Consider the following 72,089-nt stretch of genomic DNA (forward strand, 5'->3'; position numbering starts at 1 on the left):
AGAAAATAAATCTCTAGGGAAAGAGAAAGGAAACCCAAAGATTACTCCCCTCGCTAGCAAGTAAACGGAGGAAAAGTTACTCCCCTCGCTCGCTCGTTTATAGATTTCACTGCCAGCCACTCCACAAGTGTCCTCCTCCTCTATCTCCAAGCTTCTTCCTCTGATTTCACTGTCAGTCCTCCTCCTCCATCTTCTTCCTCTGATTTCACTACCAGTCCTCCTCCTCCATCTCCAAGACACTTCGGCCATTGGATGGCCGGCAGGGGATCCGAGGACAGGAGCGCTGGTGAGGGAGATGGCACCGGGAAGAAGCTGCTGGAGGAGCCACAGCTGGAGGGTGCGCCGGCGGCAGAGGAGAAGGAAGGAGACGGAGCCGCTGCTGGAGGGTGCGCCGGGAAGAAGCTTTTGGAGGAGCCGGCGCTGGTGAGGGAGATGGCGCCGGGAAGAAGCTGTTGGAGGAGAGGGTGCGCCGGAGGCAGAGGAGAAGGAAGGAGACAGAGTCGCTGCTGGAGGGTGCACCGGGAAGAAGCTGCTGGAGGAGAGGGTGCGCCGGCGGCAGAGGAGAAGGAAGGAGACGGAGCCGCTGCTGGAGGGTGCGCCGGGAAGAAGCTGCTGGAGGAGCCAACGCTGGTGAGGGAGATGGCGCCGGGAAGAAGCTGCTGGAGGAGAGGGTGCGCCGGCGGCAGTGCAGAGGAGAAGGAAGGAGACGGAGCGAAAGGCGAAATTTTTTTTATTTGCGGTCCGTCCGTCCTTGTTCCGCCCGATTTTGGGGTAATGGATTTTGAGGGAAAAATGATCCGCTGAGGGATAAAATTTCTTTCCTCTCGTAAAAATGTAAAAAAGTAAACAGTGGATGCATGCATGCAAAGGAAAACTTTCCGCAGTTTTCCTTTCCGCACCTCCAAGTAAACTGGGCATAAAGGATGGTTTTGGTTAACGGGTCGGGTTAATGAAAATTTAATAACCCTAAAATACCATTAATGTTTTGGTATTTTACAACTTATCAAGGAGCTCAACTGGGTCCTACCTCGGCTCCTCGCAGAGGCTGAGGCAGTGGCCTTCGTTCAGGTCAGATGATGACAGGGATATTGCGGTTGGGTGCCGAGTGATGGCTCACGCCTGTGTCTTTCCGGCAAGCTGACTGAGCCTCTTCCACATGGATATACTTAATGGCTCGGCTCAACAACATATCAAATTTTTCTGGTGACTTCTTTATGATCGATCTGAAGAAGTCTCTGATGGGAAAGTCTTCAAAAACCGTTCCGGTAGATTCTTGCAGAATAAAAATTTTTTCGGAAACGATCTCAAGTTGCCCTCATAGTCGATCAAACGAAGTTTAATCGATGCATTTAGATCATTAGGCTCTTGTGTTTGGTTTATAGGATCCAAGATAAAAAGGATAATTTAACTTATGCGGAAACATTAAATTATACCTTTCTTCGGATTGTTGTGAAGGATGAAATTTGTACTCGAAGACCTCTTGATCTTCTGCTGTATTCCTCTCCTCTTTTTGAACGTTGTATGGGCAACGATCATTTGAAAATTTCTTTACCAGAATTCTCCTCTCCGATGGCTAGCAAACTTTCATTCCTTCTCTTTGTGAGAAGAGAAGAGGAAGAAAAAGAGGTTGACTACCGAGAGTCTCGGCCACCAAAGGTTTATTTCGTGTGTCTCTAAAATCCGTTGCAAGCCTCCTCTTTTATAGCCTAGTCATCTCACAAACTTGGTATGATTTGTATCATAAATATGGTATGATTTAAATCATAAACTTCGTATAATTATAATCAAATCAAATCTTCTTTTCCAGATTTGATTAGAAAAATTATAACCAATTTTGTCTGCAGAAGAGATAAAATTATGATTCTAATCAAATCAAATCTCATCCAGATTTGATTCTAATCAAATCAAATCTAATTATCCAGATTTGATTTCTAATCAAATCTCATTTAGATTTGATTCTAATCAAATCAAATCTCATTCAGATTTGATTCTTATCAAATCAAATCTCATCTAGATTTGATTAGAAAAATCATAATTAATTTTCTCTGCGGAAGAAAATTAATAATTTCGTAACGAAAATTTTAATCAGAATTTCTTAACAAAATTTTTCTCCGGAAAAATAATTTCATAAATTCTTAAAATTTCCTATCCGAAATTTCATATAATTTTCTTAAGTGGATACGAGATTTTATCCAGAGGCTACAGCAGGAACCTAGAGGAGAAATTGGTTTTGGTCTCCTGATGGGTTTAAGCTTCCCATGTTCTTTTACCGAACACACAGCTTAAGTCCATCAATAATAACTCATTCCACTAGAGAGTTATTATTGCACTACCGCACCAATCCCATATTATAATATGGGCTCCTTCTTGCTATCAGTACATTAGTCTCCCTGTGTTTAAGATATCGTATGTCCGTCAATTAAATGAGTTATTGACAACTCAAATTTAATCAACTTCTAATCCAAGAGTAGTACCACTCAACCTTATTATCATGCGGACAAGGTCCACCTGCAGGGTTTACATGATAATCCTTATGAGCTCCTCAAGGGGACATCATCAACTTAGATTATAGGACACAGATTCCTTTTATAATCAACAATACACCATGTACATAATACTACTTCCCAACTCATCGGGCCTATTGATCTATCGATCTAAATCTCACCCTTTGATGAATTAAAGAAGTATGTACTAAGCACATGTGTTTGTTATTATATCAGGATTAAGAGCATGTACATCTATAGTAACAGAGGTTTAGTTCGATTATATAGTCAGTATAAATCGAACAATCCTCAGATGGTCCTATTCAATACACACTTAGTGTACTAGTGTAATTCTATAGTCAAGACAGACTAAGACCAAATTATACTACAACCACTCTAATGGTTTGTCCAATCCATTTTGGTTGTGAACACTGTTTATAATCTACAAGGGACTGATAACATGGTCTTCTGTGTGTGACTCCGCACACCATGCTTATCTACAATATAGATTAAATGGACACTTACAAAATATTGACCAAATGTGATTCTTATTTCAGAATGTTTATTTACACAGCTAGGATTCTGGTATACATCCCAACAGTCTCCTTCCAGCAACCCCTGTGAGAAGACACTCACTAGCACTTCGGATGCAACTTAGGTCACATTCTAGGCCACTTGATTGAAGCAATGCACATATTCCTTCAGGGCTTTCTGAGGCTTTTGCTTAACAGTGAAAAGATCTATGGGCGTCTTGTGGTATGTTTTGTTGGTGGCAAAATGCCGCAGGAAAGAGGCCTTGAAGTCCGCAAAGGTCTGAATGGAGGCAGCGGGGGATTGGCTGAACCACCATTAGGTTGATCCGGCCAATATGGTCAGGAAAACACGACACTTGATTTCGTCAATGTATTGGTGTAGTAGAATCATGTTCTCAAATCATCCAATGTAGTCTTCCAGATCCGTAGCTCTTATATAGTCAGTGAGCTAGGCAGTTCAAAAATGACGAGGCAGCTCCTCTTCTAGGACACGCCGATTGAAAGGCGAGCCCTCTAGTTCACTTGTTCCTCCTAACCAAGATCCCTTGCCCTTAATCGGATTCCTAGGAGGAGTTTCGCCTGCTATAGACTCCATGGACATGCCATATTCTACTACTTGCTGAATTGGCATCGTGAGGTGAGCTCGCGACATCTCCACAAGCGATTGTTGCCTCCGATTAGGGATTTGAGGCACTTCAGCGGACATGGTCGGTATCCTGGACGGCGACACTAGGGCTCCGGGTTGATTCTATTAGGTCGCCTGGACAGCAGCAGTCATAATCCTGTTGAACTCATTGTGGGTCATGGTGATGATGGTTGGTCTACTGGGGTCATCCATCAAAACATCTCAATTCAGGATTAGTTGTTTCCACAGACGACGCCAATTATGTTCCTGCTTGAGACCGCCTCCAGATGAGTCACCAAATAATGAGCTTGTATGTTTACGGAGTCATGCAATACCCACGACCTGCCGCGAGACAACGGTCCTCCTGCCAAGCTGCAAGGAGAAGTAAGATGGTAAGAATGAGGGCCAGGGGTGCCTTAGCTCAGCTGCTCTGACGCTCAAGTCAGCTTTTTAGCCAAGATGGAGATGAAGAGAAAGCACGAGAGGGAGAAGATGGTTTGTGTTCGTGTGTGCGCATACCTATGCCTGCGAGAAGCAGAACCATTATATAGAGTCATCAAATGAGCTATCCCATCAGAGGAAATGTCTCATCTTAGGTAAGGAGAATATCCCTTTACCGTAGTAGTTAAGGGTCCTATCACCCATGCTTGGTACGACCCCAGACTATGTCATGTTAAATCATGTGGTATTAATGGGGTAGGTGAGCTACCATCACATACTTTATTGTTCCACGTGTCCTTCTGATTGTCTAACAAGCTGAGTGATGGAGTGAAAGGAGTAGGACTCGGCGAGACTGAGCTGATTAAGGAGAAGACCTCTATCTGGGAGATCACATATTCACTTAGGAGTAAAGCTAGTTGAGCACTTAGTAGGCCACCGAGTGGGTCACGGGGTCAGTGGACTAGGTCAAGTCAGAGCTCGACCATTGAGCTAGAGTGGAAAGCTCGATTGCAAAGTTTGGAGATGGAGCTAAAGAAAAGAGCTCAGGCGATTGCCTAGCCGAGTGGGTTGCCAGGTCAGTTGGTCTCGGAGTCGGGTGATAAATTGGAGTTGAACATTGAGAGGGGTTAGAGTCGAGCAAGAGGTCGAACACCGAGCTAGGGCGAGAGCTTGGACACAGAGCTCAGTCTTGCGGCTTGGACTCGGAGCTTGGGCGTGGAGCCAAGTTAGGCGCTGAGCCAAGTCAACTGAGGGACCAGACAATGAGTTGAACTAATCGGCTATGGGGTTAGGCCTTTAATCTGGCATGTCACAGCCAATTGGATCAGATTTTAATTTTCTTGACCAAGGTATACCAACCCATAACATTCTTGCTTTGAGTTTACATTTCTGTCGCACTCTTTGGAAAAGAAAAATGAGTTTTAAACGAATAAGTAACAAGCATTATTCACCTCTTTCTAGTACTTCTCTCGATTCTATATTGTCAACACGACAAGGAGCCAAATGGATAGCTTCTATCGAGCCCCTTGAGTCCTCCGACTAATTAGAGCTTCCCAAACTTTCCATTGACTACTCGAAGCTCTATCTAAGCTCCCCGAACTCTCTCCTATCGAGCTCTTCTCTACCTAAGCATGACCTTTCCATTTTACTCGCTTCCAAAACTATGGGGCATACCTAATATTGTAGGGCACGGTGCAACATGGCCTTAGCAGATATGGGTGATACTTGGACATGACCTCCCATACTATCTATCACTGCAAGCCTAGGTCATGCTAGGACATGCCCTTAGCAGATATTCCATGTCACACTTGGACATAGTTTCTCAGCTACGTACCCTGATAAATACACAACTCTTGTGTAACTTAAACATGGAAGAGATTTTGTTGGACAACTAACAGTCTTTTTGATATGCGCAGATTGGACATCTCTAACTTGAGTGGGATGACCTTCACCTCATCGGCATCTACATCATCCAATCTTGTCTAGTTCAGCATTCTATAACTCATTGCTGGATCTGCCACATTATTTTTGTGTGTACGTGGAAAATTGATTAAATAGCGTCACGATATCGTAACGAAGACTACGAAAAAAAATAATTTTGAATCCTACACTACAACTATCAAGGAATTCCTACAGAAACAAGGGTCGGAGAACCGGGGCTCCTGGGCGAACCATCTTGTGAGTTCCAAGTCAATGTTACTATGCTCTCCATGGTCTCATTTAAAAAAAAAATGATAATTAGCCACATTTCTGGGGTGGCCGGTCCGGTCCCACAGAAGGTTCTCATCGACCACCAAGGTAAATCAGGAAGCGCAAACGGCGGCCAATCCAGACAATTGCGTTCCCCATTTAAAGAAAAATTCCTGCAAATACGCCGTAGTTGGGGATCGAACCGCGGGGTCCCTGAGTACAATCCGGATACCGTTGCACCATTGCCCCGGGGACCTCCATGGTCTCATTTACCTCTCCTGCCATAGTGTACAATCTCATGGAATTAGTACAATTTGTTTACTCTTACCGTGGAAGACAAAATACTAAATGGAATCAAAATGAATTAACAAACTCAATCGACTAGGTGGTCCTCGCTTGTCATGTCATGATCCAAATGATACAATGGTCAAATAAGTTTAACTCAACGGACTTAATTAAACAAACCATGTAGGTGCATCACTTGGTAAGTTGATCCATGTTAAGAAGAGTGATCGATTAGATGGTATTGATTGAAATAAGCAAAAAAAGAACTATTTGAGAACAACCATGAATAGCATATTATAAAAGCAAACTTAATAAATTCATGTCTGATACATGAAACTTCCAACTCACCTCATCTGCCATCAATGAAAGCACAGCAAGGATGAACAAGCCATGTGAGAATTCCTTCTCCACTTTGCTTCGATCTGATGTTTCACAGTGAGAAGCGGCCGTTGCACATTATGCTGGAGATGCAGCAAGTGATCATGTGCCAGCATAGTATCTATCGCACAGGGGTGCAGCAGTTGATTGGTTTACAAGCTGTGGACTATCAATGAGTTCCATAAAGTAATCAAGCTGCCATGTGATATTTGAATTCTTTATCCATGTGCCCTTGCTCCCCACTCATGCTTATCTAACCTTGTGTACGTATGTATATGCAAGCTTTGTGCCATCATGGAGGAGAAAATACTGCAAGTCTTGATGTTCTGATTTGCTTGCTATCTGTTCTGCTCTCAGTTTGTTGCTTGCAGTCTTGTTGTTCCTGTGCCACTAAAGGTGTATATATCTTTATGTTCATCTGTTTCATGGTACAAACTGATATGTAATGAATTACTTGACTTTCTCTCATATGAAAACCCAACTAAGTTCAAGGTACGAACCATGAGAAATTTAGACATTAAGGAAGGCCCCACAATTTGAGACATTATTTCGTTAGCCGGCATTTCTGAACCCCTCCGAGAGCTTATCTCTTAGACAGCCAGCAAAATAAATGTAGCATTATTCACTTAATTATTAGCAACTGTGCAGATAATTTAGTTAGCCAATCAAAACTATAAACATTTGCGAGTCCACCAAGCATCCTTCGTCCTCATCCACGAGCCTTCCATCCTCGAGCTCTCTGACATTATCTATTAGCCTTAATTCCTCAACTTTTCCTCTTTGTCCTCAATGTAAATAGGTAGAAGATATTATTTATCTTTCTACTTGTTTACTATAATGGATAGGATGGATGAATGATTTGTCATTTTAGCTTACTTAACTCATCATACCTGTACGATTTGCTTGACACGCTCAACTTAAAGTGGTTTGACAACTCTTTAAAGTGGTTTGACAACTCTTAGCTAGGCTCCTAATCTCCTTCACAGTAGTACCGAGATAAAGAAATTTCTTACAAAATATTTATAATTCGTACGAGAGGATTACAATAAAGGTGTTAGGGTTTACAGTAAGGTTTATAGAAAATAATAGAATATTAGCAAGTTGAGTTGGTTACGATGGGATAGATTTACTGAAATGGGCAAGAGTCGAATCTCAGTGAAACTGAAACAATGCCCTCCTTCGTTAAGGAAGGAGGTGAGGGAAGGGAAGAGAAGGGGAAGAAAAATTTTGATCCTTGTTTGGATGAAATGAATTAAGGAGGGCAAGGGGAGAGAAGGGTGAGCTTTACCTTTACATGCTCATGAATCGCTACAATTTCTTACACTTCGATTTAGAATGTAAGGAAGAGAAAGGAGAACTCAAAAATATTTTATTTCAATTTTATCCTTATTTTAAAATATTAATTCTAAAATTAACTCATTTATTTAGGTATCTCGTCTTTGCACCGCTACTTCTCACATAACGCGCGTTGTCACCATTCAGTATCCAACTGCTCGCATTCCATGACGTTGTTGTCGGCCCTCGTCGTAAATTTCTTCGAGGACAAGACTCAAGAATATAGTCTTGAATAGAGACAGGTAATTTTAATCCAAAAAGCATGCACAGTCTATTTCAGGACCTTTCATATCCCAGCTTCTACATCAATACATAGCAGAATTTTATAATTTCTCATCCATCTTCTACATGCATGCGTTGTATTTTTTAAGAAGTGAGAGTATTTTTATCTTTATATATTTAACCTTCAATCCTTTTTCTTTCCTCCCAAATAAGATAACATATATATGTTACATTAATGAACCTTTCACCTCTTTCAGCCAAGTTAGCGTGGGATAATTAAAACTGTAAGATTTTTTGCGACAAAAAATAAATTGTCTCTAAATTCGTCGCTAATTTGGCGACGAATAAATTGTTCGTCGCCAAATTGGCGACGAATCTTTGCGACAAATTTAGCGACGATTTATTTTTTTACAACGAACTCAGCAACGAATTTATTTAGTTGCTAAATTAGCGACTAATGTTTGTTTCGTCGCAAAATTTATTGCAGATTAGCGATGAAATATGGATTTGTCCCAAATTTCGTTGCTGATTGGCGACGAAATTTATTCATCCCAAAAATTCATCGCAAAATACCTATTTTTTTGTAGTGTGGGTGCCGAGTGATGGCTCGCGTCTGTGTCTATCCGGCAAGCTGACTGAGCCTCTTCCACATGGATATACTTAATGGCTCGGCTCAACAACATATCAAAGTTTTCTGGTGACTTCTTTATGACCGATCTGAAGAAGTCTCCTTCTAGCAACCCCTGTGAGAAGACACTCACTAGCACTTCGGATGCAACTTAGGTCACATTCTGGGTCACTTGATTGAAGCAATGCACATATTCCTTCAGGGTTTTTTGAGACTTTTGCTTAACAGTGAAAAGATCCATGGGCGTCTTGTGGTATGTTTTGTTGGTGGCAAAATGCCGCAGGAAAGAGGTCTTGAAGTCCGCAAAGGTCTGAATGGAGGCAGCGGGGGATTGGCTGAACCATCATTGGGTTGATCCGGCTAATATGGTCAGGAAAACACGACACTTGATTTCGTCAATGTATTGGTGTAGTAGAATCATGTTCTCAAATCGTCCAATGTAGTCTTCCGAGTCCGTAGCTCTTATATAGTTAGTGAGCTAGGCAGTTCAAAAATGACGAGGCAGCTCCTCTTCTAGGACACACCGATTGAAAGGCGAACCCTCTAGTTCACTTGTTCCTCTTAACCAAGATCCCTTGCCCTTGGTCGGATTCCTAGGAGGAGTTTCGCCTGCTACAGACTCCATGGACATGCCATATTCTACTACTTGCTGAATTGGCATCGTGAGGTGAGCTCGCGACATCTCCACAAGCGATTGTTGCCTCCAAGTAGGGATTTGAGGCACTTCAGCGGACATGGTCGATATCCTGGACGGCGACACTGGGGCTCCGGGCTGATTATATTAGGCCGCCTGGACAGCAGCAGTTATAATCCGGTTGAACTCATTGTGGGTCATGGTGATGATGGTTGGTCTACCGGGGGCATCCATCGAAACATCTCAATTCAGGATTAGTTGTTTCCACAAACGACGCCAATTATGTTCCTGCTTGAGACCGCCTCCAGATGAGTCACTAGACAATGAGCTTTGTATGTTTACAGAGTCATGCAATACCCACGACCTGCCGCGAGACAACGGTCCTCCTGCCAAGTTGCAAGGAGAAGTAAGATGGTGAGAATGGGGGCCAAGGGTGCCTTGGCTCAGCTGCTCTGACGCTCAAGTCAACTTTTTAGCCAAGATGGAGATGAAGAGAAAGCACAAGAGGGAGAAGATGGTTTGTGTTCGTGTGTGCGCATACCTATGCCTACAAGAAGCGTAACCATTATATAGAGTCATCAGATGAACTATCCCATCAGAGGAAATGTCTCATCTTAGATAAGGAGAATATCCCATTACCGCAGTAGTTAAGGATCCTATCACCCATGCTTGGTACGACCCCAGACCATGTCATGTTAAATCATGTGGTATTAATGGGGTAGGTGAGCTACCATCACATACTTTATTGTTCCACGTGTCCTTCTGATAGTCTAACAAGCTGAGTGATGGAGTGAAAGGAGTAGGACTCGGCGGGACTGAGTTGATTAAGGAGAAGACCTCTATCTGGGAGATCACATATTCACTTGGGAGTAAAGCTTGTTGAGCACTTAGTAGGGCACCGAGTGGGTCACGGGGTCAATGGACTAGGTCAAGTCAGAGCTCGACCATTGAGCTAGAGTGGAAAGCTCAATTGCAGAGTTTGGAGATGGAGCTAAAGAAAGAGCTCGGGCGGTTGCCTAGTCGAGTGAGTTGCCAGGTCAGTTGGTCTCGGAGTCGGGTAATAAATTGGAGTTGAACATTGAGAGGGGTTAGAGTCGAGCAAGAGGTCGACCACCGAGCTAGGGCGAGAGCTTGGACACAGAGCTCAGTCCTGCGGCTTGGACTCGGAGCTTGGGCGTGGAGCCAAGTTAGGCGCTGAGCCAAGTCAACTGAGGGACCAGGCAATGATCTGAACTAATCGACTATGGGGTTAGGCCTTTAATCTGGCATGTCACCGCCAATTGGATCAGATTTTAACTTTCTTGACCAAAGTATACCAACCCATAACATTCTTGTTTTGAGTTTACATTTCCATCACACTCTTTGGAAAAGAAAAATGAGTTTTAAACGAATAAGTAACCAGCGTTATTCACCTCTTTCTAATACTTCTCTCGATTCTATATTGTCAACACGACTAGGAGCCAAATGGATAGCTTCTATCGAGCCCCTTGAGTCCTCTGACTAATTAGAGCTTCCCGAACTTTCCATTGACTACTCGAAGCTCTATCTAAGCTCCCCGAACTCTCTCCTATCGAGCTCTTCTCTACCTAAGCATGACCTTTCCATTTTACTCGCATCTAAAACTATGGGGCTTACCTAATATTGTAGGGCACGGTGCAACATGGCCTTAGCAGATATGGGTGATACTTGGACATGACCTCCCATGCTATCTATCACTGCAAGCCTAGGTCATGCTAGGACATTAGATATTCCATGTCACACTTGGGCATAGTTTCTCAGCTACGTACCCTGATAAATACACAACTCTTGTGTAACTTAAACATGGAAGAGATTTTGTTGGACAACTAACACTGTCTTTTTGATATGCGCAGATTGGACATCTCTAACTTGAGTAGGATGACCTTCACCTCATCGGCATCTACATCATCCAATCTTGTCTAGTTCAGCATTCTATAACTCATTGCTGGATCTGCCACATTATTTTTGTGTGTACGTGGAAAATTGATTAAATAGCGTCACGATATCGTAACGAAGACTACGAAAAAAAATAATTTTGAATCCTACACTACAACTATCAAGGAATTCCTACAGAAACAAGGGTCGGAGAACCGGGGCTCCTGGGCGAACCATCTTGTGAGTTCCAAGTCAATGTTACTATGCTCTCCATGGTCTCATTTACCTCTCATGCCATAGTGTACAATTTCATGGAATTAGTACAATTTGTTTACTCTTACCGTGGAAGACAAAATACTAAATGGAATCAAAATGAATTAACAAACCCAATCGATTAGGTGGTCCTCGCTTGTCATGTCATGATCCAAATGATACAATGGTCAAATAAGTTTAACTCAACGGACTTAATTAAACAAACCATGTAGGTGCATCACTTGGCAAGTTGATCCATGTTAAGAAGAGTGATCGATTAGATGGTATTGATTGAAATAAGCAAAAAAGAACTATTTGAGAACAACCATGAATAGCATATTATAAAAGCAAACTTAATAAATTCATGTCTGATACATGAAACTTCCAACTCACCTCATCTGCCATCAATGAAAGCACAGCAAGGATGAACAAGCCATGTGAGAATTCCTTCTCCACTTTGCTTCGATCTGATGTTTCACAGTGAGAAGCGGCCGTTGCACATTATGCTGGAGATGCAGCAAGTGATCATGTGCCAGCATAGTATCTATCGCACAGGGGTGCAGCAGTTGATTGGTTTACAAGCTGTGGACTATCAATGAGTTCCATAAAGTAATCAAGCTGCCATGTGATATTTGAATTCTTTATCCATGTGCCCTTGCTCCCCACTCATGCTTATCTAACCTTGTGTACGTATGTATATGCAAGCTTTGTGCCATCATGGAGGAGAAAATACTGCAAGTCTTGATGTTCTGATTTGCTTGCTATCTGTTCTGCTCTCAGTTTGTTGCTTGCAGTCTTGTTGTTCCTGTGCCACTAAAGGGTATATCTTTATGTTCATCTGTTTCATGGTACAAACTGATATGTAATGAATTACTTGACTTTCTCTCATATGAAAACCCAACTAAGTTCAAGGTACGAACCATGAGAAATTTAGACATTAAGGAAGGCCCCACAATTTGAGACATTATTTCGTTAGCCGGCATTTCTGAACCCCTCCGAGAGCTTATCTCTTAGACAGCCAGCAAAATAAATGTAGCATTATTCACTTAATTATTAGCAACTGTGCAGATAATTTAGTTAGCCAATCAAAACTATAAACATTTGCGAGTCCACCAAGCATCCTTCGTCCTCATCCACGAGCCTTCCATCCTCGAGCTCTCTGACATTATCTATTAGCCTTAATTCCTCAACTTTTCCTCTTTGTCCTCAATGTAAATAGGTAGAAGATATTATTTATCTTTCTACTTGTTTACTATAATGGATAGGATGGATGAATGATTTGTCATTTTAGCTTACTTAACTCATCATACCTGTCCGATTTGCTTGACACGCTCAACTTAAAGTGGTTTGACAACTCTTTAAAGTGGTTTGACAACTCTTAGCTAGGCTCCTAATCTCCTTCACAGTAGTACCGAGATAAAGAAATTTCTTACAAAATATTTATAATTCGTACAAGAGGATTACAATAAAGGTGTTAGGGTTTACAGTAAGGTTTATAGAAAATAATAGAATATTAGCAAGTTGAGTTGGTTACGATGGGATAGATTTACTGAAATGGGCAAGAGTCTGGAATCTCAGTGAAACTGAAACAATGCCCTCCTTCGTTAAGGAAGGAGGTGAGGGGAAGGGAAGAGAAGGGGAAGAAAAATTTTGATCCTTGTTTGGATGAAATGAATTAAGGAGGGCAAGGGGAGAGAAGGGTAAGCTTTACATTTACATGCTCATGAATCGCTACAATTTCTTACACTTCGATTTAGAATGTAAGGAAGAGAAAGGAGAACTCAAAAATATTTTATTTCAATTTTATTCTTATTTTAAAATATTAATTCTCAAATTAACTCATTTATTTAGGTATCTCGTCTTTGCACTGCTACTTCTCACATAACGCGCGTTGTCACCATTCAATATCCAACTGCTCGCATTCCATGACGTTGTTGTCGGCCCTCGTCGTAAATTTCTTCGAGGACAAGACTCAAGAATATAGTCTTGAATAGAGACAGGTAATTTTAATCCAAAAAGCATGCATTGTCTATTTCAGGACCTTTCATATCCCAGCTTCTACATCAATACTAACAGAATTTTATAATTTCTCATCCATCTTCTACATGCATGCGTTGTATTTTTTAAGAAGTGAGAGTATTTTTATAACTTTATATATTTAACCTTCATTCCCTTTTTCTTTCCTCCCAAATAAGATAACATATATATGTTACATTAATGAACCTTTCATCTCTTTCAAATAAAGAGAAAATAAATACTTTACTTCTCTTTCTCTTTCTCTTCCTTTCTCTCTCCTTCATGAACTTTCTTTCACCCCATCAAACATAGAATAAAAGGGTCAAACAGTTCATTACCTAAACTGCTTATATAACCCGACACAATTGCCCTAACCTACAACCGAGCTTTATCAATCCACCTTGACTAATCAACCTGATGGTCTGACTAAATTAATTGCCCTTCTAGAGTAATCGATTGACTACGCTATCCACCTCACTTATTGAGTTGAAGTTTCCTTCTTGAGTTGACTGGAATGGCTGCCCTACCATACCCGACTAATCCTCAAATTGTCTGATTTGCGGTGCCTAATTCTTCATCCAAGTAAATAAGCCTAAGGCTCTTCACCCTCACCAACAAACTTCTTCCATTTTAAATTTCAAGCTTTCATCTGCAAAATTTTCACTATAAAAAAAAATGAGATTTTAGCTACAACTAACATTTAACAATTGTCACTAAATTATTTTTTAATGAAAATATATATAAGGCAAAAAATTTATCATAAAATTGTATAATTAGTATATCATTTAGTCATAAAGGTAAATTGTCAATTAATAATGAAAAAAACTACCATTGCCATCACATTTAGTGACGAGATATATCAATTAATACTATTAATAATGGTTTTAACCAGCATCATTGACATCACAAATAGTGACGAATTCAATTAATACTATTATTAATAGTTTTAACTGCTGAACTAAGGTTAAGTTTGATAACAAAATTATTATCACTAAAATTTTTGTTGTCACAGCTAGTACAATCGGTAATAGGAAATCTATCTGCCAATTTTTATAAAAACAAAAGCAACATTTTGGAGTATATCTTTTACTAGATGCAAAGCAATGATAATGAATGACCTGAGGCGGGCAATATGTATAGTGATCCTGTACAAAAGGAAAAAAAAACTCTCGACGAAGCCGATGTAATATTCTTCTCCGTAGTGATCAATTGTAATTTCCTGATTTATCTCTTCATAGATGGTCATGAGACCGACCGTGTGAAACTATTGAGGTAACAGATTCTATTTTTTACTACACTGTATTACCATGCTTATTGCGAAAGACCAATTCCAATATCTTCTGATAAGCTTCACATGCTTGTGTGGGCTGGTGAGATACGTCAAGCCACATGACATTGTTTGGGGGAGAGCAGCCCCTGTGACCCACTCACCCAATTTCAACGCTCTAGTCCTCCCATCATAACAGTGAAGCTTCTGCCTCCCCTAAACATTTAGGTCTCACAGGCTCTAATTTTACTACTCTTCTTTAGATAAACATAAAAGAGAGGAACAAAAGAGAATCTCCTGTGTGCTATCTACACAACCGTAGCCATGTTTTCATGCATTGGAGGATGCAGTTTCTGTCTGCATTCACTGTAGTGCCCCTCCTTAATTTCATAGTAGTTGGAATTTCTACAAAAGTTGATGGTTCAATGATCTGGAATAGCTTGTCCTAAAGCTAGGGAGTAGGTCTTTTCTGTTACTTAGCCTTTTTTTTGTCCTGAGATGAGTGCAGGCCGTTTCTTGAGCTTATAAGATTGAAGGAGAGGCTTCTCTGAGCAAATGCAGAAACTGAGTGGCTGCAGTTAAGGAATTACTGATTCCTATTTCTGCAGTGGAGCAGAAAGGAGGAGCTTGTTAGAAGGCCAAGATGCCTGCAAAGTTGACCGAGAAATATTTTTCCAATGAAAACCCAGATTTGGGGAGGCAAATTGGGTGTGTGACTGGGATCTTTCAGCTGTTCGACGGCCGCCGTTTCCTCTCAGGGAGGCACTCAAATGGCCTCAAGCATAAGAATCCTCCTTCAGGTACCAATTCAATAGGTGTAACTTGAGCGCTGCCATGGAGAAGCTTTTGTTCTGAAAATGTGGATTTTATCATACTTATTAGTTATTTTTCATTTGAAAGATTTGTCAAGATGATCCACCAAATCTCCTCTAAATCATGGATTCAAATTCCAACTGGATGTTTTTATTTTTTTTTTCTATTTGGTAGGAAAAAATGCTCTTCTGAACAGTGGAAGGAATGAGTCAGAGCCAAGACCATGCTCTTCAGAGATTATTCAGGTAATGCTACAGTTCGATATGCGACTATCAGTGTCTCATTATCTCTACATTGAATATTCTAAATTCAGAATTACTGCACAGGAGAAAAACCTGACCAACTACTTGAATGAACATGGAAAGGCTTCGACAGAATCGTCCAGAGCTTCTTGCTCCTCCTCTTCCAGCTCTTCCTTCTCTTCTCTGGAATTTAACAAATCTTCTCAAAAAGATGCGTGCTCATTCGACAGAGCATTCTTTTCAGATATGTCCCGGAAGAACTCATCAATCTTCATGCAACTTGATGGTGAATTCAAGTCCACAACCAGTCCACCAGTTGCTAAAAAGCTGAACAACCATGCTTACAAACATGAAGACTCTCCTAGGCCTTCACTGCCAGCGAATCTCGACGAAGCAATTAGAGTTGTGATTGAGCTCAAGAAAGCACCTTGGCGCTTTGCCGACCTTGAGTCTAAGGATGCCTCATTTACCCAGGAGTTGCAGAGAACTCCGAGGTTCTCATTGGATGGGAGGGAGAGGGAGAGGGAGAGGGAGAGGGAGAGCTCCAAGTCTTGTAACCAAGTCAGAGAGCTTCCAAGACTGTCACTGGACAGCAGGCAAGGTCCTCATCAAAGGAGCACTTCTAGCTTTGCTTCTAGAACAAGTTTACCTTTTGAGAACCTGCACAGAGCAAACAACAGTCCCTACATGAATAGAGCTTCCAATCTGCTTCAGGATCTTAGCAGCAAAAGGAGACACCCTAGTGTCGTCGGGAAGCTCATGGGCTTAGAAGAGAAGGCTGAATTGATCTCACCAGCTCAAACCGAAGTTACCAGGCGAAATCTTGTTACAAAGAATGCTCAAATTTCTCAATCCCATCAAAGAAGAGATTCAATGTTGACAAAGGCAGCGCAAGGCAATCGTCAAAGTGAGAGATCACCGAAGGCGAGCAAACCGCCGACAAGAGCAAGTGATACTGTTAAATCCTTTCGGCCTCCGGTTGTAATTATGAAACCTGCAAAGACTATCGACATAGCAGACGCCTCAACTTGCTCCGTGATGCAACTGGAAGGCCTATCAACTCTTCCTAAGGTGCATACACGGAGTACCGGAAGGGGAAAAAGTCATGCAGGCATCACAACTAACAGAAGGTCTACTGCAAGCAACAATTCACCCAGATGTCAATCAAACTCAACTCTGAGTATGGGAGTAAACGTTGCAGTTTCACCGAGAGCTTCAGGCACTCGAAGCCCCAGACCTCCGCAAAGGACAGCCGAAGCAGAAGAAGAAGAAGAAGAAGAAGAAGAAGATAGCCCAAGCAGAGAAGGTTACAAAGTGTCGCTTAGGTGACACTTCGCCAGCTTCAAACACAAGTGGCGGGTTGCCATTACAATCGACTTCTCCGCGGCAAAGTAGAAGGAAGCCAAGTGAGCAGAAATTGCTGGAAGAAGTGTGCTCTCAGATCGAGGACTGCGTAAAACTGATATCCAAGGAGGGCATTCTTCATCCATCTGAAGGATGGGAAACTTTTGGCTCGGAGGAACCGAAGGTGGCCATGCAGATCGAAAGTTTGCTGCTTCAGGATTTGATCAATGAAGTTGTAGGTGAAGCTGCCGCGCAGGCCAAGACAAGCAAATTGCGTAGATCAACATTTGGGTAGTTCATGGATCAATTATTTCAACTTGCTTGCTCTTGCCCTACCAATAAGGCCTACCTACTCGTGTTAAAGGTTTTTCTACAATTACATATCACATGCGTTTCATTCTTCATGAGATTCAAAAGGAAGAACGATTTTTTATGAAAGTAGATGTGTAACAAAAAAAGGATTGGAGAACAGTTAGTTCATGCATGCATGTTATGTTAATTAGGATGGTGACTCTAAATCCTTATGAATTAAATTATTACTTGAAGCCACTTATGGATCTATTAGGTGGTCCTATGATGTTACAAGTTAAGGAGCAACCCTAACTTAACAAGTTGTTAGATTTCAGTTTCAAGTTGTTAGGACCAACCCAAAATTTTCCTTCTATGCTGTCTACATAATCAATAAAATCTAAAGTACCAAGTACTCCATCATTTACTAATCTTTTAATTATTTATATGGAGATCGATATGTTCTAATCTCTGATGTCACAACAGAGAATAGGTTTCATTATAATATGTTGTTATGAACATGTATTGTAGTATATGAGTTATTATTTTGTAAATGAATTTGAAAAAGACCATCACACAATATATCATTACTAACAAGTTCAACTTTATAAAACAAAGTAAAGGTAGTATATGAAAACTTAAATAAATATCCAACTGATAATAGTTTAGATACAAAAATCAAATTTCTTGAGAAAGTTAGAACATAAAAGGTCATTTCGAAATGCAATACAAAGCCACTACTCAAAGTTAGTATGCATGTTTCTGTAACTTCCACATGTGAATGTGTCTTGTTTCCTTAATAGAGGTAATATTCACTTCCCATTGGTTTCCTTAGGTTTACCAAATCCTACAAGGAATTTATAACATAGCTTGTAGAACCTAAATCAATCCATCATGTATTATGACTAACATCAATCATATTAGATTCACAACAAAGAAATGAGATGAGATTATCTTTCTTCTCAAGCCAATTTTGAAATTTCTTACAATCCTTTTTCATGTGTCCTTTCATTTTATAGAAAAATATTTTGATTCTTTCTTGACATGAGACTGAATAGGCATGATGCCTTTTCTTTTATATTTTACTTGAGTTTTATTCTTTCTTGAGTTGTTAGATAAGCATTCTCTCTCTTGCTTCCATAGTGAGCCTATCCTTTTCCTAAACACACATACTCATAAGTTTATTGATTAATCATTTATCTTTATGTGTGTTATAGGAGATAATAAAAGGTCCTTATTTATATTGGAGAATATTTAGAATGTAACGCACAAGGAAAGACTCGGACATCTCAATATCCCTCATTTGCATAATGTGCTCAGGCACACCTCTGATATAAGCTTCATAGATGAAAATTGTATGATGAGTGTACTAGCCAATGCTTTGTTTGAAGGCTCAATTGTTCATCAATAGCCTTGAACAAACCCTAATTGTCATACTGATCAAGTGAAGTAGAATACCAATAAAGATCTTAGTCTTTATGAATATCATACTGGGGTGATTAGAACGCTCCTATTTTTCATAAAAATTAACTTCATCAAAAGTGTTGAAATTAGTTCATCTTTCCTTATTGCATAATCAATAGCTAGTGACCCCAAATGAAGAAGAATCCTCTCCCTCGAAACTCGATAGCCATTACTATTCAACTTAGGAATGCCACATTTGATATTAGGGTATTTAACATGTTGTATGACTATATATAGAAAGTAAATATACATGCTTATTATCCAAATTTAAGGTTATTAACCAAATATCATGAATGGTAATGTAAAACATGCAATATGAATCAAATAACATAAAGATTATCTAAGGGTTAAAATTTTAATTCAAGTAGATTCATATAACTTAATGATAAAACTGAATCAAATGACAACAATTATTTATGGGCTGAATTTTTAATTCAAATAGATTCATATAATTTAATAATAAAAATGTCAAATTATATTCTATTTTTTAATTCCTGTGAGCAAATTAAGAAAAATAATTTAACATTATCCTAATTGATCATATATTTTTAATAAAAAAATTTACAAATAAAATTTACTCTATTGCGTATGATCAATTATAAATTAATGTTTTTGTTTTATGTGATCAAAATACTTCATATATAATTTTACATAATTAAAAATATTGTGGCTACTCTACAACCATAAAAATCAAAGTGATCACGAGAAATTAAATTAGTTTATGAAAATTATAAATAGAAATCAATAGCAATATATTTCATTACTTGCATAAATATTTTCAATAAACTAAATAATTGATTTCTAATTATATTATTTAAGTAATAAAAAATGGCATTGCCTTAAAATAAAAAATTACAAATTAAAATTTTAGGCAAAATCAATTTCTAATCTCATTTTCATTGTTTCCATGCAAAATAAGTGACAATTGTGAATTAGGAAATTATTTCGGTATATAATATAAAAAATTTTAAAGATTAAGTCGAGTGAAACCTGAATACTTAAATTATTAAAAAAATAAAATAAACTACATGCGACTCATCAAAATATTACCGTATAATATAAATTAGTTATTAAATATTATTCCGTCAACTTAAAAAAGTTATTATTATTCCATCAACTTAAAAATTATTATTATTATTGTTAATGGTTATAACTATTATTCTTAAATGTTGTCTCTTTTGGATCATGTGACTAGCAAAACCTCTAAGAAATCCATAAGCAACATGATTGACACAATCAAAAGGAAAAGGTAGAGGAAAAGGATAAAGCCAAGGGTATTGTCAAATTTGCTTCATTTATGGACACTTAATCAACTTTCATCTTGCTAACAAGTAGTCTCAGGATATAATTGAGTTGGTAGTCATGTGGTAGGTTTGTCACATTAAGTAAGGGTCGATTCTCAGTGAAGCTAGAGAAGTACCCTTCCATGTGGAGATCAATTTCAGCTTCCTGATTTATCTCTCTACAAATAATTGTGGAACCAGTCGTATAAGGTACGTTTGGGATCAACGTATGACCTTTTGCCACATCTTGGTAACAAGTAGCTTCATTAACCAGTTCAAGAGCATTCTTTGTCATAATCAATCCTAATATTGATCCTCTAGACTCCTTAACCCTATGATGGCATCTAAACTCTAGGTCAACTCATCATGTTATTGGTGCAATTAGCTCCTAGTCAATGTTATTGGTGCAATTAGCTCTTAATCAAGGTTGGTCATGGTCTAAGTTTTTTATGTTTGAGCAATATATTAAGTGATTGTAGATAGGGTATTGAAGTCCTAGAGACATGCACTTGGTTAATCAAGAAGTCCTAATAGGTCAATATTAACTTAAAGTTAGACACGTGTGAGAAAACCTAGATAGGTCAAAGGTGACCAAATATTTGACAAGTGTAGAACTCTGTAGAAGTGAATTCTAGACAGGTGTGGAAGTTTTAAATGAGTAAACTCTAGTCTAATATGGAATCCTAAAAGAGTGAACTCTAGGAAAGTATGAAAGGCCTAGGTAGTGAAAGGCTTAAAGAACTGAACTTTAGACAAGTGAAAGTCTTACGGATGAGGCTGAGCAAGTGGAAGTCCTAATAGTGAAGTTGGGCAAGTAAAAGTCTTGGTGATAAATCTAGGCTATAGATGAAGTCATAGAGACACGGAGTTTTTGTTGCAAAATTGGTTTTCATAATCAATAAATCTAATATGGACATGAATAACTATTTCATGAGTAGATCATCATAAACTAATATCTCAAGTAAACGAAAAATTTATATCTAAGATAAGCAAGTAATGAAGGGTTGGACAAAAGTATTGGCTCACACATGAGCTAGGTCCCATATATATGAATACCAATTTGCATGGAACCATTTAAGAAATGATGAGAAATTGATCGAATTAATTTTGCTATAAAATACAATAATTAATTAATTAAAAGATTAATTGATTAATTAAATAATCAATTAATACATGTAGCCGTAAGAAATTAATAGTAAATTAAATCAATTAATGACTCACCCCATGGCTTACCCCTTCAACCGTAAAAAGTCTCCCTTTCTCCATCGCAAGCATAGTAAGTAACAAGTTGTGAGCTTTCTTCTTGCCCTTTCTTCTTTCCCTCTCCTCTCTAAAAAGTTCAAGATTGTAAAAGTTCACTAAGACTCGAAATTTAGAGTACTACTATTTTGAGTCGCAGGTCATATCTTGAGAGATGATTGTCAATAAACTATAAGCATCTAAACGGGGTAATATTGTCTTAAGGAAAAGGCTTAGCCTTTGTCTCGATCTTAAATCTCTTATCTAAAAAGATAAGCTTACCAAAAATGATGTGTCAACATTTGAGAAGGTGTTCGATAATAGATGATATCAAGTCAATGACCGACAAAATCAAGTTGACGACAATGATACCGAGAAGGTTACATCAAGAATATAAAGGGGACTATATCCATTTTATCATGTATACCGAGCTCCACCATTTTAAATCGTTAACTTATTGACGAGCTGACTGACCAGATCCTACTATTGGATCAACATTGACAATTTTTAATAATAATCTTAAGATGATATTTGATAGTTATAGGACTATGGTTCCAACTCCTACAAGAAAGAAACTAGAGAAATCGCCTTTAAGTGGTGGTAATCACTAAAAAAAAACCTGCCATCTGCGATGAATTTCTTAAAAAAATTTGTTGCAAAACAGTTTGCGACGAATTTGAGTTCGTCGCAATCAAATCGTCATCAAACTCTGCGACGAAAAATCTAAGTTCGTCGCAAAAATTTACGATGAAATATCATTTTCGTCGTAAAATTCGTCGTCAATTGGCTACCAAAATAAAATTTCATCGTAAATTTTTGATAAATAGTAAATTATGATAGAATTGTGACGAACCTGTATTCGTCACAAAATTCGTCACCAATTGGCAATGAAAATGATTTTCGTCGCAAAATTCATCGCAAAATAAATTTTTTTCCTAATCTACTTATTTGGTGATTATCCCGTATATACAATCAAATATCGATCCAATCAGATCGATTCATAACATATATAAGACATGTCACATACAATCCATAACACATCAATTTCAATATCAACATCCAATCACATACAATCCATAACACATCAATTTCAATATCAACATCCAATAATCACATACAATCCATAACACATCAATATCAATATCAATCTATAACATTCATAACATACATAAGACCTGTAACATACATATCAATATCAACATCCATATATCACAATACATAAATATGAAATAAAAGGGTCAAAATGTTCTAACAAAACAACTTATATAACCCGACACAATTGCCCTAACCTACAGCCGAGCTTTATCAATCCACCTTGACTAATCAACCTGATGGTCTGACTAAATTAATTGCCCTTCTAGAGTAATCGATTGACTACGCTATCCACCTCACTTATTGAGTTGAAGTTTCCTTCTTGAGTTGACTGGAATGGCTGCCCTACCATACCCGACTAATCCTCAAATTGTCTGATTTGCGGTGCCTAATATAATTCTTCATCCAAGTAAATAAGCCTAAGGCTCTTCACCCTCACCAACAAACTTCTTCCATTTTAAATTTCAAGCTTTCATGTGCAAAATTTTCACTATAAAAAAGAGAGATTTTAGCTAAAACTAACATTTAACAATTGTCACTAAATTATTTTTTAATGAAAATATATATAAGGCAAAAAAATTATCATAAAATTGTATAATTAGTATATCATTTAGTCATAAAGGTAAATTGTCAATTAATAATGAAAAAAAACTACCATTGCCATCACATTTAGTGACGAGATATATCAATTAATTCTATTAATAATGGTTTTAACCAGCATCATTGACAGTGACGAATTCAATTAATACTATTGTTAATAGTTTTAACTGTTGAACTAAGGTTAGGTTTGATAACAAAATTATTATCACTAAAATTTTTGTTGTCACAGCTAGTACAATCAGTAATAGGAAATCTATCTGCCAATTTTTATAAAAACAAAATCAACATTTTGGAGCATATCTTTTACTAGATGCAAAGCAATGATAATGAATGACATGAGGCGAGCAATATGTATAGTGATCCTGTACAAAAGGAAAAAAGAAGCTCGACGAAGCCGATGCAATGTCCTTCTCCGTAGTGATCAACTGTAACTTCCCGATTTACCTCCTCATAGATGGTCATGAGACCGACCGTGTAAAACTATTGAGGTAGCAGATTCTATTTTTTACTACACTGTATTACCATGCTTATTGCGAAAGACCAATTCCAATATCTTCTGATAAGCTTCACATGCTTGTGTGGGCTGGTGAGATACGTCAAGCCACATGACATTGTTTGGGGGAGAGCAGCCCCTGTGACCCACTCACCCAATTTCAACGCTCTAGTCCTCCCATCATAACAGTGAAGCTTCTGCCTCCCCTAAACATTTAGGTCTCACAGGCTCTAATTTTACTACTCTTCTTTAGATAAACATAAAAGAGAGGAACAAAAGAGAATCTCCTGTGTGCTATCTACACAACCGTAGCCATGTTTTCATGCATTGGAGGATGCAGTTTCTGTCTGCATTCACTGTAGTGCCCCTCCTTAATTTCATAGTAGTTGGAATTTCTACAAAAGTTGATGGTTCAATGATCTGGAATAGCTTGTCCTAAAGCTAGGGAGTAGGTCTTTTCTGTTACTTAGCCTTTTTTTTGTCCTGAGATGAGTGCTGGCCGTTTCTTGAGCTTATAAGATTGAAGGAGAGGCTTCTCTGAGCAAATGCAGAAACTGAGTGGCTGCAGTTAAGGAATTACTGATTCCTATTTCTGCAGTGGAGCAGAAAGGAGGAGCTTGTTAGAAGGCCAAGATGCCTGCAAAGTTGACCAAGAAATATTTTTCCGATGAAAATCCAGATTTGGGGAGGCAAATTGGGTGTGTGACTGGGATCTTTCAGCTGTTCGACGGCCGCCGTTTCCTCTCAGGGAGGCACTCAAATGGCCTCAAGCATAAGAATCCTCCTTCAGGTACCAATTCAATAGGTGTAACTTGAGCGCTGCCATGGAGAAGCTTTTGTTCTGAAAATGTGGATGTTATCATACTTATTAGTTATTTTTCATTTGAAAGATTTGTCAAGATGATCCACCAAATCTTCTCTAAATCATGGATTCAAATTCCAACTGGATGTTTTTATTTTTTTTTTTCTATTTGGTAGGAAAAAATGCTCTTCTGAACAGTGGAAGGAATGAGTCAGAGCCAAGACCATGCTCTTCAGAGATTATTCAGGTAATGCTACAGTTTGCATATGCGACTATCAGTGTCTCATTATCTCTACATTGAATATTCTAAATTCAGAATTACTGCACAGGAGAAAAACCTGACCAACTACTTGAATGAACATGGAAAGGCTTCGACAGAATCGTCCAGAGCTTCTTGCTCCTCCTCTTCCAGCTCTTCCTTCTCTTCTCTGGAATTTAACAAATCTTCTCAAAAAGATGCGTGCTCATTCGACAGAGCATTCTTTTCAGATACGTCCCGGAAGAACTCATCAATCTTCATGCAACTTGATGGTGAATTCAAGTCCACAAACAGTCCACCAGTTGCTAAAAAGCTGAACAACCATGCTTACAAACATGAAGACTCTCCTAGGCCTTCACTGCCAGCGAATCTCGACGAAGCAATTAGAGTTGTGATTGAGCTCAAGAAAGCACCTTGGCGCTTTGCCGACCTTGAGTCTAAGGATGCCTCATTTACCCAGGAGTTGCAGAGAACTCCGAGGTTCTCATTGGATGGGAGGGAGAGGGAGAGCTCCAAGTCTTGTAACCAAGTCAGAGAGCTTCCAAGACTGTCACTGGACAGCAGGCAAGGTCCTCATCAAAGGAGCACTTCTAGCTTTGCTTCTAGAACAAGTTTACCTTTTGAGAACCTGCACAGAGCAAACAACAGTCCCTGCATGAATAGAGCTTCCAATCTGCTTCAGGATCTTAGCAGCAAAAGGAGACACCCTAGTGTCGTCGGGAAGCTCATGGGCTTAGAAGAGAAGGCTGAATTGATCTCACCAGCTCAAACCGAAGTTACCAGGCGAAATCTTGTTACAAAAAATGCTCAAATTTCTCAATCCCATCAAAGAAGAGATTCAATGTTGACAAAGGCAGCGCAAGGCAATCGTCAAAGTGAGAGATCACCGAAGGCGAGCAAACCGCCGACAAAAGCAAGTGATACTGTTAAATCCTTTCGGCCTCCGGTTGTAATTATGAAACCTGCAAAGACTATCGACATAGCAGACGCCTTAACTTGCTCCGTGATGCAACTGGAAGGCCTATCAACTCTTCCTAAGGTGCATACACGGAGTACCGGAAGGGGAAAAAGTCATGCAGGCATCACAACTAACAGAAGGTCTACTGCAAGCAACAATTCACCCAGATGTCAATCCAACTCAACTCTGAGTATGGAAGTAAACGTTGCAGTTTCACCGAGAGCTTCAGGCACTCGAAGCCCCAGACCTCCGCAAAGGACAGCCGAAGCAGAGAGGAAGAAGAAGAAGAAGAGAGCCCAAGCAGAGAAGGTTACAAAGTGTCAGTTCGGTGACACTTCGCCAGCTTCAAACACAAGTGGTGGGTTGCCATTACAATCGACTTCTCCGCGGCAAAGTAGAAGGAAGCCAAGTGAGCAGAAATTGCTGGAAGAAGTGTGCTCTGAGATCGAGGACTGCGTAAAACTGATATCCAAGGAGGGCATTCTTCATCCATCTGAAGGATGGGAAAATTTTGGCTCGGAGGAACCGAAGGTGGCCATGCAGATCGAAAGTTTGCTGCTTCAGGATTTGATCAATGAAGTTGTAGGTGAAGCTGCCGCGCAGGCCAAGACAAGCAAATTGCGTAGATCAACATTTGGGTAGTGCATGGATCAATTATTTCAACTTGCTTGCTCTTGCCCTACCAATAAGGCCTACCAACTCGTGTTGAAGGTTTTTTTACAATTACATATCACATGTGTTTCATTCTTCATGAGATTCAAAAGGAAGAACGATATTTTATGAAAGTAGATGTGTAACAAAAAAAAAAAAGATTGGAGAACAGTTAGTTCATGCATGTTATGTTAATTAGGATGGTGACTCTAAATCCTTATGAATTCAATTATTACGTGAAGCCACTTATGGATCTATTAGGTGGTCCTATGATGTTACAAGTTAAGGAGCAACCCTAACTTAAGAAGTTGTTACTTCAGTTTCAAGTTGTTAGGACCAACCCAAAATTTTCCTTTTATGCCGTCTACATTATCAATAAAATCTCAAAGTACCAAGTACTCCATCATTTACTAATCTTTTAATTATTTATATGGAGATATGTTCTAATCTCTGATGTCACAATCATAGAATAGGTTTCATTATAATATGTTGTTATGAACATGTATTGTTGTATATGAGTTATTATTTTGTAAATGAATTTGAAAAAGACTATCAGACAATATATCATTACTAACAAGTTCAACTTTATAAAACAAAGTAAAGGTAGTATATGAAAACTTAAATAAATATCCAACTGATAATAGTTTGGATATAAAAAATGGATGATCAATGTACTGGCTAATGCTTTGTTTGAAGGCTCAATTGTTCATCAATAGCCTTCAACAAACCTTAACATCGTCATACTGATCAAGTGAACCAGAATACCAATAAAGATCTTAGTCTTTATGAATATCATACTAACGTGATTAGATCACTCCTATTTTTCATAAAGATTAACTTCATCAAAAGTGTTGATATTAGTTCATCTTTCCTTATTGTATAATCAATATAGCTAGTCACCCCAAATGAAAAAGAATCCTCTCCCTTGAAACTTGATAGTTATCACTATTCAACTTAGGAATGTCACATTAATTTGATATTAGAGTATTTAACATGTTGTATGACTATAGAAAGTAAATATACATGCTTATTATCCAAATTTAAGGTTATTAACCAAATGTCATGAATGGTAATGTAAAACATGCAATATGAATCAAATAACATAAAGATTATCTATGGGTTAAAATTTTAATTCAAGTAGATTCATATAACTTAATGATAAAACTAAATCAAATGATAAAAATTATTTATGGGCTGAATTTTTAATTCAAATAGATTCATATAATTTAATAATAAAATTGTCAAATTATATTCTATTTTTTAATTCCTGTGAGCAAATTAAGATAAATAATTTAACATTATCCTAATTGATCATATATTTTTAATAAAAAAGTTTCCAAATAAAATTTACTATATTGCGTATGATCAATTTGTTGGTGCTCCGGTTAGTTTTGATGTGATCAACTAGATTAAGTTCGGTTCTGTGTTGTTCTAATCCCTCTGCTAAGTATGCAGGAACTTAGGTACAGAGGAAGTCGAGCGTAAGACGTAGCGGATGAGAAGGGTTGTGCGAGAAAGTGAGCCGACAGGCTCGGTGCAATCCGAGGGATGCGGAAGCTACGGAAGAGTACGCCGGTGGAGCGAGAAGGACATACGCGAAGTCGAGGGACGAGAATCCGGGAGGAAGCACGCTCGAGGGGCAAAAGGCCGGAGTCGGGTTCGGGTGAGCCTAACTCCGGTTGGCTAGAAATCACCCAATCGAAGATTCCACAAAAAGTCAACAAAAGTCAAAATTGTTGACTTTGACTATTGACTTTGACCGTTGACTTTGCTAGAGAAGAAGACTTGGACTTGGACCATTTGGACGTGGCGGTTACAAAAAAGAAAAGAAGAAAAAAAAAACAAGATTTATCTTTTATCATATAAAAGATAAATACTTATTTTTTATTAAAGATAATTCTCTTTATCTTTTATTAAAGATAAAGTTTATCTTTATTTACTCAACGGCTACGATCAAGCCTATCTCTGATCAACGGTTAGGATCGCATCAACAGATCAACGACCAAGAGAAAGTTACGTTCATCTACGATCAACGATCTAGATCTATTCTCTTGGGCTATAAATAGACTTAGAGTTTTAGAGTTAGATCATCAATTACTTTTGTCATTCTCTTTAAATCTCTGTGCTACAAGTGTAAAGGCTTCTCCGCTTAAAGGAGTTTGTTTGAGCGCCAATTGTCTTGGAAGCAACGACCGAGTTGCAACCAAGTTTTTTTTTAAAGGAGTGTCTATTCTGCGACTTTGCTTAAACCGTCTATTCACCCCCCTCTAGCCGGTCCAACCCGATCCAACACAATTACAAATTAATGTTTTTATTTTATGTGATCAAAATACTTCATATATAATTTTACATAATTAAAAATATTGTGGCTACTCTACAACCATAAAAATCATAGTGATCACAAGACATTAAATTAGTTTATAAAAATTATAAATATAAATCAATAGTAATATATTTCATTACTTGCATAAATATTTTTAATAAGTTAAATAATTGATTTCTAATTATTTAAGTAATAAAAAATGGCATCGCCTTAAAATAAAAAATTACAAATTAAAATTTTAGGAAAAATCAATTTCTGATCTCATTTTCATTGTTTTCATGCAAAATACGTGAGCAATTGTGAATTAGGAAATTATTTCTGTATATAATATAAAAAATCTCAAGATTAAGTAGAGGGAAGCCCGAATACCTAAATTATTAAAACATATAAAATAAACTACATGTGACTCATCAAAATATTACCGTATAATATAAATTTGTTATTAAATATTATTCTGTCAACCTAAAAGTTATTATTATTCCATCAACTTAAAAATTATTATTATTGTTAATGCTTATAAATATTATTCTCAAATGTTGTCTTTTTATCAACTTTCATCTTGGTAACAAGTAGTCGTAGGACATAATTGAGTTGATAACCATGTGGTAGGTTTGCCACATTAAGCAAGGGTTGATTCTCGATGAAATTGAAGAATTACCCTTCCACATGGAGATCAATTTTAGCTTCCTGATTTACCTCTCTACAGATGATTGTGAGGTCAGTCATGTGAGATGCGTCTGGGATCAACGTATGACCTTTTGTCATATCTTGGTAACAAGTAGCTTCATTAACCAGTTCAAGAGCACTCTTTGTCATAATCAATCCTGGTATATATGGATCCTCTAGATTCCTTAACCCTATGATGACATCTAAACTCTAGGTCAACTCATCATGTTATTGGTGCAATCGGCTCCTAGTTAAAGTTGATCATGGTCTAAGTTTTTTATGTTTGAGCAATATATTAAGTGATTGTAGATAGAGTATTGAAGTCCTAGAGACATGCACTTGGTTGACCAAGAAGTCCTAATAGGTCAATATTAACTTACTTGTTCGACTTGATCTATCTTACTTGTTCTGGATCACTTTCCTGATATCGAACGTTTTGAAGCCCTTTTTTCTCTTGAACATTTTTTAAACTAGGTTAACTAGTTCGGTGATGACTTCATCGTTGCTGTCTGAATCTGACTCATCTTCGAATTCGAGCTCGGGTCGATGCTTTGCCTTTAGCTCCTTCTTCATTTGGCCTGCAAGAAAAGCAATGCCTCTCTCGGTCGAATTAGTGTTAGTTTGTTCGTGGAGTTCGAATTTTAGCAAAAAGTTTATCAAGTTTAATCTTTAAAAGATCCCTAGAAACCTTGTAATCATCAACCATTGATGCCCATAAGATATTCCTTGAAAATGTTTCAAAGCGTACTTTATGATATCGCGGTTCTCCATTAATTGTCCTATAGCATGTAGACTATTGAGTAGATCTTGGATCCTAACATGTAATCCACTTGCAGATTCTCCATTTTACACTTTTATGTTATAAAGTTTATTAAGAAGTAAGTAATGCTTACTACCTTAGTATCGGAGGTCAGTTCATGTAGCTCAATGAGCTTATCCCATAGGTCCTTTGCACTTATGAAAGGATCTACTCTATTGAGCTCCTTCTTGGTAAGGCCGTATTGCAAGGTCTGAGTGGGCTTTGCATCTGCCTCAATTTTGTGTTTTGTTGTGTTGTCCCACTTCTCGCAGGATTTTGGGATTCCGTCTATGTTAGTTGGGAGAATGAAATCGATCTGGATCACTATCCATATTTTCACTTAAGTCTTTAAGTGGTACTCCATTCTACCCTTCCAGTATATGAAGTCTTTTCTAAAGAAGAGAGGAGGTCTAGCAGTGTTGTTGCTTTCTTGATGGGTCATCGCAAAATCTTGCACAAAAATAAACAACAAGAATGTTCCAAGACTTGGTCTAGGATTAGTAATGCGAGAAAAAATTTAAAATCCTGAAAAAAAACTTAAAGCGACGAAAAGATTTTCTCAATTAGTGGTTGCATTAATTTCGAGTGTGTCCCTTACTCTAATACCAATTGTAAGATCGAAGTGAGTGCTAGAAAGAGGATGAATACCGCTTGTCATTTTTTCACGTATTCGAAAAGTCCATAACTTGAGTATGCAAAAATATAGCAGAAACACAAGTAAATACACAGTTTATTTTAACTTGGATCACAACCACTAGCTGCTACTCCAAGGTCCGTAATCTTTGACTGCTTACGTTGGGTAATTCACTGTTAAATTCTCTTTCGAGAAAGAGTCTCGCCTTTACAAAAGAATACAGGATCGATAATATTTTACTGTCCTAGAAATTAACTACAAAATAGATGAAAAAAGCGAAACCAAATTTACTGACATAAGAGTTTAGCAAGGGTGTGAGTTTGTCGATGTAGCATTTCGATGTTGCGGTAGCATTTCGAAAGTGTCGTTCACGTGTAGAGTTACCATGGACTGAGTATGCATGGATGCTCTAGGGTTCCCCCTCGCAGTTTCCTTTATTGACTGATCCGGGCGCTTGGAATTCCTTCTGAGTGCATCCACGTCATCTCGTCGATCCGCTCTCAATGCTGACTTTGCATCTCCAAGCATCTATATCCCTTTCGGGCGCCTAAAATGCTGATGTAGAGATTGTCAGATCAGTTTTAACTCCGCTGCGCCTTATCCTTCTCCAGGCACCTAGAAGTTAAGGTGTCTTCAACCACTCCTAGCTTGCCACCTCATCCGTCTCGCTAGCCCAATCAGCTCACATCTGAGCACATGAATCCCTTTTGAGTGCCTAGACCGTCTGATAGCTCAGATTCATAAGGGCGTCGAGAACTCGAAGTTTTGGTCCCTTAATTTTCTACATCACAGAGTTAGTACAAGATATATTTTATAAGGAAATTAGAGTTGGACAGCTTTTCAACTGTTTGGTCTTAACTTTTAGATTTTCAATAAAATCTTAGGTTAGACTGACGCCTACTGTTCCCTTTAAGGGAATGCGTTCTCACCTACTCCTCTCAGGAGATATTACCTTTTCCAACCATCCGGTTCTCCAGATGTCCGGTCCTTGCTAACCCATTGACTTGCTAGATATTCAGTCCACTGACCTGTGTAGACTTCCTGCCTAGTTCTTTGATCTGTCAAGTCTTCCTACCCTGTCCTCCTGACTAGGACTTGCTCACCTAGTCCTTCAGACTGGGACTTACTTGTCCAACCTCAACTAGGACTTTCCTGTGCTTCCTGCATACTCAACTTTAACTCATTAGTACACACCACAACCTTAACTTGAATGCTTTGTCATTATCAAAATATCAATTTGATTATCTGGTGCTCCCTGCACCAACATCATATATCAATTGAATGTTCACATAAACATCGGGTTGTTAAAATATTAACACGTATACATCATATGTATATCATCCAACTTCAACTTTATCCACATTGACCTTGGATAGAGTCCAACAAATTAATACTTCATGTTAAATGTAGCCCACTAATCATGAGATCACATCTGGATGGTTCAAACATATTTAATTTCAGTTCAGTTTGGAGAAAGTCCAACAACCCAAATAAAAAATCAAACTCTAGTTCTAACCATATTAATGGAAAGTATTAGCTTTAATAATTTTGTAAGAGATTTTCATATCTCATCCTCTTTTTATGCAAATAATCAAAGTATCTACCTGATATAACATTAAATAACATTGCATAATTAATGTAATTAATCATGACAAATGACATAACATTGTATAATTAATGCAACTAATCATGACTACACCCAATCGTAGTTGTCATAAATCTTATCTAATAATAAAATATAATTAAGAATTTGATTTCATAAATCATGATCCCTTAATTATATTAGGAAATAATTTTCAAATTCAATCACATATTTTTTTAAAAAATAAAATTCTTAATTAAGAAAAATCTAATTAATTAGAAATTAATTTTTCTAATATGATATCTCCTAACCAATTAAGAAATTTCTATAATTAAAAATTTTTAAATAAATTATAATATTTTTCTAATCAAATCTACAACTAACTATGACATGTAAAATAATTTTACGTGTATGTCTTGCACTATCAGACTCTGATACTACTGTTAAGTTGAGTTTGGTATATTGTGCATGTTTACATGTTTCGCAAATGTATGTAGTAGAAGAAAAATCAATAATTATAATTAATTATTACAACACTCGCAACATACGCATGCTGAATACAACATGTACAAGGCATAATTGAAACTTAAAAATTTTTAAGAATAACATTTATTTTAGGTTGCCTGACAGATGACGTGGAACGGGAATGACATCAATCAAGTGGTTCTATCGGGCATAACGGATAACGTGATCCACGCCAAGTATTCGTCTGGACTGCTTCCAAAGTTACGAGTCGCATTATCATCCGCGGTACTAGTCGACAATCGACTATAGTCGATATGAGAGAAAACTCTAATATCAAAAAATATGCAATAACACACGTCGCGATAAGTTTTCAGAGCTTTCTAACTATCGTCGGCAATCGTATTTCCAATGTAATTTTTTATGGTCAACATTTGATTGTCGGTGAAAGGCAAACAGCCGGAAACCCTTTCCGGTGCATCCAACAAGCAGGGAAGTGGAGTCGGAGTGGTCTTGGTCTCTCCCCTAGGAGAAGAAATACAGCTGGCGGTACGATTGGATTTCAAGGCCTCAAATAACGAGGCCAAGTACGAGGCAGTTCTCATGGGTCTGCGGGCGGCCAAAAGAGTCGGGGCCATCCGAGTGCAGCTCCTTTCGGACTCCCAGTTGGTGGCCCAGCAAGTCGAGGGGAACTACGAGATCAAGAGAATGATCGACTCCGTCGGTACGCGGGGGTCTTTGCAAAATTAAAGATGGAGTTCAAGGAGGTTACTCTCAGCAAGATCCATCGCGGCGAGAACAGCAAGGCTGATGAGCTAGCCAAGTTGGCGAGCTCAGTTACCGAATGGACGGAAGAGAAGCCGATCACGCAAGTGGCTTGGATAGCGCAGATAGATCAACCCCCCGAGACGACCGACCCGGACGACTGGAGGAAGCCGATACTCACTTTCCTCCAAACCGGTGAAGTACCTGGCGATCCCGAGCAAGCCCGCCTCCTCAAAAGACGCGCCACCCGATTCACACTGATTGGAGAGCAATTGTATCGCCGAGCCTTCTCTCGGCCGTTACTCAGGTGTCTCGGCCCTGAAGACGCCGAATACGTACTGAAGGAGGCCCACCAAGGATGTTGCGGTAATCATGCGGGAGGACGATCCCTGGCCCGGAAGATCCTCCTAGCCGGTTACTTTTGGCCGACTCTCCAGGCGGACGCGGCGAAATTGGTGTCTACTTGCCTCCACTGCCAAAAGTATCAGCCGTTTCAAAGACAGCCAACGGAGCAGTTGAGGACGGCCACCACTTCGTGCCCATTCGACCAATGGGGGATGGATATAGTCGGGCCCTTCCCGACCGGACCTCAACAGAAGAAGTTCTTGTTAGTGGCGGTCGACTACTTCTCAAAGTGGGTGGAAGCTGAAGCCTTGGCCCGAATCACGGAAGAGGCGGTGCTCAAGTTCCTGTGGAAGAACATCGTGTGCCGCTACGGCATCCCGCATCGGCTTGTCTCGGATAACGGGCGGCAGTTTCAAGGCAAAAAGATACAAGAATGGTGCAAAGGACTCGGCATCCAGCAGGCCTTCACTTCAGTAGCTTACCCGCAAAGCAATGGTCAGACAGAAGTCATCAATCGGGAAATAGTGCGAGGACTGAAGACTAAGCTGGATCACGAAGGCGGGAGTTGGGTGGAAGAGCTACCTTGCGTCCTTTGGGCATACCGCACCACGCCGAAAGAAAGCACCGGGCTTACCCCGTTCCACTTAGTGTATGGGGGGGAAGCCGTAGTTCCCATGGAGGTGGGCGTCGAGTCGGACCGCAGGCAACACTATGACGCCGACAACGACGGCAAGCGACTCATGGAGCTGGATCTCATATCCGAGACCCGAGACCGAGCAGCCGCTCGGTTGACCGCTTACCGGCAGCGCATGTGCAGTGCTTATAATCGGCGAGTCATCCCTCGAACCTTTCAGGTGGGAGACTTAGTTTGGAAGAAGGTCAAGCCCGTGGGAGATGTCGTCGGCAAACTCGAACCACCTTGGGAAGGTCCCTATCGAGTAGTCAAGAAAACCAGCTCAGGCGCATACTACCTAGTGGACGCGGCCGGAAAAGAGTTGGTGCGACCTTGGAGCGCCACTCACCTTCAACCTTACCGGACTTAGCAACTGATCGGAAGTTTTTCTTCTTATGATCGCCTGTATCTTTGGTTGTAATCAAGGCTGATAATGAAATGACTTTTTCAGGCGTCACTCAGTTCTCGGAGGCAAAAAACTCTCCCGACTCGGGCATAGTCGGGACCGAGCAATCAGGTCTCGGACCTTCTCAGGGGAACTCTCCCGACTCGGACATAGTCGGGACTCGGACATAGTCGGGATCGAGCAATCAGGTCTCGGACCTGCTCCTTCAGCAAACGCCCTTCTCAGGGTCCAAACTCTCCCGACTCGGACATAGTCGGGATCGAGCAATCAGGTCTCGGACCTGCTCCTTCAGCAAACGCCCTTCTCAGGGTCCAAACTCTCCCGACTCGGACATAGTCGGGATCGAGCAATCAGGTCTCGGACCTGCTCCTTCAGCAACCGCCCTTCTCAGGGTCCAAACTCTCCCGACTCGGACATAGTCGGGATCGAGCAATCAGGTCTCGGACCTGCTCCTTCAGCAACCGCCCTTCTCAGGGTCCAAACTCTCCCGACTCGGACATAGTCGGGATCGAGCAATCAGGTCTCGGACCTGCTCCTTCAGCAAACGCCCTTCTCAGGGTCCAAACTCTCCCGACTCGGACATAGTCGGGATCGAGCAATCAGGTCTCGGACCTGCTCCTTCAGCAATCACCCTTCTCAGGGTCCAAACTCCCCCGACTCGGATGATCGTCGGGGAGCAATCAGGTCTCGGACCTGCGCCTGCGACAATCGCCCTTTGCAAGGTACAAGTTCGCCCGACTCAGACTCAGTCGGGATTGAAGTAGTCCTTCAAAAATGTCAACCTCAAGATCCAACACAAGTGCTCGGCAAATAACAAGGCAAAAGATGTTTTCATTTAACTTCACGAAGAAGAGGAGTACATAAGGCGTCGAAGCACTAGATGAACGTTACATGGCCTAATGGCCCCTCCTATCTGCTTCGGGCAGCGCCGACCACACTTTGTTTATGTCCAGGAACTCCAGCGAGGTCCCTTCCGGAAATAGGCCCGCCTCGTACACCTGCGTCAGCGCCCCGTCATAGCCGTACTCCAGCATTCGGGCGGTCTTCTCCTGGTACTGATCAAAATATTCTCGAGACGCCAGCCAGGCTTCTTGCGCTGCTTTTGCCCGTTCGGGTTCTTTCTCTTTGTATGCAGCGAACTCATCCTCTAGGGCTTTCTTCTCTACGGCCAAGTCCTCCGCTCGTTTCTTCCAGGTGGCCGACTCCTCGAGCGCCCGAGACAGCTCCTGGCCCCTTTGAATCAGCTGCTCTCGGACTCTGCCTCAGGTCCTCTTGCTCTTTAGCCCGAGCCGAAGCAGTCTCTTGCTCAAGGGTCTCCACCTTCTCCTGGGCCTTCAGCAATTCGGCTCGGTATTGGGCGGCCTCTTCCCCGCTCTTAGTCGCGGCTGCCTTCGCCTCCGCCAGTTCCCGCGCGCGATCGGCATCCTGAGCCTTTAAGGCTCGCATCTGCCGGTCGATCACCTTGACCTCGCGGTTCAGGTAAAGGAAGCGGGTGTGCATCTCCATGTGCTCAACCCACATCTGCGTAAGAAGGTCGGTTAGTGGCGAAGGGGTGCAAAGAAAAGACAGGTTAAGAGAAATCAGAAGCACTCACCCGCAAAATGTGAAAATTCCCCCGATAACTCAGCTCAGAGGTATTAATCCCCCGGAAGGAGTCACCGCTTCGGATCGCTCGGACCCGGTTCATCAGGTCCTGCACCTCCGCCGGGTCGAAGGGCTCATCGGCGGCCACTCTAGTCAGCGGCAGCGTGTAGAAGTCAGCTCCGGCCGTCGACGGGCGCCCGAGCCCCGAGCCAGCCGACCCCGAGCTGGTCGGCATTGTAGCTCTCGAGGAGGATTCTCCAGTCGGAGGTACCGCTCCCTCAGTTGGCCCCTCCGCCGGGGAGCCATGGTCGTCCCAACGGCCAGAGCCGGCTCGGACAGCGTCAGTGCCGCTCCAGCAGAAGTAGTCGGCGCCCCCACAGCGCCCAAGTCCACGGCAGTCGCCTCAGTCGGAGCCGGCGGTACCGGGGAAGTGGTCTCCTGGCCCCGGTCAGGCGCGCTCGCGCCGGCAGCACTCGAGGCAGGAAGATGCCCCTTGGACGCCTTGGACTTCTTGAGCCGCTTCTCCTCGCGGCGGATCGGGCTGGACTTCTTCGACCGTTTCCCTTCGCGGTCGGGCGAGCGGGAGCGGTGGTGCTTCTTCTTGGAGTGGGAAGAGGAGGACTTCTTTGATCGACCCTCCCCCTCCGCCGTCTCTTTCCCTTTGCTGGCCGAAGGAGGCAAGTCCCCCGGCTCCGCGATCACGGGCTCTCCTTCCCGAGTGGAGGTCTCAGGCCCCGCAGATACGGGAAGATGATCCTCCCCTTCGGGTACCACTGTCGCCAGCGGCTCCACCAGCTCGGGCTCGGGAGGCGCCGTTGTTCGGCTGCCTCCGCGGTGGTCGGTTTCTTGGGTGTGACCAGTGCCTCCAAGTGCGCCCGAGTCCATTTCAAGCACTTGTTCACCGACGTGTCCATCCAAACGTCGTCTGCCAGAAAGAAAAGAAGAGTTGGGTTAGTCATTACAGAAGCCCGAGTAAATAAACAACTTACCGAGTGCTGCCGAAAGCTCGGCGACAATGGGACTCAAGCCGGCTCGGAAGAGAAGTCCCTCTTCCCCGATCAGCTTGTTGACATCAAATTGAAGGCCCTTCAACACCTCAGAAGCCTCCAAATAGACCTTGTTCTTCTTATAAGGCTTTAGAACGGGCAAAGCCGAGAGCTCATCCTGCCATTCAGTCGGGAACTCGAAGGGACTCGGGGGGGACAGGTAGAAGAATTGGGGATGCCAACCCTTGTTGGAACTTGGATACTCGGTCAAAAAAGGAAGGCCCGGTCTCGAGTTGAAGAAGAACACCCCCTCCTTCTTCATCTTCTTCGGGTAAAAGAAAAAATGAAAAACCGCGGGGTCTAAAGGAATTCGGTACATACGGAAGACTAAGACGACTCCACAGAGGAGTCGGAAGGAGTTCGGAGCAAGTTGGTTCAGGGGAAGCTGGAAGTACTCGGCTATTTCCTGGAAGAAGGCAGGAATCGGGAATCGGAGTCCCCCCTCTAGTCGACCCTGGAAAAAAGTGACGAAACCGGGGGGAGGAGTGTGAAGGCGATGGTGACCCTCGGGGACCTCGATTCTATACTGACTCGGGATCTCGTACTTCAGCCGAAGTTTCGAACGGGATCTCTCGGTGAAGGTACTGACCAGAGACTCGTACCACGGACTCGTGGAAGGTACGCTAGCAGACGGTGCGTCGGTCGATGACACAGACCCCTCGGAAGCCATCTCTACGAACAAACCTCGCTAAAATAGAGAAAAAAGGGCTGAAGCGAATGGAGAAAGCTTACTTGGTGCAAGGGAGGAGAAAAAACGGCGACGAGGAAAGAACCAGAGAGAGAGCAGAGAAGAAGACGAAGACGGCGAGGGAGGCGCGGTGCGCCTACCCCCCCCCCCCCCCCCCCCCCCGCTACCCCCCCCCCCCCCCCCCCCCCCCCCCCCCCCCCGCCTATTTATACTTAACCCTAGCGGTTCTCAGCCGTCCGATCCGATAGGAGGAAAAAGGCGGGAGCTATTGGCGACCGTCCGATGATGCACGTTTCCGAGCGTGATACGGCGCAATTATGGCGGCGATTCGGCTGTCCCATCGGACACCCCGCCGCAGTAACCCCTGCCTCGAAAAGCACCCACGCCATGCCGATCACGTGCTCGCCGTCCGAACTGGCCACTGCCCCCCCTCCTCCGACACGTGGCAACCCCTCACTGGCGGTCTATCGCAAGAATATCAACCGGCACAACTCGACTCGGACTCGGTCTAGTCAGTCGAACTCACGTTTCCTTCGACTAGACTAGTGGGAAGGCTGGTGTTACGGTCGTAAGGATACGGGTACAGATCCGATCGAGAGAAGCGCCCGAGTCGAGTCAATCATCCAGGAACGACCGACTAGGGCATTAGGGCCCAGATCCGAGTCCCTGGATAATCGCCCAAGAGGTCTAAATCCAAGCCCGATAGCCCGGTGGGCCCGCCGAGGATACGAATAACCCTACCGAGCCGACTCCCAGATAATCCGAGTGGGTAGCATACCCGACTCGTCCTGAGAAGTCGGAGCTCGTCAGCATATGTCACGGATAACCCCGCCGGACCGACTCCCGGATGGCCCGACTGAACAGCGTACCCGACTCGACCTAGGGAGTCGGGGCCGAATCGTACCTTCTGTCACTGACCACTCCTTTTCTTGTCCCACTGACCACTCCAGCTGACAAGCACGCCATGAGGTATGACGATGCGCCGCCTGACGTACGCCCCTGACAACAGTGTGTCCCCGGAATTAAAGGCGTCACTCCTCCCCCGTACGGAAAGTACCCTCACAGTAAGGTTCCCCTTGCTTTGCCCGTGGTACGGGCTTCCGCTTCCTTATATAAGGCGAGCCCCTGTGAAGGGGCCAGGTATGCTCACTGTTCCTCACTACTTCCCATTCTCGTTTTCTCTCCTACTGCAGCTGACTTAAGCATCGGAGTGGTCGCGCCGGCCCCGCCGGTCTTCCATCTCACGGTGTCTGTGGTTGCAGGTCACCGGTGATCTTCAGCCGTCTTCCGCCGTCGTGTAGCCTGAGGACGTGTCGCGCGCCCCGCGTAGCATTCAAGTCAATGATTGTTTGGTTAATTTTAAATTAGATTTGGTTTGAGTTATTTTATCAAATAAATTTGACTAATATAGAGTAGTTTGTCGGGTTTGACTACGTAATGTTTTTTAAAAAGAAATTAAAATTGAATTGATTGATGAGACAAATACATCACGCCCTACTGAAAGCAGTGTTCTGCAAACAACATGAGCCATGAATGAAAAGGAGTGTCCACTATACCTCAACCTTTCAACATCTTCGAACGAATGATTCTTGATGAATCACATAATGATATATTATCTATTTGGGGCCCTTTTAGATATGTTAGAAAGATTGAAAAATCTTTTTTATTCTAATCAAATTTTACTTTTCTAAAATTATCTTTTAACAAAATTCGTAAATGATCTGTTTCAATTCAAAATAATTGAACAATTAGATTTTAAAAAAATTCCTTGATGATCCATCTTAAATGAAAAAGGATAATGGGAAAAAACAAAGAAGTATAAGGCGACCAATAAGAAAGACACAATTAAGATGAGGTTATTAGGGGAATGTGCCGGTCTTAATCGGCATTTGATGGATGCGGTCTCACCAAATAAGCCCTCGGAGAATTAACGGCTGAGATTGGTTCGGGGATGCATCGAAGGGAGGCTTGATGCGTCCACGTGCCCGGATCGAGCGGATGGATGGCATGCGCCAGAATCCAGGTGATGTCAGCGAATATTCCGCGATCCGGCAGGCCGAATCCAGCGGAGATCTCCCCTCCTCATAGCGCGATGCCCACGTCGCTTTCCGGCTCCTCGAGGTCCGACACGTATGCCCAAGGCGCAACTTAGCAACTGGGCGCAAGCTGTCACGAGGTCGCTGTCGTAGACCACGTGGCGAAAGACGCGGCGCCTCACGCGTCGCTTCGCCTTTACGATGTCGCGCAAGTGGGGAGAAGCCGACACGCGACTTGCTTCCTTTCGCAGATCCCGTCCTTTGCGGGCCCCACGAGCAGACCCTACGCGGTGGGTCGAGCACGTGGCCAGCTCGCCAGAACCCACGCCGTCACGAGAACCCACCGGGTGACGGGGGACACGTGCCGGTGGAACCTGCAGGGGCCCGTAGGCTCAACCGACACTTGTCCGATATCTTGCCCAATGAGGGGGCGGAAGAATCGCGGCGCTTGTTTCGCGGCGACGCGGCCTGCTGCGAATACCGAAACGTGCTCACCGTGCGGTGTCCAAGGTAGACACGTGTCGCACCTCAACGGAGCGCTCATCGCCTCTCCCACCTTCCCTCGCTTCTCCTCTTCTGCACTTCTTTTGTTCGCCTTCTCGTGTATCGGTAATGGCGTCCTCTGTCGTTGTTCCCGTGATAATGGAGTTCTGAACGTTTATCGGTTCCACTCAAAGGAGGCAAGGTCTTTCCTTTCGGTTTCTTCACGCCCCGTGGATCTTCTTCTTTTTGCTCGTTTTCCGTGTCTGTTTGTCAGAAGATGTTAATTAGACTCGAATCCAGCGAGCCCGTGTTGGTAAATAAACCGAATTTTAGATGAAAGTTCACTTTTTGGTGGAGTTTTGGTAGTTTCATCGTTTATTTGGTGGTGGAGGACGAGGAAGGGAAGCGGAGAAAGGGCGGCGGCGATTTGGTATGGAGAAGTCCCCGAGAGATCTTTTGCGGAGATTCGTGGGTAATGACGCCGTAGAAGAGCCAACGGAGATGGAGGAAAGGGACTCCGACGAGATCGAGCTCAGCCTCGGGCTCTCCCTCGGCGCGTGCTTCGGCGCAGAACGTAAGGGGAAAAAGCTGGTCCGCTCCACCTCTGTCGCTTCCTTCTTGACGCTGCCGAAGGAGCCTGATTTCCCTGCCGTCCCATTTTCCGCCTTGACGAGGACAAGCTCTTTGCCCTCGGAGACGGAGGAGGATCTGAGGAAGCGGAAGCAGGTGCAGAGCTTGAAGCGACTGGAGGCGAAGAGGAAGAGATTAGAGAGGAAGAACTCCATCCGGTCGCCGAAGCCCGGGCTTTCCGGGGAGAAACATGATGAAGATGCCATTGGAGCTAAAGTTTCAACGGTAGCGGCAGGGGCGGCTCGCGTCATGGTTAACCATGGCCACCTTGGATTGACCGGCGCAAAAGGTGGCGTTGCTCCACCAGGCCAACCAACATGGCTGGTCGGACTGCCGCCAAAAAAACTGACAACTGCTCCCATATCGCAGGGTTGTAGTGGCTCTCAGGGCAGCTGCGCCAGCAGCGCGACCAATTCAGAATCCGCGGCAACACAAGGTATTGAAGATCAATTATGTCATTTTTACGATTTTGTTCAATCACTGACGACAAAGCGTTTACATATGCCTCGATAAATCAGCTTCCTTACTTACAGTGTATACCAATTTCGATGCCAATTACTAAGCTTTTCCACCAAATAATGCTAATTTCTTCAACCGAAGAAGGAAAAAAATGCTAATGTATTCATGTTCTAAACGTCTGAGGTTGAAGATTTAGGAAGAGTCAGGGTACCAAACAACCCTGATACTGAGAATTTTGCTGCTATCTGTAATGCTTAGAAGATCTTAATTACTATCTAAGAGTAGTTAGGAGTAATTTTAGTAACATGATGAGTGATCGAAAATATGTTATGATGATTTTGGTCATGATTAAAGAGGAGCAATATATTTGGTAGGTTCAATAGCATTGTACATCTATGTACCCAACAACAAAAATTTTTATTTAGGTAGGAGATCTATGTACCAAACCACTGGGACTTACACAACTTGATACGTATGATAAGGTACAGATGGTGCATCAAAGCATCAAGTTGTTATCAAATATGATCTTCATTTTTTATTTTTGCTTGTTCTCAAATCTCAACTATGCTTTTTCTTAACCCTGTTTATTCTGTTGGGGTTGATGAACTCTTCCGTGATTCATGGAGTTCAATCTTGAAAGAGATTCTATGTGGTAGACCTCCAAATAGTTGCGGCTATTATGGTTCAAGGATAATATTGATGATGATAGTATATGATTTTGTACTTCTCACTTGAGTTGTACGCCGATCTTCAACTTATTGTTATTGTTTTAGTTATATATTAGTCTATCGATCTAACATTTATTTTAATCGCAATGATTTCCTTGAACATGTATTTATTTTAACTAGCGAATGAGAATTCAGAGTTAAAATTTGTTTGTTTTTAATTCTCAAATATATTCTTTGACAGCATTGAACTCCATGATGCCCTTAGCAAACAGTTACACTAAGAACGATGAAACTGTAATGAATCCTCCGTCTTCCAGTGGTGGAAAAACTATGCTTAATCCTGGAAGAGACGGCAGGGCACAACCAAAGCTGGTCACTGCAAGATCAAATGGAACAAAGGAGCTGGAGAGGAAGATGATCGAGACGATGCCCTTCGTATCGACCAAGGGCAACGGGCCTAATGGGCATAGGATACAAGGCTTCCTGTACAAGTATAGGAAGGGGGAAGAAGTGAGAATAGTGTGTGTATGCCATGGCAGCTTCCTCACCCCTGCAGAGTTCGTTGAGCATGCGGGAGGCCTCGACGTTGCCAATCCTCTCCGGCACATTGTGGTCAGTCCTTCTCCTTTCGCATTGTGACATGTAACTTACTCTATTCTCAAAAATGATAAAGGAGTTGGATGTTTGGCATGGTAAATATTTTTAAGCTTAACTGAAGTTAACACAAATATTCCATGGAGTACAAAGTCGCGACAAATGAATTTATAGATCACATTGATCCGCGTTTACCTATTCTGCTATTACTTTTTTCGAACATTCACACTCAATCATTTGGCATATGAACGCTCTTAAATAGATTGAATCTGTCGGGTTTAGTTAAAGAAGAGACCATTCAGTCTGATAGTAGTAAAAGAAAAAACCTCTCGAATTTCTGATTTTAAAGTCAGTTTTTCATAATCATGCTGCTGTGACTGTTGAAATTTGTGATGGAAGCAGTATTGAGTTCATTTAATCCAATTATAACCAAATTTCTTGAAATTTATGGTGGTTATCATGGATGGAGCATTTCAGAATGTAGGAGATATATGCTGGGATGCATTTGTAAGCTGTTTGAGCTATGAGACACTATTTTACTATTTTTATTTCAGAGAGCTTACCCATAAGTTTTTTTATTAGAACTTTTTTTGTCATCCGGAGGAGTTGGGAAGGTTTGAGATGTAACTTTAGAAAGTGTGAATAATAATTTTATTAAGTTTTATTGTATTTTTACTCTCTCTTTTTTTGACAAAGATTTACTTTGAGTTGAATTAAATTATTTATCTTAAGTGGTATCATAGTTAGAAATTGCTAAATTAAAATGTTGTATTTGTGCTGGATGAAGCAGTACACATTTCATCTCAAGAAGTTATAGCATACTTGAGATTGTCTGATTCTGAAATGCTGTATTTGGGATCTTCATAGTGGATGAAACAGGTAGCACAAACACATTATGTGAGGATGGTAAAAATTTACTTGAACTATTAGTGAGTGTTGTATTTAAAAGTTATTATCATCTACCTAGTGGAGAAAATGCTAAGCTCTCTTATGCCAATTAGAGTAGCCCATAATAGAGAGATGTAGTCAGTCTTTATCAAATTATACCTAGTGAGAGTATATAACACAAGGCATTAGATAGAAATTGGATGCATCATATAGTCACTGTTTTATTTCAATCCATTTCAAGAATCAGATGTACAAGTTGCACATGAACTAAAAAATATAGCATCTGATCACATTTTAAAAGATAAGCTGAAACTATTACATGTATTTATATAAAGAAAGGAGGAATTCATCATCAAGATTTGAAGAGGAGTGCAGTGGTCACCAAGAGAGCAAGGACACAGTAGAAATCATAAAGTTCAGTGTTCTGGCAATGTTGATTGGAATTTGAATGTCAGTGGTTGCCTAACAAATTGTCTAAGAAGAAAACAGAAACACACAGTAGTTTTGGTTATCTTATGGGTAAACAATCCATCTTCTATGGTTTGATATTTAAATTCAACTTGTGCTATGCATGCCTGTATTAGGAGACAAGTATATTTTTTTTAAAAGAAAAACTAACACATGTGGAACTGAGATTTTGAGGGGCAACTTAAAGGAGTAAGATAAGATTGTTTTTGTTAACAAAGAGGAAGAATCTGATTTGGTTGACCAGTTATTTGTTATAGTACCACTGTAAAGGAAGTTGTGGAGTTTTCAGATGACTCGTGATTAATTAAAGATATCATAAAAAAATGATAATCCCAGTAGCCACATTAAGTTTCCCACCGACCACCAGGGTAAAGCGTATACGGCGGTCAATAATGCCCAGCATCCTTTGATTGCATTCCCTAATTAAAGATATCATAAACTCAGGACATACTTGGGTCAAAGAGTTGATCTATCAATTATTTATGGTCTGAGGAAGTCATGAGTAAAATAGCTAATCTACTAATTATTTGTAGTTGAAGAAACTCTGTAAATATTTCTTTTATTTACTATTCTTATCGCTTCCATCAAAACTTTCATCTATCAAGTCTTCATAATTTAGAATCAACTAAATGTTGGAATATGAATATTGATTCAAATTTTCAATTTTCATTCATGATTTTTTTATAAAATGTTTATATCAAAAGAGCAGACAAGTATGTATACCTACATTAATTGGTTTGTCAAACCATTTTCATTTTTTAATTTATAGAAGATAAATAAAGTTATTAAATTTTTTTTTAAAAAATATCACATCATTCATCTTTAATAAATATAAAAATGCTAAAAAAATCTATTTTGAATATTTATTTTATTTTACTTTTAATTTTTTAATTTTCATATTCTCTAAGAAATAAAGAAAACTTTTTCTCAACCAAAAAACACCTAATGAATTTTAAAATTTTCCTCTATTTAATTTTATTTCCTCATTCCTTTTGTTTTTAATATTCTCTCAATTATCAATCTCTTGTTTGTTTGGTATTGCCACCCAAATAAAATGCCATGAGAGTCAAAAACAAACAAACAACCCAAAAAAAAAAAAAAGTCAGATAAAAAAGCAGGTGATATTTTTCAGCTATAGAAATTTCAGCATCTTTAGTTCAGCAATCATTCTACTTCTTTGCCAATGCTTTTGCCACAATCCCATTTCCATAGTTTTGATTGCTTCACCTTTCTGCATTCTTTGGCTTTAGGTACCAAGATGTTACAATTGGCTGGGTTGTCTCTTTTTAATAGCCTATGGATTCAATGGCAGTTCAAAAGCTAAAACTGACCTATTTGAGAATTTCCAAGTCTTTGCTTGAATTCACCTCCCCAAAGTAATCGTCTTGATCATGAAGTTTGATTTTGGGTTTGAAGAATGTTTTGAGCTTTGTCTTTGCCAAAAGTTAACCTTTCTTTCTGAATGCAAAGTTATACATGTCCTTGTTCAGTAAGGGCTAGCCACTGCATTAGATGGAATGCTCCAAGAAAGGTTGGGGGAAGTTGAACCAGCAAGCAACTATGATCATCTTGATTATAACAAGATTAATCTTCTTGATTGTTAAGAAAGAATGTCCCAAACAAAGGGTATCGAAACAACAAGGATTATCTGTAGCTGCAGAATGAGAACAAGAAGTCAAGGAGGATGTTGCTGATGAGGAAAAGCAATTATATATGATGATCTTGTTTTTTCTTACCATGGTTGCAAGTAACTTTGAGGAATATTGGATTAAGGATTTGGTTTTTCACAAGTGTCCTCGTGAAGATGAAGACATCATTTTAATGGACATTGATATATAGCTCTTGCAAAGCCTGAGGAATTGGAGAAATTCCAACTGCATCTGGGAGGAGTGAGTTGGGAGGAAATAAAAAAAAATATTAAAAATGATCTACGTATCAATTCATAGATCCATCTAATATTTTCCAACGTGATATTCAACTTAATAAAGCTTATTCATGTCCTTGTGAAAAATTCGATAGTTAAACGTTTGAATGTGTATAAATTATACTTCAAATTTATTTGATTGTTGAATCAAGAAAGACGTCTACCTCTAAGATTAATCACCTAGATATCTAGATTATAAAAAAATAATATAAATAAATAAATTTGAAAATCAATAAACTTGATTTGTCAATATTTATTTATTAACTTGCATAAATTCATTTATAAATTTATTTTTTAGTTTTTATTTAAATATATAAAAAAATTAATATCCAATCTTAAATTATTAAAATATAAAATTATAAATTTCAGATAAATTTATAGGCACAACAATATTATTCAGTTAAGCTTGATAAAAAAAAACTTAAATGGGCTTAATAAGATTTATAAATATGATTGAACAAACTCATAAATAAATAAATAAATAAATAAGCAGGAACATGACTAAATTTGACTAGGATTATTTACTCTCCTTACCAAAGTAACTATGTGAAAAATGATGTAAATGGATTTGAAATTGTGTTGTATGAGATGTTTTCAGGCCAACCCAAATTGGTTGGTTGATAAGAGGCGACCATAAAAGTATGTGCGACTAATGGATTTATGATTTTGATCAATGTATAACTATATAGTGTTGTATCTTCTTTCAAGGCAATACTCTCTTTCGTCGTGGTCAACTACAATTTAATTTACCTTTTCACAGATAGTCGTGGGTTCGTGTGGAGCCATTGGAGTGGTGGATTCCACCTTTACTGCTGAAGTATCTTCTCTATACAAAATTTTGAGCGATAATGTAATTTCTTAATAGTAATTATTGTGTATATTATTAATCGTAATCCTTCACTATCTACCTAAATTGCTCAATGTCAATTGAATTTCAGGAATCTTCGATACTGTATAATAAGTTCCCAACTTCTTAGTATACTCTTTTATTGATTTAGGCTTTAGGGATAAAAACATGGCTCCTGATTTTGTTTTCAACAGTGTAATTGGTATTTTGGCATTCTTTTGATGCTAATATATATACAGATTACTTGTCTATACTCTTATTGCAATATTTAACAACCGCCACTTTATATATATCTAAAAGTTTTTTTTTCTGGATGCTGTTGGATGATAAGCGATTAAAATAATTTAGATGCAACGTAGATTCGAATCTTATATTAGATATTTTTGAATGTCTGTGGAGTTCATTGATGACACTGGGATGTCATGCCATGATCCATCTGAGCTTTCCGAATGTATTTAGTGGTCGATCTGTAAGGTTGAACCATCCACCTCCAAGATTAATCGGCTCATGATAAAAGATAAAAAATTCCTTTTTATTATAGGTACCTCAATAAAAATATTTTATATAGAGTAATATTGAAAATAGGTACATGGCTCAATAATAAATATTTTATATATTCGATATTTAACTTACACCAATTAATCTTAGATGGATGGTCCAGTCCTACATTCCGACAATTATATAAATGTAGGAAGTGAGGTGGCTCCTTCCAATTATTCGAGCACTACATGCATGCGTTGTGTGACTTTCGAACTTTAATTGCTTGAGAAAAATATCGTGCCTCTTTCCACCCTATCATACCCGAGGGTCATCTCATCAATAACCATGATTGATCGGAGTGTTGCTCGATCAACTTTCAAATTTGACTAACCTAGAAATATTGTAAGTTTTGCCTTTGAATGAAATCTCATATATTGACATTTATTAACATTGACATAACTTCCTATCATAGTATCATGACAAAATGAGTGTGGAATGCCTCGTTGTGCCCCCACGAGATGGCACAGTTGATATTTATATGTGGTGTTGTTGTAATAGATCATCGGTCGATCCTCAATGTATGCGGAATTAATGTCTTACTAGTTCACTGACCCCCATACAAAGGGTCATTGGATTGGACGAAGTCTCCCGTGATTGATCTCCCTTTCAAATCATGTGGGACAATCATGAAAGAACCATGGGGTGAATAATATTTTGTGCAATTCTATTCAATCAATGAATGCGGGGGTGTGAAGCTAAAGATCTAGTTTATATAGGATACCGATAAGCTAAGGTCTACCCACATCATCCCATTCGATCGATATTATTTGATTATGATGAATTTTGAGTGTCGGGGTTGATGTCCAGTGATCACAAAATGATCATTGATCTCTATCTTTAACTTATTTTAACTTTCAAAGAAAGATAACAAGGAAGGAGAGAAAAAGTGCCCGAGAGATGCACAAATAGTTTGCGTAATTTTATTCTTATCATTCCATTCCACCCAAATGATGATAAATCTCACTCAGTCTCATGGACTCAATCCCTGAGGAGTCTCATAGACTCAATCCCTGGGGTGGTCGGTTTAGTCCCATGAAAATTTCCCACCGACCACCAGGGTAAATCAGGAAACGCATACGACGGTCAATCCAGATGCCCATCATCCTTTGATTGCGTTCCCCATTTGTAAGAAAATTCTTGCAAATACGCCGTAGCTGGGGATTGAACCGCGGGTCCCTGGGTCACAACCCGGATGTCCTACCGTTGCACCATTGTCTCGGGGACTATCATTCCACCCAAATAAACTTTATTGAGTGATTGATTCATTGTTGATTAAAAGTGAGACGAATATTTTAGAGGTTGACTTTTGAGTATGGGATGAATATATCCTAGAGATTGACTTCGAAAAGTGGGACGAATATTTTAAAGGTTGACTTTTGAGTGTGGGATGAATATATCCTAGAGATCGACTTCTGAAAGTGGGACGAATGTTTTAGAGGTCGGCTTTTGAGTGCAGAATGAATATATTCTACAAATCGACTTCTGAGTGTGTATCAATTATCTTCTAAATTTGCTTAATAGGTGTGTTAGGATTTTATTCCTTGATCACAGTGATTTTAATGATATTGATAAAAAGTTTAAGTTAATTTTATAATTATCAAAAATGATGATAAATCTCATTTAGCCCCATTGACTATCTCTCTGGGGTGACCGGTCCGGCTCCACGAAAATTTCCCACCGGCCACCAGGGTAAATCGGGAAGTACACGCAGTGGCCAGTCCAGACGCCTAGCATCCTTTGATTGCGCTCCCCAAAATTTTTTGCAAATATACCGTAGCTGGGGATCGAACCGCAGATGCCTAGGTGACATCCTGGATGTCCTACCGCGGCACCATTACCCCGGAAAAAATTTTATGATTATCAAATATGTATGTTAAGTTGTGCAAGGACTATTGAGTATATAAGTTATGAGAGCTTGATTACTCAAGGTGCGTAAGATTATATAAGAATAGTGCATTTGCAAGATCATAGGACAAGGAACATCTATGTAAACAAACACAAGGAGGGCTAAAGAGGAGCTGTAATTTCAAAGCATCTGAGAGATGCAACTTGACATTAGAAGACCTCAAAATACACCATGTGAGATGAGTAGAGTGATCTGTTGGGTTGCAAAGGTGCAAACATAGTCCCACATCTAAAACACATGGGAAAGATCATGGGTTTAAAAGGATGGAAAAGTATCTCCATTGGTATGAGGCCTTTTGGGGAGAGCCCAAGAACAAAGTCATGAGGGCTTAGGCCCAAAGTGGACAATATCATGCCATTGTGGAGATGTGGACATTCTTTAGACCCTACAATTGGTATCAGAGCGAGGCCGCTCTTCACTGGACTAACCGCCGGATGAGCCATGATCCAGATCTAACCATGTGGGGATCCTCGGGAAAAATAAAGGAAGTAGGGGAGGCTCGGACCATGAGGGACATGGCAGCCGGACCATGAGAAATGACAGCCGGACCATGAGAAATGATAGGGGAGCTTCCAGTGGTCCTTTGTTTGAGGGGGGGGGATTGTTGGGTTGCAAGGGTGCAAACATAGTCCCACATCTAAAACACATGGGAAACATGATGGGTTTAAAAGGATGGAAAGTATCTCCATTGGTATGAGGCCTTTTAGGGAGAGCCCAAGAACAAAGCCATGAGGATTTAGGCCCAAAGTGGACAATATCATGCCATTGTGGAGATGTGGACATTCTTTAGACCCTACATGATCTGTAAGCATAAGTCAAAGGGTAAAAAGGCAACTTAGGCGAGCTTGACTTCAAAATTAGTCGAAGTCAATACGTCAATAGATTGATGGGTAAGATTTAGTCGATTGATATTCCATATATACCCTGAGTTTGATCTAATTGGGATATTAGGATTATATCAGTCGGTTAATATGTAAGTTTCAGTAAATTGGTAATTCGAATATCTCAAGTTTGGTCTATCTAGGTATTAAATTTATATCAATCGACTATTTGGTAAAAATCAATTGATTACTAGTAGCATATTTGTGACAATTAACTAAAAATTTTTTGAGTCAACTAACACAATTGATTAGAGCCTACAGAAGGAGTATAGAAAGGTTAGGAATTGATTTGGAAAGTCGATTAAATATAGAATAATTGATCAATTGGTTCAGTCCAATCGACTATTACTACAGTAACCATTTGAAATAGAGTCGAAGATGAAAAACTTATTGCAAATAAAATTTAAATATTAGTTGATTAGTGTGTGACAAAGAGTTAATTGATGGTCAACAAATCAGCAATGAACATATTCGAGTTGAAGACTATAAATAGGACTCAAAGGATCGCGAAAAAAAAAACAATTGCTCTTAAATATACATTAACACTATGATTTCTCAAAGTATTCAGTGTTATCAAATCTATTTATATTTTTTTATTGTGAGAAATTTTTTTACTTTTAATGATTTATTGAAGAGGAGAAAAATCATGGACCACGAATGCATAAGTTTTGGACCTAGTAATTATGAGATTGTTAAGTAAAGGGAAGAAGTGTAATTTTTCAATTATTTTACTTTTTATTATATATTATATTATTTGTAAGGAAATTAATATTGTAAGTGAACTATGAAATTTACCTCTCCACTACACTAGGTGAGGGGAAGACTCTTTACCTATTATAAAAAAAAAAAGGTGGGTTGAATTATTTAAGCATGAGTCATAGAGGGAAAATATCAAAATTTTTAATATATAAGTACATACTATTATATCATATCGAACTTTTCGATATTGATATTACTATGAGATTTAATATTTTTTAATATTTTAGTATATATCAAAATACTAAATAAATTATCTTATAAATTATATAATTTTCTAATTAGGACCTTAATGTCTTTGATCAAATTTGTATAGAATTTAGGGTTTAAAGAGATATGTTTATGTTATTTTTGAAGTACATAGTTACTATTCATACTTCTCTTTATCATTTTATTGTTTCTGCATCTTTCATCAAGATGATTCATTCTTTAATTAATAGGCAATTGAGTAAATATAATTTTTTTTCTTTGATAATTTTGGTATAGATGGTATTGTATTGATATCATATCAAAATTTCGATATGAAATTTTTAATATAAACAATATAAAATTTATACCATATCAAAAATCTAGTATACTTAACTTTGGTATATCAAATTTAGATACGGTATCGATATATATTTTTCTTATACAAATTTTTTTGATATAATATATAGAAAAAATCGTTATATTATATTAAACCAACCCTAATGAGTCATATGCATTGATTTTGATGGCGGTTTATTGTCGTGGTCACCTCTTATATGTTTCTTTGAGAAGTTAAACTTTCGCAATCAAAGGATGTTGGACGTATGGGTTAAGAACCGCTGCGTGTACTTCCCGATTTCTCGGTGGGATTTAGATTGTGTCCATGAGACTGACTGGTCGGTGGGAAACTTCCGTGGGACTCTCAGAGATTGAGCTGAGACCTGGGATTTATCATTTTTTTTTTGAGAAGTTAAAATTTTAAATATTGTCGGTAGGACATTCTACGGCGTATAGTCAATGGGGCTAATGCTGAGGGATTTATCATTTTTTTGTTGAGAAGTTAAACTTTTAAATATTGTTTATTTAGTGCTAATTAAAATGAGAACTTTTCTATCAATAAGTATTTAATTTAATGGTAAGACATCTTGATCAGAAGATTTTAGGTTTAAGCTTTGGAGTTTAATACGTATAATGGCATGATCTTAATAGTTTCTTTGAATAATTTTACATCGGTGAGGACTATAAAAATGATTGTTATTGTTATAAAAAGAAATTGTAGATAAAATTAGGGAACACAATCACCATCATCAATTCATCATCTTAGATTTAGAGAGAATCTCTTTTTAAATTATATTTGTCATGTATAAATTACTTGAATTAAAATATGTGATTGCAATGATATTTTTCAATTTTATAACAAAAAATATAATATATTTCTTACTTAAGTATGATAAAAAAAATTATATTATGTTAAATTAGTAATATAATAAATTGAATATAAAATAAAAAAGTGCATAAATTAATTATAGTTAAATATTCATGTTCATTTTAAAGAAAATTCGTATACTCATTATGATTAAATACATTAGACATTATCTAAATTATAAACAAAAGTCGCTTTGGCCGAGTGGTTAAGGCGTGTGCCGGCTAAGTACATGAGGTTTCCCCGCGAGAGTTCGAATCTCTCAGGCGACGTAATTTTTTCCTCCTTTTTTGTTTTTTTTGGAAACAAAATATCTCAAAATTTATTAAAAGGTTTCAACTATTATTAGAAGGTTACGAAGTACTCACAAAGAAAATACACATCAAAATATCATATCGATTATTACATCGCAATTAACAAAGTAGGTACATTCAAAACGAGTAGCACATTAACTTTTATTACAAAACACAAGCGATCGATTAACCAAACACCGCATTAATCATCGCAATCACTTCAAGAAATTCTGGGCCAAGTTGGCATACCCTTTTAAGCCACCTCCGCCAGATTGAGCCTCGCCGGAGTCATCATCCACCGGAGGAGCAGCAGCAGCCCCTGCTTTCGCTCCTGCTTCCTCCGTCTTTGAGGGAGCAGCAGCAGCAGCCCCTGCTTCTTCAGCCTTCGCCGCGGCTTCCCCCGCCTCCGGAGCAGCGGCGGCGGCGGCGGTGGTTGGACCACCTGTGGTGCGGTACTGTTCCAGATACGTCTCCGCCTGCTCCACGTACTTTCCGTAACTGCTTTCCTCGATCTTCGTGTAGTGAGACACAGCACCAAGCAAGTCGGAGGCCGCTCCGGCGGCGGCAGACTTGTCGACCTGGTCAGCGGCGCCGCTGAAGGTGGACTTGGCCGCGTCCGCCACCACTTTGGCGCTGGAGAAGAGCTCGGTCGGGTCCGGCCCGTGGGAGTCTCCGGATCCGGTCTTGTCGGCGCTGCTGCTGTCGGAGCCGCCGGAACCGAAGGCGGGAAGCTTGCTGAAGAAAGAATCCATGAGGACTGACTACCGGAGGCGATGGCGAAGATAGGAGACGGGTGGGGATGATATTTAAGCAGTGGCGCAGTGGAATGGGAAGATATCTGAGAAATCCTGCATTTGAGAATGTGTGGGTGGGAATCGGTGGCGCTTTGAAATATCTATTGCGTGGAAGAAACGGCAGAGGATGCGGCTTTGATGTGGATAATGATGGCAACTTGTGTCGGCAAGAGCGCGACGGGCCGGGGCGTGTCTATTCCCGTGGCCACGCGATGGGAAGATGGGAAGGCCACCACGGATATGCTGTCTACGTTGCCACGTGCAGGGTGTTGATTTTATTTCTCCATCCCATAAATTTACGTGTTCTTTTGTAACACTGCAGTAAAAAAAATTAAAACCCTTAGTCGGATATTATTTTAATTTTATTTATTATAATAAATCTATTTTATAATAATCAATCTAATCATATCTCACAAATTAATTTCATCCAAATTCATATTCTTTTATAACATGAATTTATGATTACTGATAAATTTAATAAAGCAATCTAATACTATGTTGTCTGGAAATTTGGAGACGAGAAACAAGAAACACGGAAACGGCAATAGTTGAAGTTTCTAGATTTTAGAAACGTCGAAGTTTACTACCACTGTCGCCTATCGGCGTTACAAATCTCGTGGGATCTTATCCAACAATTTTACGGATCCAATATTAATCTAACGGTAGATAGTTAATCAGTGGGATGAGCTAGGGCATTGCAAGATGATAATTGAAATGGGCTTGTGGCCTCCCACTTTAAAAGTCGTCTTGTCTATCTGCGGTTCGGCATCTTGTTCTCCTCTCTTCTTGCTTTCTCTCTCTCTTCGTTGGCGAATTAGGGCAGCGGGAGCGGTGGCAGAGACAACAGCGGAGATGGCGGGGACGAGGGAGCAGGACAACGTGTACCCTGGCAAAGCTGGCGGAAAGGTATGAGGAGATGGTGGAGTTCATTGAGAAGGTGACAAGGGCGGTGACGGAGCAGAGGGAGGAGAGGAAGGAGCTCATGGTGGAGGAATGCAACCTTCTCTCTGTGGCATACAAGAATGTCATCGACGCCCGCCGTGCCTCGTGGCGGATCATCTCGTCCATCGAGCAGAAGGAAGAGAGCCGCGGGAACGAGGCCCGCGTCGCCACCATTCGCGATTACAGGGCTAAGATCGAGGCGGAACTCGACTCCATCTGCGAGGGAATTTTACACCTTCTCGAAGAGCGTCTCATCGCCATTTCTTGTAAGTTTCATTTTACACCTTCTCGAAGAGCGTCTCATCGCCATTTCTTGTAAGTTTCCACGGATGAAAATGTTTCCCAACGTTTTGGAAACTAGAACGTCAGTGTAAACACCGTTTCCAGATAGCGTAGATCTAATAGACTTATTTATTATAAAATTTAATTTATTTGATAGTAAAAATAAAATCATCACTTTCACCATTTCTTTAGGATACCCTTGTTATTTAGAAAGGATAAATCATAATAAATTTAGTCTTTAATTAACCATGATAGTGTCTATAGAGATTGAGATAATCAATGGGGCATTATCATTCGCATTGAGATTCGATCTCATATCTATTAATAACAACATCGCCCCCATGGGCTTGCTCACATGGTTAGCGCAAGGCAGTTGCTTACAATGAGGCAATGGGTTCGATCCCTCCCCTGCGCTAGCCATGATGAGAAAGAGGCCAAAATGGCCGTCCGTGATTTACTCCCTCTAGACACTTGTGGGGCCGGGACTAGGGAGCCGCTAAGGTGACGGTTCCACCTTTTTGCTTACAATAACAACATCCCTACAGAAATTATAACATCCCTACAGAAATTATATGCGACAGCCCGTGAGAGCATAAACTTAATTTATTAATATAGATTGTTTGAGTATCTATCTTGAGTGGTAGGAATGTCTTATTATTTTATTTCTTTTTTAAAAAAAAATGATAAATTTTAAAAATGTGCACTTCAAATTAATTTGAGAATATTCAAAAGATATATTAAAATTTTATTTTTTCAAAAAAAAAATGCATCTGATTCTCATTTTATTCCTGACTTACTAATTTTTTCATTCTCTTTTTTTCTTTCATTTACATGTAATATTTAATATATTTTCTCTCTCTTTTACATGATCATCTCTCTCTTTCCTCTTAAATTAAATTAAATTAAAATAGAAATAATTTTTTAAAAAATAATAATAAAATTTTAAAAATATAAAAGAAAATTACTAAAATGTTAAAAATATTTTTTTTTATTTTTAAATATTTTTTATTTTTAATATCTAGATATAAAAGAATAAAAAAAAATAAAATTAATAAAATTGATTTTATTAATAAAAATATTAAAAAATAGAATAAAAAAATTACTGTAATATTGATCTTTAGAAATTGATATTATATACAACTTAAATACTGACATCATTATGATGTTAGTTTTGAAGACCAACACTACAATGTTCTAAAAGTTTAGATTATTTTGAGCATTATTGAGAAGACCTTAAAATAGTAAGCAAGAATTTCTTTGAACTTAAGTTTACTTAATAAGCCCATAAGAATTGGAATGAATCCGATATGATATCTCTAGGTCCATCAATGAGTTTTGATCAAAATTCATTAATGGACCTACAGGACTTAGATTTTTGAAAATTTGTATTTAAATGGAAGATGTGAATGTATAGAAGGGAGATATGGCGAAAAATCTTGATCCTGAGTCTCTTACACCAAGTTATATGTCTGTGTCAATTAACACGAAGTTTGAAACTTTCTAAACCTTTTGAGTAATATTACGAATCATTTACCATGATAATTGATCCGGGACGAATCTCCCTCATCAAGGGAGGGATATGGATAGAGAAGGGGTAGAAGCCTGGAAGGGCATTTCCTGAAGACTAAGGATAAGATAGGGAAGACCAACCTTCCTTAACACAAAAGATACAAACCTCATGTGAACGACCCGGACCCTCTCTCTCTGCCATACCGAAAGCTATTTTCTGACAATAATACACCATTTCACAGGCCTACCTCTGGACCAGGCACTGGTACCCCTTGCCTACCTCAGGACAAGGCCCCAGCACCGCAGACTTACCTCATAACCAGGTACGGGCACCGCTGGCCTACCTCCGGACCAGGTATCGGCATTACATGCCTACCTCCAAACTAGGTATCGGCATCATATGCCTACCTCAGGACAAGGCCCCGGCACCGCAGACTTACCTCATAACCAGGTATCGGCGTCACCTGCCTACCTCCGGACCCGCTACCAGTACCACCTACCTACCTCCTCGTAAGGTACAAAGTCTGGTAGGCCCGCCTCACAATAGGATCAGAGCATCACAGCACATCCTACCACCGGGCAAGACCCCAGCCAAGATCGCCGAGATCCCCTCGCTAAAACAAGGCCGCCAGTACATGGACACTCTAAGCACGCCTCCCCAAATCGGCCACTCCCGACCTTAGCCTGCAGTATGCATACCAACGGGGCGCCCTCCCCGACCTCTCCACCATAATCGGTGGCTCACCTGTGAGAAGAAGAACATAGACCAAGTTCCCTTCTTGGCCCGGTCTAATCCCAAGGAAGATACCCCATGTGGATGCAACCGTCGGTTAGGGATCTACAAATCCAAGCCGTCAGCCTTCGAAGATTATCCATACCACGTCAATAGGGGATTGATAGTCAATCACCGGCACTTAGATCCTAAAATATCGCCCCCCCAACTCTATATAAGCTACACAGGTATGACAATGAACTCTCTGAATTCTTTCCGAATACACACTTCTTTACTCGCTCATTACCTGACTTGAGCGTCGGAGTGGCCACGCCGGGATTCCCCGGTGCCCCGCTGACCCGTGTGTTCATCTGTCGTTCCCTCAGGTCTTTTCTCCTCGACGTGGAAGTGCAGGTTGACGCGGCCTCCTACTGCCTGGTGGTGAGACTATCGTCGGTAAGGAACCGGAACAATAATGAAGGGCATCCTTAAGACTCCGGGGCACTATAGAAACCTATAGGAATTGGAATGATCCCGATTAGATATCTCTAGGTCTATCAATGAGTTTTGATCGAAACTCATGATAGATATAGACGATTTAGATTTTTGAAATTTTATAATAAGATGGAAGTTTGAAGTATGTAGAATGTAGATATGGTGTCTGATCCTGATCTTAATATATGTAGGTGAAATTATGATCATGTGCTAACTAGTATAGATTGTGATGTTGATTTCCAAAGATTAACACCACAATGGTGTTGATCTTCAATAATCAACACCACAGTGTTGATTCTGATCATACATTGTAGTGTTCATTTTCAAAGACCAACACCACTATGGTGCTAGTTTTCAGAAACTATCACTATAGTATTGATTCTGATCACACACTATAGTGCTGATTTTCAAAGATTAGTACCATTGTGGTGCTAGTTTCGAAAACCAATATCACTGTGGTGCTAGTCTTTAAAAGTCAACACTAGAGTATTTTGAAAGTTTCAAATCATTTTAAGTATTATTGGTAGAGCCTTAAAATAGTAAATGATAGTTTATTTGAACTCAGATTCACCTAATAAACTTATAGGAGATTAAATGAGTTCGATTGAAGCTCTTTAGGCTTATCAATGGATTTTGACCAAAATTTATTGATGGACACAAGGGGCTCAAATTTATGAAAACTTGTAATGAAATGGAAGATGTAAGTGTGTAGAAGGGCGATATGGTGAGAAATTCTAATCCTGAGTCTCTTACATGAAGTTATAGGCATGTGTCAATTGACACAAAGTCTGAAATTTTCTAAACTTTTTAAGCAATGTTGAGAATCGTTTACCATGATAAACGAGGGCACCCTTTGACTCCCGGGCACTACAAAAACCTAAATGAGTTGGAATGAGATCAATTAGAGCTCTTGAAGTCCATCAATGGGTGTGATAGAAATCCATTGATGGGTTTAAGGGACTTGGATTTTGAAAACTTACAATGAGATGAGAGAGGTTAGTGTATAAGAGGTATATATGATGCTATTCTTTATGTGTATGTGTCAAATATCTACTTTCGGATATCATAACTTTTGACTCGGATATTAGAATGGGACGTTCTATACGTCAAATCAAAGCTCATTCAGACATCTACATTTGTTACCAAATAAAACCCCATTGTTCAGATACAATCAAAGTTTCACATTAAAAATATATAGAAAAAATCATGAGTTTATAAAATGGAAAATATGTCAATTGGAATGAGGTATTTTGGATAAAGTCCAAAAATAAAACTATAAAAACTTATGCCTAAAGTGGGAAATATCATACCATTATAGAAATAAGTGTCTTTCATCGATATAACAATTGATATCAAAATCATGGTCTATGCAGAGTCATGTGGGGGTTCTAAATATATGGAAATGATTATGAGTTTATCAGATGGAAGATACCTCTATTAGTATGAGACTTTTTAGATAGATCCTAACAATAAAATCATAAGGGCATAGATCCAAAGTAGACAATATCATATCATTATAGAGATATGTGAATTCTATCGGTTCTAACACCCATAATGGGTCATGTTTCAACCCAAAAAAATATTGTTTAAGGCTTGTTTGGAGGTTCAAAGAATTTTTATTTTTTTAATTAATTTTTACCCATAATTTATTATAGGGATGTCAGAACCACTCATGAACATCATAAATACATTCATTATACTACCTTCTTCGATTTCATAGTAAATTTTTAGAACTTAGAGATCTCTGGTCAAATCTATTCCAAGTGCTATAGTTTTTTGAAGTTCCCTGAAGTTTATATATGACTAAAGATATCAATTTGAAATCATTAACAACAATGATCAGAAGGTCTAAAACTTTTAGGTAATTGACACATTCATATAATTTATCGTAGGGATGTCAGAATCAGAATAGAACACCCATACATGACTTCACTGCACTACCCTCTTTAATTACATGTCAACTTTTCAGAAATTCAAGTTGTCTAAGTCCATTAATGAGTTTCAATCAAAACTATTGATGGATTTAGAAAGCTCTGATCGGACTAATTCCAACTCTTGTGGTTTATTAGGTGAATCTAAGTCTAAATAAACTCTCTTTTACTGTTTTAAAATCCTCTTAATAATATTTAAAATAATTTAAAACTTTTAAAATATTATGGTGCTGATTTTTGAAGACTAGTATCACCATCCTGCTGGCCTTCAAAAATCAGCACCATAGTGTGTGATCAGAACCAACACCATTGTGGTGTTGGTCTTCAAAAATCAACACCACAGTCTGTGCTAGTTGTCATGCGATTATAACTTTACCTACATGTATTAGGATTAGGATTGAACATCATATATACCTTCTACACATTTACCTTTTCAATCTCATTGTAAAATTTTAAAAATTTAAATTTTTTAGGTTCATCAATGAGTTTTGATCAAAATTTATTGATGGACTTAGGGAGCTCTTATTAGACTCATTTCAACTCCTATGAATTTATGTAGTGTCTTGGAGTCCCAACATTGCTCAAAATATTTAGAAAGTTTCAGACTTTGTACTAATTGACACAGATTTATAATTTGGTATAGGAGACTCAAGAATAAGATTTCTCACTATATCTATATTCTATATACTCCACATTTCTAACTCATTGTAAAATTTTAGAAATCCAAATTGTCTAGGTCCATCAATGAGTTTTGATAAAAATATTGATGGACCTATAAAGAGATTTGATTGGACTTATTCTAACTCCTATAGGTTTCTGTAGTGCCTTGGAGTCCAATGGTGTTTTCCATTATTATTGTAGATGATTTCCAACATTGCTCAAAATATTTAAAAAATTTCAAACTTTGTACAAATTGCCACAAGCCTATAACTTTATATAGGAGATTCAAGACTAGGATTTCTCACTATATTTCTTTTCTATACATTCACTTTTTCCATCTTATTGTTTAACTAAAATCCATTGATGGACCTAGAGAATTTTGATAGAATTCATTCCAACTCTTATGGATTTATTATGTGAACCTGAGTCTAAGTAAACTTTCGTTTATTGTTTTAAGGCCCTCCCAATAGTATTTAAAATATTTTAAATTTGTCAAAATACTGTAGTACTAATCTTCAAAAATCAACACCATAATAATATTGGTATTTAAGCTATGGTGTTGATTTTTGAAGATGAATACTAAAATAATTTTTTTAATTTTATTTAATAATAAAATCAACTTTATTATTTTTATTATTATTATTTATGATTAGATATTAAAAATAGAAGATAGTAAAAAATAACAAAATATTGTTAATTATTTTATTAATTTTTTAAAATTTTTATTAAAGTTTTAAAATTAAAAATAAAAATAAATAAATTTAAAAGATTATATATACCAATTAAAATTTAATTTAATTTAAAAAAAAAAAGAGAAGAAAGGAATGATGTGGTATATAAAAAAGTGAGGAAAGAGAAGATATTAAATGTTACGTGCAAATGAGATAGGAATGAAAAATGAAAAATTAAGGAGCGTTTAGTTTGGTTAAATTTTATTTTTATTTTTTTATTTTTTTAAAAATTATTATTTACTTTATATTTTTTAATCTCATTCTCTGAAAAATAAAAAATTATTTTCTAAGAAAATAAAAATTAATATTTTATTATTTTCTATATAGAAAATGAAAACTATGAAAAATTAAAAAAATACGGCTATAATAACTCTTCGCTAGGGCCCTAGTACTAATCACTCTTTTTTTTTTTCTCCCGCGACACCAACTCCTTTCCTCCTTCCCTAATCGCTCTTTTTTCTCCCCTGACGCCAACTCCTTTCCTCCTTCCCCGACGCCAACTCCTTTCCTCCTTCCCTAATCGCTCTTTTTTTCTCCCCCGACGCCAACTCCTTTCCTCCTTCCCCATCACGAGTGAAGAACCTCGCAGAGACCCAACCGCAGAGAACCTCGTTGCTTCCCTCCTTCGTCGCCCTTCTCTGTCTCCCTTCTCTATCGAGAAGTAGGTTAGTATTTTTCTATCGCCCTTTTTTGTCGCCCTTCTCTATCGCTCTTCTCTGTCACTTTGTAAGGTCTCATATTGTTTCTCTCACGTCGATTGATCATGTTTGGTTTTCCTCGTGTTTTTTTTTTCGCAGGGAGTCAACTGGAATCGAGCAAAAAGGCTATTTCAGGTTGGCTCTTTTGTCATTTTTTTCGTCCTTATTTTTGGTTAAGGGATAAAGAAATCAATATGCAGAAAATATTAATGATAGTGAAGCATAGTTCAAAATTTTTATACAGGCATAAGTTTTCCCTGAAGCATTGAGTGCACCGACAAGAATCAGGCAATTGCATTTTCAACTATATTTCATAAAATTGGCCATGGAACAACAACCCAAGTTTCTTGGAATAGATAAGAGACAGGGAAAATCAGTATGTAGTAAGAATGAGGAACCAATATATTAGAAGTGGTTTAGCTGCAACTGAATATGTATTTCTTCACCATATCACGTCCATCTTTGCAATATAAATAATGATATTCAAGATTATGCTGGCCATATGTACAAGTATTTCTTGTTGTGAGCTAACAGAAAATCAAATGAACAAACTCACAAATAATTAACCTAGGCTTAAACAATCTGAATGAAAATAATGTAAGCTAGGCATGCTAAAGTTAAGGAATAAACTTGTAGAGTGTTCAATGGTTATTGTGACTATTGGTTATATTTATTCTGTTATATTTATTAGAATAAATCTCATAGAATAGGTCAATAAACTCCTATATAAATAGGGGCCTGTATCTCTTAATGGGAGAACAATTTCTTTCAGATTATTATATGATAACATGGTATCAGAGCCCTAATTAGGTTTAGGTTTCGGCGCCGCTCCCTATCTCGTGACCGAATCGCGAGATTTGACGCCGTCCGAGTTTTTGCATCGCGATCTGGGTTCTCGGCTTCCCGATCGCGATTTTATCCCGGTTCTTCTTCCTTCTCCGCTCACCTCACCGCGACGCTGTTCCTCCTCTTCGGCATCTAATCGCGAGTTCGCGATTTTGTTCCTTTGCCACTGCACGTTCGTCTCCGCAGGTTCTTCTGCGACGCCGTCCCCTGCTCCTCTCGCGTGAAGCCCGAGCCTCGCGTCGCATCCAGAGCAGCCGCCGCCGCGCGAGGCCTTGTTCCCAGAGCACACGAAGCCAGTCTGCGCCCTCCTTTGCCCGACGACGCTGCCGCCGCCGCGTGGAGCCAGCCGCCGCTTGCCTTCGCCGCAGCATCGCCTTCTTCCTCAAGTTCCGCATCTCAGAGCTGCAGATCTGCGCCTTCGCCAGCTTCAGCTGGCCGCCAGGTCAGAGGTCCTCTCCCGCAGCAGTGCTTTCCTATTCTTTCAGCGCTGGTCTTCTTCCCTCGCCTGTGCCGTAGAGGTTTCCTCTCGCGACAGCGTTATCAAGCGTCAGCTGTTTCTTTCGCGAGCAGCTTCTCCCGATCGGCTGGAATCGGTGCTGTAGCAATCCGGTCTGTTCCTGTAGCACAAGATCGGGTCTAGAAGACTTCATCTGGTCTCCTGTAGCAATCTGATCTTGTCCTCAATCTGATCTGGTCCTCGAGCAAAAGATCTGGTCTGAAATTCTTCTTCAAAATTGGTATTCTTCTTCATCCCACAACACTAGAAGTTATTTGATTTCTTTTGTAAATCAAATTTTATGGCCGAACGTAAATCTTCTATCGTGATGGATATGGTGCCTGTGGTATCTAAAATTACGGATTATAAGTTAAATGGTTCAAATTATTTGGATTGGAGTAAAACTGTCCGCCTTTATCTACGAAGTATTGACAAGGATGGACATTTGACTGATGACCCACCTCAAGATGATTCAAAACAGACATGGCTTAGAGAAGATGCTCGCTTATTCCTTCAGATTCGGAATTGTATTGATAATGAGGTAATTGGTTTAATTAATCACTGTGAATTCGTTAAAGAATTGATGGATTATCTAGATTTTCTGTACTCGGGAAAAGGAAATCTCACCCGTATGTATGAAGTTTGCAAAGCTTTTTATCGTGTGGAAAAACAAGATCAACCTCTGATTAATTATTTCATGGCTTTCAAAAAGACATATGAGGAGCTTAATATGTTGCTACCCTTTAGTCCTGATGTGAAGGTTCAGCAACGCCAACGAGAACAGATGGCTATCATGAGTTTCCTTGCTGGCTTATCACCTGACTTCGAATCTGCTAAATCACAAATTCTATCCAGCTCTGAGGTCTCCTCATTACAAGAAGTGTTTAGCCGTATTCTCCGTACAGAAAATACCACACATGTTCCACCTAGTGGTGCTTTGGTGAGTTATAATAATAATAATGTATCAAAAAGATCAACTGTTCACAATAAAAACAAAGGAGGAGACTCACAAGCTTCTGAAATTCGGACATCAAATTCTAGTGGTATTATATGTAACTATTGTCGCAAGCCGGGTCATACAAAATTTGAGTGCAAAAAGCTTCAGTATAAAAATCAGCAAAAACATCGGGCTCATATTGCATCCACTAATGATACCTCTGATAAATCGGTGCTTGTCTCTGCAGAAGAATTTGCCAAGTTCTCTCAATATCAGGATTCACTTAAGTCTTCATCTTCCTCTATCACTGCTATTGCTGATTCAGGTAACCACAATACATGTCTTGTTTCCTCATCCTCTAAGTGGGTCATTGATTCTGGTGCCACGGATCATATGACAGGTAATTCTAGTCTCTTTTCTACTTTCACGCATAAATCCAACACTCCTATTGTTACCCTAGCTGATGGATCTTCATCTTGCGTTCGTGGGTCTGGCACTGTCAATCCCACTCCTTTGCTTTCCTTATCCTCTGTCTTACATTTACCGAATTTATCATTTAATTTGCTCTCTGTTAGTCAGTTAACTCGTGATCTTAACTGCTGCATCTCATTCTTTCCTGATCATTGTTTATTTCAGGATCTTTTGACGAAGAAGACTATTGGTAAAGGACATGAAAATGGAGGTCTCTACATTCTTGATTCACCTGCCCCAAGATCTCTCGTGTGTTCAGGTGTAAATTCTCCTTTTGAGGCTCATTGTAGGTTAGGACATCCATCCCTTCCATTGCTCAAGAAACTCTGTCCACAATATAGTAGCGTGTCTTCATTAAATTGTGAGTCATGTCAATTTGCAAAGCATCACCGTCTTAGTTCAAGTCCAAGGATAAATAAACGTGCTATTAGTCCTTTTGAGTTAGTTCATTCTGATATTTGGGGTCCTTGTCCTATTCTGTCTAAACCTGGTTTTAGATATTTTGTCACTTTTGTGGATGATTATTCTCGTGTAACTTGGTTATATTTAATGAAAAATCGTTCTGAGTTATTTTCTTTGTTTTGTACTTTTTGTACGGAAATTAAAACTCAGTTCAATATGTCCATTCGTACTTTAAGAAGTGACAATGCCAAAGAATATACGTCCAGTCTATTTCAATCTTATATGAGTCAGAATGGTATACTTCATGAAACCTCTTGTGTTGATACTCCATCCCAGAATGGTGTGGCTGAACGTAAGAATAGACATCTTCTTGAAACAGCACGAGCTCTTTTATTTCAAATGAATGTTCCCAAATCTTTTTGGGCAGACGCAGTTTCTACTGCATGTTTTCTCATTAACCGTATGCCATCCTCTGTTCTTCATGGCGAGATTCCTTACAAAATTTTGTTTCCTAACAAGTCATTGTTTCCTGTTAACCCTAGGATATTTGGTAGCACGTGTTTTGTTCGGGATGTCCGTCCACAAGTCACTAAATTAGACCCCAAATCTTTGAAATGTATTTTCCTTGGTTATTCTCGTCTTCAAAAGGGTTATAGGTGTTATTGTCCTAGTATTGATAAATATCTTGTTTCAATCGATGTTACTTTCATGGAAGACACACCTTATTTCTCATCCTTACATATCCCGACTTCTCAAAAGGAAGAAGATGATTTATTAGTATATTCTGTTACATCCACTACACCTATCTCAGAATCGGCTTTTGTCAAGCCTCCTATTATTGAAATTTACTCCAGGCGTCGACCTCCTGATTCATGTCCTGCACCTACTACTTCGTCACCAGATCCAATTTCGAATGATGATCTTCCTATTGCATTACGAAAAGGTAAACGTCAGTGTACTTATCCTATCTCTTCGTTTGTTTCTAACAATGGCTTGTCATCCTCTTCTTGTTCTTTTATTGCTTCACTTGACTCTATTTCTGTTCCTAAAACTGTCCGGGAGGCCTTATCTCATCATGGTTGGAGAGATGCAATGATAGAGGAAATGAAAGCCTTGGATGATAATGATACTTGGGACTTGGTTGATCTACCTCCAGGAAAACAAGCTATTGGATGCAAATGGATATTTAATGTTAAAGTCAATCCAGATGGGTCAGTTGCCAGACTAAAAGCTCGTCTTGTGGCTAAGGGGTATGCTCAAACATATGGTGTGGATTATTCTGATACTTTTTCTCCTGTTGCAAAGTTGACATCTGTTCGGTTATTTATTTCTCTTGCTGCTACTCATCATTGGCCTTTACATCAACTTGATATCAAGAATGCTTTTCTTCATGGTAATCTTCAAGAGGAGGTATATATGGAGCAACCTCCTGGTTTCGTTGCTCAGGGGGAGATGGGCGAGTTTGTCGTCTTCGAAAGACTTTGTATGGTTTGAAACAAAGTCCACGTGCTTGGTTTGGAAAATTTAGTCAAGTTATTGAAAAGTTTGGTATGAAGAAAAGCAAGTCTGACCATTCTGTGTTCTACAAGCAGTCAGGAGCTGGTATTATTTTGTTAGTTGTGTATGTGGATGATATTGTGATTACTGGTAGTGATACTACGGGAATTTCATCTCTCAAATCTTTTATTCTTACTCAGTTTCATACAAAAGATTTAGGGGTGCTAAAGTATTTCTTAGGTGTTGAAGTAATGAGGAGTAAAAATGGTATATTTCTATCTCAGAGGAAATATGTTCTTGACTTATTAACTGAGACGGGAAAGTTAGGGGCAAAACCTTGTAGTACTCCAATGACTCAGAACATGAATCTTACAGCAGATGGAGAATTATTTGAACATCCAGAGAGATATCGAAGGTTGGTTGGAAAGTTGAATTATCTTACCTTGACTCGTCCAGATATTGCATATTCAGTTAGTGTTGTTAGTCAATATATGTCATCTCCAACGGTTCATCATTGGGCAGCATTAGAACAAATTTTGTGTTATTTGAAGGGTGCACCCGGACGAGGTATTGTATATAAAAATCATGGGCACACTCATATTGAATGTTTTTCAGATGCAGATTGGGCAGGTTCCAAAATGGATAGGAGATCTACTTCAGGTTATTGTATCTTTGTTGGAGGAAATTTAGTATCATGGAAGAGTAAAAAGCAAAAGGTTGTGTCACGATCCAGTGCAGAATCAGAATACAGGGCTATGGCACAGTCTGTGTGTGAAATAATGTGGATATATCAATTGTTAACTGAAGTAGGACTCAAAATTTCAATACCAGCAAAACTATGGTGTGATAATCAAGCTGCTATTCACATTGCATCGAATCCCGTGTTCCATGAGCGAACTAAGCACATTGAAATTGATTGTCATTTTGTTCGTGAGAAAATTCAGCAAGGCTTGATTACTACAGGATATGTAAAAACTGGAGAACAATTGGGAGACATCTTCACGAAAGCTTTGAATGGGATCCGAGTTGATTATCTTTGTAACAAGTTGGGCATGATTAATATCTATGCTCCAACTTGAGGGGGAGTGTTGGTTATATTTATTCTGTTATATTTATTAGAATAAATCTCATAGAATAGGTCAATAAACTCCTATATAAATAGGGGCCTGTATCTCTTAATGGGAGAACAATTTCTTTCAGATTATTTATGATAACACTGACTTGATATGCAATCTAACTGGTGTTGAATTACTCAATTGCAACAGGTGATATGCATAGGGTTTCTACTCAATTGCCTCCCACATCTGATGAAGAGAGAGAACTCGAAGAAGCATTCATTAATAGAGGTGTTAACTCATATGTTGAAGTAGTTGTTGATGAGAATGAGAATGTTGGAGGGGAACCTAACAATCAGCGACGTCGTAGTATAGAATCATCTAATAGTCATCGACGTAAAGATCCTAAACTTTCAAAATATGACGCTTGTATGGACAAATGGATTAATACCTTGCAACAGCTGAGTGAAGAATCTATTGCTAGACAAAAATACCTAGATTTGAGAGTTGCCAAGTTAGAACGTGAATAAGATATATCATGCTCTTCTGGAACGAGCGTGTTCAGTGATCCTTACTCTATTGACATGTGCATGCAAATTTTAAATCAGATCGATAATTTATCTATCCAAGTGTACACAAAAGCTACAGAAGCTTTCCTTAAACCTGGTCTACGAGAAATTTTCATGAAAATTCCATTAAATAGGAGGGTTGAATGGTTGGATTGCCTCAATCTTGAACACGTGTAGGGTCATATGTTGACAAGTTCATGGGGATTGCTTTTATTACTTAGCTAAAGACTATTTAAGTAATGATATTTTTTGTGGCTTGAATGTTAAGACATATTTGATACTATGAAATCTAATATTGAAGACTATGTCGAGCTATTCAATTTGAATTATTTATTGGTTTGAGATAAATCTGTGTGTTGATTTTAATATCGATTTGTGAATTATTTATTGGTTTAAGATAAATCTATAATTAATTTTATGCATATGTGTGTTGATTTTAATATTGACTTATTTGCAGATCGATCATGTCAAGCTCTAATAATGAATATGATGAATTAGGTCCAGATATCAATTTGCTTATAGTTTTGGGTCTCGCAAATGATTTTTTCATGATATGATTCAATTTCTTGGATATATTGATTGGATGTCGTGTCAGACTTCATCTTTTTTTTTATCCTATTTATTTAACATGCATTTATTTATCAAATGAATTATTAAAATTAGTGAATTTGTAGGTCTTGTATTTAACATGCATTTATTTAAATTCTATATTTCAGTTTTATTTAGTGAATTTGATACTAATTCCATCTGATGAAGAAGAGTCTTTTAATGAAGAGAAAACATGTATGTCTTTATTTGATGAAGAATAGTCTTCTGGTGACAAGTACATGGGAGGTGCGGCTTTGAAATAGAAGATAAACACTATGTCATTTTGTGATGTTTGTAAAGGTTGTGTGAGGTTGATAGATAATATGTATAGTTGATAAATTTTTTATCTTACAGTGCGATACATATAAAAAGTTTGAAGTCATGCAATACTGTATTAGAAGGTCAGGTTTGACCCCCTTCTAATATGGTTTCCATTTTAAGGAATAAATTTTTTTTTGCTAAAAGAACGTTATCAACAGAAGTGAATGGTGGTAAGATATTTTCTTATATTGCATATTAGAATATTAGATTTGGTCCCCTTCTTGTATGATTTTTTTCTTTTCCATGAATAAGATGGTATTTTTATTAAAAAATCTATTTTATTTACAATTTTTCATATTAATAAATTAACCGTATTTTTTAGTTTTCTTTTTTAGAAAATAGAAAATAATACATCATACTAAATATATTTTTTTTTCTAAAAACTAGATTAGAAAATAAAAAAATAGAAATAAAAAATAAAAAATAAAAAATAGAAAAATAGAAAAAAAAATTCAAACTAAATGCCCCTTAAGGGTCAAAAGGGTAAAATTTGATCATTTGTGTCTTTTGAGAGTATATCAAATGTTGCATGCAACTGAGAAAAAAAAAATTCAAATGGGTAAAATGAGAGAAGAAAGAAATATGAAATTTCAATGTGTCTTTTAGATATTCTTTAAATTTGAAGTGCGCCCTTTGGAAATTTATTGAAGAAAAAAACTTCCATGTTCTTCATCTCAAACTGAGATGCCAGGTGTGGGATTCAGTGAAATTATGTGCTTCATTCACTTTGAATTTGAATTTGATCTAACTTTGTGGGTACTAAGCATTCAAATAAAGTCTAGAACTACCATCACAATCCAAAAGAAACCATCATGTCCTGTTTGGAACATGAGAAGAGCCAATGAGGTTGCTTTATCTCCTCCTTCCTCATTTGTTTTTCGATATCACACCCGCCCTTTCTATCCTTTCTCAGCCCTGTGAATACTTGTTTCTTGAACTCGGAATCATTTGAAGATGAAGAAAAGCTTGAACCTGAATCATAAGTAAATCGTGTCTCATTTTTCTTTGACGGAGTTCTGTTGCCTCCAGTGGCAAGTTTCAGCTCCAGATCACTACTGTCTGTCATGGTGAGAGTGACTTCTCCTTTGTGTCGCTCAATGTACTCCTCTGCTGAGAGTGCAAGATCGAGCAGGTGGTGAGGCTGCCTGAAGTCAGAGTAGTCTTCACATTTACTGTTTGTGCCTTTTTCATCCCTTTCTCCGTCAGTTGGTTTATGCGTTTGCCTTTTCATGTCAGCATTCTTCATTTCTCTCATCATCAGTTTCTGTACATTGTACAGACGATGGAGTTCATGGACCTGGCTCAAGAATGGAAATCAACTCAGCGTTTGAGGAAAAACTTGTTCATGGTATAGATCAAAGAAGAGTGGGAGGTGTAGACTACCTGATATCTAAAGATTTCTTCCTGCTTTAACAAGGCAATCTTCATGCATTCTCTGTCATATTGTTTCATATCTCTGGCCTTGCAACGGTGTTTCAGCTTTTTAAAATTGCTTCAAGAGAAAGCTCCCCAACAATAATATTATGCCGGCGATCTGAAAAAGGTTTTAAGTTTATGATGAGTAACTTTACCACAGAAAGAAATAAAAAAAATGATAAAATTGCATTCAATTCCATTTCCAATCCAACAAGGACAAAAGGCAAAACTTGCGATAAAGCACGACTGTGGTTGCTTGACACAATAGCATAGGAGCTCTCTCTTTGTTTCCAATCAAACTTTTACATTGCATCGTATACATAAGATGTTAACAGATGATACAAACATCAGCTTATTGGTTGCCTATTGGTAAGTGAAGTTACTTCTAGTTTCTAGATGTATAATTTTATGATAAACCGATATATGAACGTGTAATGGTTGTCTCACTAACATGATAAGCAACAGAATGTTATACTTTCCATAAATTGTGGAATTACACAGCGTAGCTACATCAATCTCATGGTCAGTTGTGCAATAGCTAAAAGAAATCCGATAGTTAGCTTTGCTGGTATGGAGCTGGCTTTGAGTAATTTCTACACTGCTATAAGAATCAGTTATTCTTCCATGAGGAACATCAGTAAGGTTGTAAAGAATCTCACTTCAAGAATTGCAAGGGCTTAAAAAGTTTGTATGCATGTCCAACAAAGAAGCAAAAAAAATGTTCCTTTGCAAGAGGGTGAAGTGTCTTTATCAACTAAAGAAGGCATAGAATTAAGAGCTAATGCACGGCACAAGTTCTTCTCTTTTCACTGAAGATTTCTGATAAATCCTTATTCTTCATGATACCGGCCACAGATTTCTTCAGTATGCTAAAATCTCATGCATCTTAGCTGGCATGTCGATTAGGAGAATTTCAAAAAGGAAAAAAAAGCACGATAGCTGAAAAATATAGTGGAAGGGAATAGGATTCGTCACCGTACCTGAGTAGGACTTAGCAACCTTCAGAAAGTTTGAAGTGAATTCTCCTTGTTTCTTTGCTTTCAACTCACAAGGTCTTAATACCTAAATCTGCCAAGACAAAGGAAGGATGCAAAGATTCTGCACATGGAGTTTCACCAGAATGTTTGAATGGGCTTCAGCCAAATCTGACTCGACCTCGTGCACTTGAAGTATTTATGAAGGGGAAAAGATGCTCAGACAGTGACATGAAAAACCCTATATAATCAAATAAGATGAGATGACCCACCTACTCTATTTCCATTCAAAAAACAGGGAGCACTATGTTCTTCCCAAAGAATCAAAGACAGCTACAGCTGCCATGACATGTTCCCTAAACTTTTGTGATCATTAACAGTTGTCTTGACTTGTATATGATATGCCTATTGCATTCTGTACTTGACTTGATTATTAAATATGCGAAAGTAGATAGATAGCTCTGGAAACATTATACTGTTTGTTTGTTGATCTAGTCATTGGACGAAGTATACTACTCAAGAAAGAATCCAAAGTCCACAGAACTCATGCCTTCAGATCTGATGTAGAATTAGTCATACATTTTGCAAATTGTCAAACTGTCCATACTTCATACATACTCTAACATTTTAAGTTATTATAAGTTTTGTAATCTAAAAAGTATTCTTAAATGAAAACGAGACGTTAAACAGATTGAGTTTTGATGGTGAAACTACCATAGTTTTTGCAATGCACTAAATAAACTTGACTTTGTTATTCTTAGATGAAATCGATAAGAATTAATATAATGAATTGAAGCAGACAGGGAGGCATGGGGAGG

At 39.2% G+C, this 72,089-nt stretch overlaps 4 protein-coding genes, 1 non-coding gene and 2 pseudogenes across 5 annotated transcripts; 5 read left to right on the forward strand and 2 right to left on the reverse strand.

The window, feature by feature from the left end:
• The first annotated feature begins 15,324 nt into the window (after nucleotides 1-15,324).
• LOC141828815 (uncharacterized) lies at nucleotides 15,325-17,464 on the forward strand (annotated as a pseudogene).
• A 6,708-nt stretch (nucleotides 17,465-24,172) lies between these two features.
• LOC141829902 (uncharacterized) lies at nucleotides 24,173-26,200 on the forward strand. The gene is made up of 3 exons (XM_074717379.1): nucleotides 24,173-24,329; nucleotides 24,518-24,588; nucleotides 24,671-26,200. Exons 1-3 carry the CDS (start codon nucleotides 24,173-24,175, stop codon nucleotides 26,198-26,200), a joined length of 1,758 nt encoding a protein of 585 aa, XP_074573480.1.
• A 14,480-nt stretch (nucleotides 26,201-40,680) lies between these two features.
• Nucleotides 40,681-46,283, forward strand: LOC141830178 (ninja-family protein AFP3-like). Its single transcript, XM_074717665.1, has 3 exons — nucleotides 40,681-41,767; nucleotides 42,700-43,070; nucleotides 45,659-46,283. The coding sequence occupies exons 1-3, from the start codon at nucleotides 41,134-41,136 to the stop codon at nucleotides 45,767-45,769; spliced, it is 1,116 nt and encodes a 371-aa protein (XP_074573766.1). The 5' UTR covers nucleotides 40,681-41,133; the 3' UTR covers nucleotides 45,770-46,283.
• A 6,559-nt stretch (nucleotides 46,284-52,842) lies between these two features.
• Nucleotides 52,843-52,924, forward strand: TRNAS-GCU (transfer RNA serine (anticodon GCU)). The gene has a single exon. It is a non-coding gene; the product is annotated as a tRNA-Ser (tRNA).
• Nucleotides 52,925-53,028: 104 nt separating this feature from the next.
• Nucleotides 53,029-53,791, reverse strand: LOC141830217 (uncharacterized). Its single transcript, XM_074717702.1, has one exon. The coding sequence runs from the start codon at nucleotides 53,695-53,697 to the stop codon at nucleotides 53,161-53,163; it is 537 nt and encodes a 178-aa protein (XP_074573803.1). The 5' UTR covers nucleotides 53,698-53,791; the 3' UTR covers nucleotides 53,029-53,160.
• A 7,640-nt stretch (nucleotides 53,792-61,431) lies between these two features.
• Nucleotides 61,432-68,203, forward strand: LOC141830218 (uncharacterized; annotated as a pseudogene).
• Nucleotides 68,204-69,486: 1,283 nt separating this feature from the next.
• LOC141830180 (uncharacterized) lies at nucleotides 69,487-71,425 on the reverse strand. The gene is made up of 3 exons (XM_074717667.1): nucleotides 71,278-71,425; nucleotides 70,265-70,415; nucleotides 69,487-70,178 (listed from the first exon to the last, which is right to left on the reverse strand). Exons 2-3 carry the CDS (start codon nucleotides 70,331-70,333, stop codon nucleotides 69,672-69,674), a joined length of 576 nt encoding a protein of 191 aa, XP_074573768.1. The 5' UTR covers nucleotides 70,334-70,415; nucleotides 71,278-71,425; the 3' UTR covers nucleotides 69,487-69,671.
• Nucleotides 71,426-72,089: the final 664 nt, after the last annotated feature.

Source organism: Curcuma longa, chromosome 5 (genome assembly GCF_044706935.1).
Source record: "Curcuma longa cultivar G26 ecotype Majalengka, Jawa Barat chromosome 5, ITB_CL_G26_1.1, whole genome shotgun sequence".
Lineage (NCBI taxonomy): Eukaryota > Viridiplantae > Streptophyta > Magnoliopsida > Zingiberales > Zingiberaceae > Curcuma > Curcuma longa.

What these genes read in the sequence shown, in the direction of transcription:
- LOC141829902 (XM_074717379.1), top strand. Translation starts at nt 24,173, where the DNA reads ATGCCTGCAAAGTTGACCAAGAAATATTTTTCCGATGAAAATCCAGAT. An exon ending in GCATAAGAATCCTCCTTCAG is followed by an intron (nt 24,330 to 24,517) that starts GTACCAATTCAA and finishes TCTATTTGGTAG; the next exon opens with GAAAAAATGCTCTTCTGAAC. An exon ending in GCTCTTCAGAGATTATTCAG is followed by an intron (nt 24,589 to 24,670) that starts GTAATGCTACAG and finishes ATTACTGCACAG; the next exon opens with GAGAAAAACCTGACCAACTA.
- LOC141830178 (XM_074717665.1), top strand. Translation starts at nt 41,134, where the DNA reads ATGGAGAAGTCCCCGAGAGATCTTTTGCGGAGATTCGTGGGTAATGAC. An exon ending in AGAATCCGCGGCAACACAAG is followed by an intron (nt 41,768 to 42,699) that starts GTATTGAAGATC and finishes ATTCTTTGACAG; the next exon opens with CATTGAACTCCATGATGCCC. An exon ending in ATCCTCTCCGGCACATTGTG is followed by an intron (nt 43,071 to 45,658) that starts GTCAGTCCTTCT and finishes CTTTGGCTTTAG; the next exon opens with GTACCAAGATGTTACAATTG.
- LOC141830217 (XM_074717702.1), bottom strand. Translation starts at nt 53,697, where the DNA reads ATGGATTCTTTCTTCAGCAAGCTTCCCGCCTTCGGTTCCGGCGGCTCC.
- LOC141830180 (XM_074717667.1), bottom strand. Translation starts at nt 70,333, where the DNA reads ATGAAACAATATGACAGAGAATGCATGAAGATTGCCTTGTTAAAGCAG. An exon ending in AAGAAATCTTTAGATATCAG is followed by an intron (nt 70,179 to 70,264) that starts GTAGTCTACACC and finishes TTCTTGAGCCAG; the next exon opens with GTCCATGAACTCCATCGTCT.